Consider the following 71,469-nt stretch of genomic DNA (forward strand, 5'->3'; position numbering starts at 1 on the left):
TCTTGCCCACCTCCCTCCCACTTGCAAGTTAATTCCTGCTCACTTATCTGATCTCTCAGTGATTCGTTTCTCCAGGAAGCTGTCCTATCCCTTGCCTGTGTGTATGCTGTCATGGTCCCTCATAGACCTCATCACAAACATCGTTAAGTAGTTACTTTTTGAGGCTGTTTGACATTTGTCCCCCCCACTAGACTCTGAGTTCCATGAGGGCAGGGACCAACTTATTTACTGGTATCCCCAGTGCCCAGTGCAGCACCTGGCACTCAATAAGTGTCCTTCAGCCAGACATCCCTAGCTTTGCTGCTTCCTGGCTGGGTGCCCATAGGTAACTCCCTTCCCCTCCTCGAGCTTACACTGCTCATCCTTAAAAGGAGGGGGCCAGGTGGGCAGTCCCCAACTCAGGCTGCCTATCAGAATCCCTGAGGGACTTTTTAAAAATGCACAGGTCATTGTCATCATTGTCCTCATCGAGTTAGGGATGGGGAGTGGGTGGAAGTTTAGATGTTACAAGAACGAGGGAATGTTATTAACTGTGGACTCTGAGCAGTGAGTACAGGGGAGTTCATTATACTCTTCTGTTTACTTTGTATATATTTGAAATTTTCCATAATAAAAGGTTTTTTATAAGATACACCAGCCTGGGCTCCTCCCTGATAACTGATGGAGAGCCAGTAAGGGTATTTTGGAAAAGCTGCTGGAATAGTTCTGATGAGTAGCTCTGGCTAGAGACTCTACGAGGCTGCTTCCAGCTCCAAAGAATTGGCAGCGATTCTCTCCTGTCCACATGAGTGCTGTTTGCTGGTGGAAAAATACCACACCCTGAGCATGTGCTTCTGCCCTCCCCCGTAACCCCCCCACTGCCCCCCCCCCCGCCTCCTCCTCAAACACTTCTAGGTCAATTGCCCGATCTTCCAACACAAAAAGTTCCCCAAAACACTAGTCTGTTAGCAGCCTCTTCTGGGCTCTCCTGACTTCTCCAATGCCCAGTGGCACTTGGTCTGCTTCTGCAAGACCCCAGGATGGATCTGAATTGCCTAGGTGCCCCGGCCACAGTGCCTGGCATGATGGAGGGATTGATTCATGCTAGCTGAATTGAATTGAATTGCCATGAAAATATCTTTGGGGCTTCCAAGCTGCATGATCCTGGGCAAGTGGCTTCCCCTGGGCTTCTTTCTCTGTGAAAGGGAATAATAATCCCTGCCTCACAGAGCTGTGGGAAGGATTCAATGAGATAATGAATATAAAAAGGCACTGCAAACTGCAGAGTGCCGCGTAGGACTTTTACTCCGTGCAGAGCCAGTCTCTCTGTCCTTGGGTCTCCCATAAGGCCCGGGCATCCCTCCTGCTGGACAGTGGCTGCCTATTGATACATTTGTCTCCCAGAAAGCCAGAGGGAGGGGCTGTTAACCAAATCATCTCCACATCTCCAGTTCCTAGTGCCCAGCACTGGGCCAAGGAGAGAGGGAGGGACAAAGTTGGGGGAAGACAGAAAGGAAGGTCCAAAGGGCCTGCTGGCACTCCCAGTGTCCCTAGAGCCCAGAGAGCCCAGGGTGAACCTTCCCGGGGCCTCAGCTGGCAGATGAAGTCTGGAGGCATCCATTCTTGCAAGCAAGACACAGTCCATGGCAGCACACGAGTAAGGGGATGGGGAGGGGTCTGCTCAGCAGTATGCTGGGCCTATAGCCCAGGAGAGACCAGGGAAGTCATGCTGGACCACGGTGGCCCTGGCCTCGTCACCCCCCCTGTATGACTACCCCGTCCTGCAAGTGGTGTCCCTGCCTGACTCTCTCTCCCCAACAACCTGTCAGAGGAAGCTCCCCAAGGTCCCCAGGACAGAGTTCCAGTTGTCGTTCAAGGCCCTCCATGAGCTGAACTTCACCCGCCTCTGCAGGGCCATCCCCACCATTAAACTACTCCCCACTCCTGAAGCTGCTGTGCCTCCTCTTGCCTCTGCCAGGCCCTTCCCTCTGCCAGGAGTGCTCCCCTGGCTCCTTTCTCCATCTAGTCATCTTCTCTTCATTCAAGAGTCCAACCTAAATATTATCTCCTTCTTTGAGTCGCTCCCAAGTTCTCGAGACAGTTCCTCACACCTCCATTGTGGCTTCCCTAGGATTTAGTCAAACCACGAATAAAATAGGTACATGTTCTCTGATTAAATCCTAACAATATCCCTGCAAGTTTTGGCCCCATTTTACAGATTAAGATACCGAGGTTCAGAGTGGCTGAGTACCTTGCCCAAACCCTTTCAGGGCAGACAAGACAGTGGAAGGTCTCTTCCATCTGCCCTAGACCTCCCCACTCTGGGGAAGAGGAGACCTGGCAAGGTGGGGTAGGGCCACGGTGGAGACCCCAGGCCCTGCAGACTGCCTACTACTAAGACTGGGTGAGGGTTCCAAGAACAAGGAGGCTCCCCATATTCACAGAGGGTTGGATGGCCCCTTGGTCCCCTCTGTAGTCAGCACACAGGGAGGTTCAGACAGGTCCCAAGAGCTGCAGGTGGCCGTGGTGGCTGCACCTTGTCCCTCCCTCCCATCACAGTGGACAGAGCTGGACTGCACCTCAGCGCTGCCTCAGCCGCTCAGCACCACGCACCTGCCTTCCCTGCCCATCCCACCGCTTTGTCTCCGGCTTGGGATTTCACCTTCTTTCTCCCCCTCTGTGACTCTTTACAGCCTCAGAGGGACCAATTGTGTTTCTCTGGCTCTGGCTCTGTCTTGGTCTCTCTCAGCCTCTGAGTATGTCCCAGGGTGTCCCTTTAACTGAGAGTTCCCTTCTCAGTCTCGGTCTTTCTCTGTCGCATCGTCTCTCCCCTGTGTCTTTGGCACTCTCTCCATCTGTCTCTATCTCTGTGTCTCTTTGTCTCTCTGCCTCTTCTCTCTCACGTGCGCTGTTTTTCTCCCTTTCCATCTCTCTGTGTCTACTGTCTGTCTTTCTATCTCTCGGCCCCGTCTGTCTCTCTCTGCCTCTGTATCTTTGTCACTGTCCCTTTCTGTCTCCCAGTCTCTGTCACTCTCTCTCCCCCCCGCCCCCGTCTCTGCCACTCTCTTTCTGAGTCTGTGTGTGTCTCTCTCAGTCTCTGAATCTGGGGAGAACAGTGTCTCCTCCACAGCATCCCCATCCCTGGCCCAACAGCAGGCCTGGCTCCTAAACATTCTCCCATGTAGGGGCGGGGGACCCCGGGCATCATTCCAGGGCCCTCTCCATCTGGGTGGCAGTGCTGACAGGTGAGATAAGGATCAGACTCTGCTCTGTCCGGACCTGAGCAAGGGGCACAGACGGGCTATGCGGGGGCGTCTGGGTGCCTGCAAATGTTTGCATGTGCGCACGTCTGGGTTTCTGTGTGGGTCTCCCTGTGTGGGGTGGTCTGGGTGTCTGTCTGGGTACATGTGTGAGCATCTGGGCCTGTTTAAATCTGTCTGCGAGCATCTGTGTATGTGTGTCTTTGTGTGGGTGCTGAGTGTGAGCACCTTAGCCTGTGGGTCTATCCATCCACGAGTGTCTAAGGAATGTGCATGTGTGTGTTTGTGGGGACGTGTACGAGTCCCTGGAAGCAACTGGAGATGTGGTGTGTCTGTGTGTCTGTCCATGGGCCAGGCCTCTGCTTGTATTCACTCACGTAATCATCAATGAGATCCGGATTCCATTACCCCATTTGACAGTAGGAGAGTTGAGGTTCTTAACCCCCTTGCTGGAATGTGTGACTGTGGATGTATGTGTCTGCTTGAGGCTGAGAGCCCGAGGTCTGGTGGCAGACAGACCTGGTTCAAACCTTGGCCTCCCCACCACAAGCCGCGTGGCCCCAGGCAGGTTGACTAATCTCACTAAGTCTCCTGAATTCATTCAGCAAAAATTTATTAATCAAAAACAGATAAAACTAATCTATGGTGCTAGAAGGCAGAATAAGAGCTACCTTGGGAGGGGTTTACAGAGAGGGGGACCAAGAAAGCTTTCTGGATGCTGAAAATGTCCTATATCTTGATTTGGGTGGTAGTTACAAGAGTGTATTCTTGGAAAACCAATCAAACTGCTCATTTGAGATGTCTAGACATTATACATTGATACAAAAATTTATGAAAAATTTATTGGGCTTCTACTATTTGCCATTAAATAGCAATAACAAGTGTTTTGGGTGTGTGTGTGTGTACATGTGCATGTATGTGGTTTTTGTTTTGTCTTTTAACATTTCAGAAAGTCAGTCAGTCCAGGCTTTGAGCACTCTCAGCCCATTCCTGCCACACCCTCTCCCTTCACCCTGTCCCAACCATGACAGCAGAGGAAGGAAGGGACAGAGACTCCAGGCTGGGGCTGGATAGTTCCCCTGCCCAATCTTGCCTATCTGTTTTCTCCCCAAGGTGGCCATGACTTTCTCTCTGGATTTTCAACTTGGGGTGCCTCTGGGGGGCATTTTGGTGGGTAACTGCTGGCATCCAAGGAAGCTTGTAGCAGAGTGCTCTGCAGCAGGGCTCAGAGTGAGAAATGAGTGGGGTAAGATGTCCAGTGGCCAGATACCACACCTGCTTGGTGCATTCAGCGATAATACACACATTATCACCCGGATACACACATTCCTGCTCTCCACCTGCAAAGTCCTCACATGTCATCTGTCATTCAAGAAATGCATTGAGCCCCTACTGTATTCCAGGCCCTCTGCTGGGCCCTTTAACATACCTTACTTTCCCCTCACTACAACTGTCACTCATGGATCATTATCTTCATCTTACAGGGCAGGAAACTGAGGCCCAAGTGGTGAAATGTCTTCCCTCAGCTCACACTGATCAACAGTAGGAATTCCAACCTCATTCTGCCTGGCTCTAAACCTCCATCCCCCCTGAGTGTGTCTTCTCTAGGTGTCTGAGCTTCCCTGAAGCTTTAGTAAAGGATGCAAATATATTTGCTTTTGCCTTCTTGGGAGATTTTAAATTTTTGTGTCATTAGGAAAACTGGAGCTTAAGCTGCCCTTTGGTGACAGTGTTCACTCCCCATAGAGAAAAGCTGCAGGTTTTTTAGGCCTCCCTCCTTGCCCAACCAACACACACTTTCCAGCCCAGATGTGAGGGCCTTTGACCTCTGTTGCAAGAATCCAGAAGGGCATGCTCATCACATATTTGAAAGAAAAAAAGGAATGAATGGTACTTTGCTTACATATACACTTGAGCACATATCACACCATGTAAAATTATCTGGTCTGTCTCCACTCTGAATTCCTTGACAGCAGGGACTGTATCTCTATCTCTGGACCACAACAGCCAGTCCAAAGCCTGGCACAGAAGAAGGGACCCGTGAATATGTGATAAATAAGTGAAGACCCTGGGCTTCAGTAAAACTCAAGTCATGTGAGTTTCACACCCAACTAAACAATGGCACCGAGTAGTTTCGATAAGTGGGTTTATTACTGGTTAGATTTTACAAATTCTGATATTCGAACAGACTTCCACCTTAAAATTCTAAAACAACAAAGCGACCGTTGGAGGGGGTTTGATCTTTCCTTTTTTTTTTTTTTCCTTTTTTTTTCTTTTTAGGACTATTCAAAGTAACAAACTTTTTTTTGTTGTTTTTTGTTTTTTACATTTTTGCTCTGGTCATAAATATACAGAGAGAAAAAGAGGGAGAGAAAAATGAACAAGTCATCCAAAGTATGGAGATAAAACAGTATTCCTAAGGCACGTGGCAGTCTTTGAAAATACAGAAGCTCTAGCCAACTTAAATTATCTGTTGTTTTTCCTCGCTCAGTCCACAAAACTGTACAGTGACACAAATGTTGTGTTGCAGATAGATCTTCCAAGTAATTCCTCAGTCCACACCGCTGTGTTAGCTGGACGCACAATTATCTCTTTCCTCTGCTTCCAGGCGAGATCCTAAAATGTGGTTAGTTAGTTGCTCAAAGCCTCTATTTTAAAATACACTTGGAATTCAACTAAAGATAATTTCTTTTTTAAAGAAATTGTGGGACGGGGTGGGGGGGCCACGAGTCATTAGAAAAGGTTGGTAAGAGTCGTTTGTGAGGGGCTGTGAGGCTCGTGGCCCTCCAGGTTGCCAGGCACAGAAGTTAAGACGGACGTCACAGTTGGCAGGGTGGGGCTGGTCAAGTCTGTGAGGGTCGTGGGCGTGCTGGAGGGGCTGAGCGAGGCGTTGGACAGCTCCGAGGCCGGCCCCGAAGGCGTCCCCGTCTGCAGCGCCGCGTCGGCCGACTTGTCCACGCCCGTGTTTTCCTGCCGTAAGAGGTTGCGCCTGAACTTGGCCCTGGCATTCTGAAACCAGACCTGCGTGGGACAACAGGGAGGGGCCGGTTAGGGGAATGTGGACAAGGACTCGAGAACAGCAGAGCGTCCCCCAGACTGTTTAACTCACAGGTCTCCTGTTTCGGTAAGATGCTAGTCTGCGTTTTGCTCAGGGGGGGTCCCAAAAGTCAGGCTGGCAATATTTTGTTCTTAATAAAATTAAAATTTCATCTTGTCTAATGGGCTATGGCTGGGTGTCTCTTACTGTTAGGAGGTTCCAGAGCTGGGCAGCACTCTGCAGTGTCATAGCCACCAGTCACATGCTACTGAGCATGTGAAATGTCACTAGCCCAGATGTGGCTAGTCTGTAGGTGAAAACACACAACAGATTTGAAGACTTGGTAATATGGATAAAACAAGGTAGCATATCTGAATAATAATTTTTATATTGATTACATGTCAAAATGATAATGTTTAGGATATATTGGGTTAAAAATATCTTATTAAAATTAATTTAACCAGTTTCTTTTTACTTCAACGTGGCTTCCAGAAAATTTAAAATTTAAAATTACACATGTGGCTCATGTTGAATTTCTATGGGACACACCAAATGCACACACCAGACAAATTTTTTTTTTGGCATCTGGCTGGTACAGGGATCCAAACCCTTGACACTGGTGTTATCAACATCACGATCTAACCAACTGAGCTAACTAACCAGCCCTAACCAGACAAATCTTGATCATTTTTCATAATGGTTGTTTGAAAAAGTCTTTTTTTTTTTTTTTTTTTGGCAGTTGCCTTTAAGCAGACAATAAATCCCACAAGTTCTTGTCGGTACAATTTTAAGTGTTTCACAGTCAGCAAGTCTGGAAAATACTAGAATGGTATAAAGAACACATAGGTATCGGTTAATAATAATGAGTTATCAAGAGGAAGAAAAAAGACACTGATCCTGCTCCCCACCATCAGCTGGAAAAGCTACCCGATATCCTGGGCCAGGGGTCTTGGGTCTCAGGGCAGAGGTGGGCAGAGGGGGGACAGCTGCTAGGTTAAAGTCAGGCCAAGAAGGGTGTGACATGCAGGTTCCCTCTCCCAACTTGTCACATCCCCATATCCGTTTATGAGGGAGGTGGGTGGGGCGCTTGGTGTGAAAAGGACACCAAGGAGAGAGAACATGGGTTCATTTTGTCTTCGCTTGGGCATAGACACCCACCACGTCCACACTCATACCTTCGCACACATGCCTGTACATCCATGAAGACATACATAGAAACTCATCTATGCAGCCGCCCCCCCAAGAACACCCACCCGCGTAACTGCACAAGCACAGAGGCCCGCCACCCCCGGCGGTACATGCAGTACTCTAGGAGAGATCTCAGAAATCCAGGCCACTGGGCAGGGGGAGGGGGAGAGGTTGTACCTCCCAAAGAAAAAAAGCCCCAAAGGCAGGGCCCCTGCATTTCCCTTCGCGTGAGGAAAACACCCGCCAGAAGCCTCCCCATAAAACAAAAAGCCTTTAGGAATTCTACAGATTCTGGGGTGTCCAGCTGTGTGTTTCCAGATGTGCCTGCATCTGTATGTCTTCTCAGTGTCTCAGGCAGGGGTGGGAAGAGCCGACTCCCGGCTCCACGCCCCCTTCGGGACCACCCCTGCTGCAGTGGCCTGTGGCCTCAAACCCCCCTTTCTGGTGGCCCAACACAATTTGGGCTCAATTAAAAGCATATCCGCCAGACTCTTGGAGTAAAGAGGGAGATAGAGATGCTGTGAAGTGGGGAAACAAAGCTTTCTCCCCAGCACGCTGATCTTCCATGGAAGAAAACACAATTTCCGTGGCTCTCTGCCCAAAGGAAGCCCATCGCTCCTTCTGGGGGCTTGTAAATAAACGCAGTGCTTCTAAGACCACCTTCCTCAACATGCTCTTCTTGTGGTAGGGAGGTCCTTTCCCGCCCAGCCTGCAGAAATCTGCAGGAGCAAGGCTGTGTTCATCTGGCCCAGGGAGTGACTGATGGAGAAAGCCCCCAGAGAGAGGAAGTGACTTCCCCAAAGTCACATGCAGGTGGAGGATGAAAAGGCCAGAGGCTTGGTGCTACCGCCTTGCCACTGTCCTGGCCCATCTGCTTGTGACCCTGAGAGAGTGCCTGTGTGTCTAGCTCTCAGAGCAGGAGCTAGAGCGGGGAGTGGTGTGTTGCTCATACATCCGGGGCTCCAAGACCTCGGGAAGGGCTGGAACCGGTTAGCTGCTGGCTGTTTGCTATTTCTCAGGCGTTGCCCCTAACAGTGTGGTTGTAAACAATGACAGCATCTTCCACAACTGCTTCTCTGCTTTACTGGATCTGAAGGGCTGGGAATCTGGTGGACGAAAATTCAGCAACTCAGCTGCTCCAGGGTTTTGTACTGGGCTTGTTTTTCACCTTATGGCAGGGCTTCACCAGAATTTTCTCCCAGGTATTTCAAAAAGTCCCCTTGTGAGAGGTTGTTGAGGGCAGGGACCCTGTCTAAGTCATCTTCATGTCATTGGGAACATGGCGGAGACTGGCAAAGATTAAGAATCAGTCATATGTGTTAACAGTAACAGCTAACATGATGTTGCTCTGACCATGTGCCAGGCACCATGCCACCTTCTCAGATGCACCATCACAGGTTATCTCCATTATAAACCAACTAGGTGACTTCTCTTATCCCTATTTTATAGATTTAAAAAGCAGAGAGGCTCAGAGAGGTAAAGTCACTTTCCAAAGGACACACAGAGGCTAAACTGAGATTGGAATCCAGGATTGCTTGCTATAAAAAGTCCATGCTGTCCCTACCACATGATCCAGAGTAAGCCAGCAAGTGAATGAATGAACAAATGAACAAACAGAGAAACCACTATGGTGCAGTGGAAAGAGTACTGGATGTAGCTTCCAGTCTTGGTTCTGTCACTGACTAGCCAAGTGACATTTGGCTAGTCCCTTACCTCTGGCTCTGCCTCAGTTTCCACACTAGTACAAGAGGATTGAACCATACCACGTGATCTCTATAGCCTCTTGGGGTTTTGACAGGCTGGGATTCTGGGACAGGCACAAGCAACAACAGGCGATCTGCTTCACCCACCACCCATCTTCTTGAACTGACAGCCCTCTCTCTTCATCTGCCTCCAGCTCTGTTCTGTAGTTGTGTGTTTGGGACAAGGCCAAGTTCAGGCACAGAATCATCAGGACACAACTAAGGCCAGGAGTGCCTCAGCCTGGTGCATAGTGGATCCCCAATAAGCCCTGGGTGGATAAAGCCCACATAGCTACTTGCCCCGTCCCCAGGCACCAACTGGCCCTACAAGCTGTGTTCTGCCTCACAAACCTCCTTCCCCAGAATCCTTTCTATGAGAAGGCCAGGAGGACTAGTGGAAAACCCACTTTGCCCCAGCAAATCCCTTCCAGGGACACTAAGGAAACCAGTCAGAAGATGAAAGTTTCATGCCCCACGATGTCCACCATGGCATTTTTTATAACATCAAACTAATGGTGCATCCAGTGTCCAATGAGATGGGGCAAGTGGAAGTCATGACACAGCCACTCCACAAAGCCACAGGGGAAATGTTTGTGATGACTACTATGTAAGAAAGCAAAATAAAAAACTTCATAAAGAAAATAATAATGATGAATACCACTCACTAAGTGCCAGGCATTGTCTAAGCAATTTTACACATTAACTCATTTAGTGTTTATAATAACACTACGAAGTAGGCACTAACATTATGGCCAGCTGACAGGTGAGGAGACTGAGGCACAGCCAGAAAGAGGTGGAACTGAGAAATGAATCCCAGCAGGCTGGTTCCGTGACCTTAACCACTACTTAACCTCTAAACTATACACTTGAATTACTGGGGTCCTGTGATCTAATATGCGTAATTTTTTTTTTCTATTTTTCTAGCCTGTATGGTAGTTCTATTATTTTATAAGCTTTTTAAAAAGTCTTATTTAAAGAACCAAAAAAATGGGCCGGCCCGTGGCTCACTCGGGAGAGTGCGGTGCTGATAACACCAAGGCCCCGGGTTCGGATCCCATATACGGATGGCCGGTTCGCTCACTGGCTGAGCGTGGTGCTGCCAACACCAAGTCAAGGGTTAAGATCCCCTTACCGGTCATCTTTTAAAAAAAAAAAAAAAAAAAAAAAAGAACCAAAAAAATAATAAGCACTTAACTGGAAATCAGGAACCGTTGGTTCTAGCCCCAGGCCTGAAACTACTTTGCTGTGGGATCTTGGGTGAGTCATTCCACCTCCCTGGGCCTCAGTTTCCTCTCCTCTAAAATGAGAAATTTGGGCCAAATCATTTATGAAACTCCATCTGGCTTAGACCATCCATGACTGGATTCAACACTCACTACAGTCCTGTGCAAATGACAGGCAGGACAATGACCATTTTATAGGTGGGGAAATTGAGGCTCAAAGAAATAAAGTGGCTGGCCCTAGTTTAAACCTCACCTCCTCCTCTGGGAAGCCTTCCCTGACTACCTCCTTCACCAGGTCATAAATGTGATATAAGCTCTCACTGCATCCCTGTATTTTTCCTTCCTAGCACTTCTTCAATTTTGTTTTTTAAAAAGAGTTAAATAAGAGTTCTGTGGCCAAATAAAATTTGGGAAATGTTAGATTAGACAAAGTTGAGTCTCTTCAAGATTTCCCAATGCCTGTATTAATACTCTGATCTCCAAGAAAAAGACATAATCTTTAGCACTTCCCAAACTTATTTGAACATGGAATCATTTAAAATATTTTTTATTAGATATTTTGAACATACAGAAAAAGAAGATTAATCTTATCATCATTTTAATTGTTTATACAACACCTTATCACACATCCCCTTTAGACTGTGTGTTCCAGAAGGGACCTGTTCATGGTCTTGGTCACCGCTGAATCCCCAGTGGCTCATGCCCCACCCAGCACATGGCAGAAGGTTAGTATACATGTCGAGTGAGTGAGTGAAGAAAGGAAAGCTAGAGTTCTCAGCTCCTGAATTCTCACGCAGGTTAATGAAAACTAACTAGTCATCTGAAGAATGTTTTTCAACTGCTGGTGGTTAAAATGTATTTTCTTTCAAGGTCACACCAGAAAACCCTTCACTCATCCAAATCAATCAGTCCATCATGACCCTCCCCAAGTCCAGGGCATCTTAATATTCTACCTTCCTGGCCGTACCCCAGAAAGGAAGGGGCAACTCAGAAAGGCATCTACGTGCTGAGGAATGGTCTCCACACATTTGTGAGGCTTGATGTCTTAATAGACCTCTGTCTAAGAGGCCACCTTATCTCCCAGACACTTTGTCCACTGATGAAGAGTATTGTGATTGTCATGCTGCTGCTTAAGACAAACCTGAGCACTTTTTATGGGATGAGAGCATTACTACAGGTTTCTGCGTTCCTACCAAGACATTGCACCTATGACCCACTCCTTCCCTTCTTGCTCAGCTGTACAGCTGCATTCTGCAGCTAGATCCAAGCAGGGGAAAAACCATAATTCCTATGCTGTGTGATACCGGAAAGAGCTTTAGAATCAGACCAATCTGGGCTTGACTCCTGGCTTTATCACTTATTAACTGTGAAACTTGGGGCAAGTGTCCTAGCCTCTCTGAACCTCAGTTTCCTCATCTCCAAAATGAATAGTTAAATTTTTTAAATGCCTGCAGAAGAGGTTGATAGACTGAACCCTGCTGTGTAAATGTGTGCATGAGATTAGCATACATGGAGTCCCCAACATACACTTTGTAAATTATACTTTATGTCAAATCATTTACTCCTTGAAACCACCCAGTGAAGTAAATATTATCATCATGCCCATTTTACAGCAGAGGCCACTGAGGCTCGGAGAAGTTAAGTCACTTACTCAGGATCACTCAGCAAGCTAAGTGGGAGGGTTTAGTTTGGACCTTACATCAGCAGACTCCAAATTCTAATAAGTATGCTTCATCCCAGGATGACCACGTTAGTGGTGCTTGTGTATTACAGATTCAGTAATAGCACAGAACAATTCACACACACACACACACACACACACACACACACACACACACACACACACACACACAGCCTACATCATCTACCTCTGAGAACATAGCTCAACCTCAACCCTCCATCTGCTGTGAGGATGAGGTAGGCATGACTTTGGGGGCAGAACCTGCAGGAGGCACCAAGACCTGGCACCATTAAGATGAGCACGTGATAAGAAACTGATGGATACCTATTGTGTACTAGCAGGCACCATGCTGAAGCCTTCTCATTCATTATATCTATCCTCAGGGTAGAAACTATTATTATCCCCATTTCACAGATAAGGAATCAGGTTTAGAGAGGAGAAATTAAAGCACCCAAATCTTACTCCTGGTAAATCAGAGGATTAGAACCAATTATCTTCCAAAGCCACTCCACCAGGTGCCTTGCCCAAAACTGCTTCCATCCCATATCCCCCAGATGTCCCATCAGCAGTCAGGGCATGTGGGAGAAAGGCCCCCCCTCCTGAAGCCTGGCTCCTGTTACCTGGAGCAAATCATCTCATCTTACTAGGTTTTTAGCTTCTTATCTGTAAAACGGGCAGGAAAATTTTAAGGTAAGGTAGACAAGTGGCTAGAAAAATAATGCTTTGCAAATTGCTGCATAATCAGGAGCAGTTGTGCTGTTAAGGAATATTAAGGATTTGTGCAAGAGATCTGGAGGTCTGGGAAAAGATGTGAACAGTATTATGGGTATGCCATAAAAACCATAAATGATACTCGCACTTAGAGACAGGCAGTGCTGGACTGGTTGAGAGGAGAAAGAATAATGTCCGTTAATCAGACGACAGGCCTGGACTTCGAAGACCCGGCTCTGTGACTTACCAGCAAAGTGTAACTCTGGACAAGTGGGAATCATTTGGGCCTCAATGCTTTCATCCATACAATGGGGGAGGAGGAATCCTGATGCCCGACAGTGAGGACTCAGTGAACAAATGGACTTCACAGGCGTATCAAAGCGCCCAATGCACAGTAGGCACTCAAACATTTGTTGACACACACCATAACTCTCAGTGCGTTTCTCCCTCAACAGGCCCTGCAACCTGGTTTTTCTGGGTCCCCACGGTGGAGGGGGCAGGCAGGTGTGAGCAGCCCTGGGTTAGTATCCTACAGGAGGAGGGGACAGGGCAAGCATTCACCCAGGGCCCTCAGGTGAACCTTTCCTCACACAAAGGGTGATTGGCCCCTCCCGTGGGCTCCCACAGTACTCCCCCCCAACTGATCATACTAGGGGAAACTACATAAGTCTTTCTTTACACTAATGGGTGAATTTCTTCAGTGTCAGGACCATGGTTTTATTCATCTCTGTGTCCCCAGGAGCTGGTGCCAATAGATATTTAGTCGCATGAAAGAATGAGATAACTATGCTGGAAATGTCATTTGCCCCTAAGCCGGGTAACCAAGCCTCCCACCAGCTCATCAAGGACAGCAGAGACTGGCTCCTCGCTCCACATTCAGACTCAACTATGGGTACTTACTCTTTATGTTTCCTTTAATCTGGATACCTGGGAGAGGTATGTGCCCTAATGGTGCCCTTCTTACAAATGAAGCTATTGCTCAGAGAGGGTAACCCATTTGTCCAAGACACACAGCCAGTTAACCCGACCCAGGTCTTCCTGAACCCTATTCTGCCTGACTCCAAATCCCTGCTCATGTCCCTGCCGGCTCCCCAGCATTAATTCACAAATCCATGTGTCTTGCTCCCCCAACACTCCATAGGGTATCTGGATAGGAGGGGGAACGACATATCCTACTAACCAGAAAAAAGACCGCAGCCCTGAGTCCTCAGTCCAAACTCGCCCAGGGCTGAGGAAGGGATGGGGCTCCAAGGAGAGTCCCCGACCTAACCCCAAGAAGATGAAGTCCAAAGGAAATTGGCCAGGGGCGCAGCAAAGTGCGCCGCCCCCTCGCGAGCTCAGGCCAGCGGGAGTAGAAGCTGCAGGCTGAACGGCCCAAGCGGCAGGGGCGGGCCCAGAGAGGCGCATCGGCACCCCATTGGCTGGCCCTCGGTCACGTCAGCTCTTCTGTCCTCCCAGGCCCGGTGCTGCCGCCCCCATGAGCAGGGCTGGACAGCAGGGGCCAAGATGGCCTGGGGGCCCGGACATGACGCGTCGCAGCCCCAACCTGCCACCACCAACACCACATACTCTCAAGAACTTTCTTAGTGTGGCTGCGCACCCCGCCGTATCTGTCACCGTCACCCCCTTGATATCACCTTCCAGCCCTGGCGCTGGAGCATGTCAAACTGGCTTAGGCTCAAATCTCAGCACTTCTCCTGTTGTGAGACTTTGGTCAGGTCACTTCATCTCTTGGTTTTCTTACCTAAAGATGTGCATCTCTATAACCCCACATCCTGAAGAATAAATTCGCTAAACTTGCTAAAAAGGGAGATACTCTCCTGCCTTGTTGTACAAATGCGCAAGCAAGGTCTAGCAACCAGAATCATCGTTCGTACTAGGTAATTAATATCAGCTAATCACTCTAGTTAATGTTTACCATCCACTCAGCAGTTAAGTGTCAGGCACTGCAGTAGACACATCATCTCAAGGGCTCCTCCAGTAACCCTGTGGCATCGAAATTTCCTGTATCCATTTCACATGCGAGGAAACTGAGGCCCGGAAGAGTTAAGTGACTTCCCCAGGTCCACGAGATGAGTAAGAGGTGGAGCTGAAGATTTGAGAATTGTTGGTCCAAGGCTCTGCACCAGTTTGGGTCATGCAGAAGCCTGGGACCTGCCCAGACTAGGGTTCTTAACATCTATGGGGTTATGGGAATCTGGTGAAAGTTATGGATCCTCTCTATCAAGAAAGCACCCTCACACACAGTGAAACTCTGCTCAGCTTCACAGGCACCCAGCCACTTCCCCAATGCCTTATGGGCAGTCCTGACCAGGTGAGCCCCTGCCTTGCCCACCCAGGGGATCTGCCTACACACATACACCTACCACCAAACCTTGCTTCTGGAAGAGTCTGGGAGACAGCAAAACGAGACAGAAGTAAATCTAGAGAGACACCAGAAGAAAGAAAGAGAGAGAGAGAAAGAGAGAAGATAAACTGGAGAGAGTTAGCGAGGCACAGGAGCTCACACAGTTGCCTTGGATGGATGCCCTGGGACGAGGAGAAAGAAAGTCCTCTGAATCTAGCTGAAGTATTTGAACCTTTTGCAACATGAACATATTTGAGTGTCACATGAATAATAAATAGTGACTAAGAATTGTTTACAAGAAAGAAGGGACCGAGTATGGAGACAGGGGACAGAGAGAGAGACACACACACACACAAGCAGGAAAACTGAGAAGCGAAAACTGAAAGAGAGACGATGTAAAGTTAGAAAAAGGATTGAAATCCGGACAGAGACAGAAGAGATGGAGAAAGAGAAAGAGAAACAAAAAGAAAAGCAGACGAAGGGCTGAAGGTCCTTCCAAGGCCCACGGTGTGGGATTCCACCCCAGGTCCTGGCGGCTGCTCATACCCGCCCCCCACCCCCAGCCCGAGCTGACCTGGAGGACCCGCTTCGTGAGGCCCGTCTTTTGCGCGAGCTGCTTCAAGTCCTTGGCGTCGGGATTGTGGTTAATGGCAAAATAAGACTTCATGGTCCGAAGCTGGTGGTGCTTGAAGGAGGTGCGCATGCGCTTCGTCTTCTGGCTGCTGGGGTACGGCTGGTCGCGGTCCAGGTGCTCTGCATCATTCTCGTTGCAGCTTAACGCTGGGGAGGGGACGCAGAGCAGCAGGTGAACTTCCTGACCCTCCCCGTCCCTCCCATTCCAAGTCTACACCCGCCCCACCTGCGCCAAATGTTTCCATGCTTGTTTGTGCACCATGCTGAGAGGGAGGTATTATCTCCATTTTGTAAATGGAGAAACTGAGGATCAGATGAGAGAGCCACCTGCCTAGGATCACTCAGCTGGGAAGTGCAGGATTCAGTCTCAGCTCTGGGAAAATCCAAAAACCATTCCGAGTCATCATATTACAACAATAATAACAGCAACAGCAGCAACAGCTACAACTTGTTAATGGCTTATTGGACTCCAGATGATGGGCTAAAGGGCTTTCATGCACGAACTCACTGGATCCCTAGAACAACACTATAAGCCAGGTATATTTCTCCCTTTTTACAGATGTTGAAACAGAGGCTCAGAAAGGGAAATCACTTGACTGCAGCCACAGCAGCACATGGTCTCTGGGCCCACACTCTTCCTGTTTCCCACGGCACCCTCTAGGGAGGAGCGGCTGTCTCCAGTGTCCCCCTACGGTGTTTGGGACTGGCACCTAGAAGTCGCTTACTGACAGACTCACTTTCATTTCACCCTCATCAGTTCCCATACGCAAAACAATGAATGATCCCTAGGCCTCGGGCACTGGGTCGAAGGTCAGAATATTGCATTTTGTAGTATAACCCTCACCACTGCCCTGTGAGATGGTTGTTTCCCAGTTTTACAAATGCAGCACATTGTAGTTAAGCGATCTGCAAGAGTCTCATAGAAAGTGCAGTTCTACTGGGAAGGGAAGGAAGTGGAAGGAAAAAATTAACATGTATTAGACACCTATGGCTTTACATATATCATTGTACCATCACTACTACCATTCCCATTTTAGAGATGAGGAAACTAACTCTAAGGGAAATGAAGCCACTTGCACATGGCTGAGCCTAGATTCAACACTGGAGTCCTCCCTCTTTCCTTGCACTACAAAGGGAGGCAGGATGAAGCATGACTCTTTAGGGAGCCTGTCCCCATCCAGAATGGACCTCACTGGGCCTGGCTGCCAGTGCTAGATAGCAGTGGGGGTGGGAAGTATAGGTGGAAACCTGGGGCCTCAGAAAGTTGCTCAGCTACCTGGCAGCTGATGGGGACACACAGGATAATTCCCAAGATCCCCTTGTCGCGTCCCGAGCCTTCCCACACTTCTGGTCTTGCTTTGGAAAAAGCCTCATGTGAGGTTCAAATTCAATCCCCTTAAAATGGGGAACTGGGAAAATATCTTGTGCCCTATCGCATGCCCATAATAGAGTTGCCAGATTTAACAAATAAAAAATACAGGTTGTGCAGTTGAATTTGAATTTCAGATAAACAATGAATAATTTTTAGTATAAATATGCCCCAAATAGTGCATGAGACATACCTACACTAAAATTTATTCATTGTTTACCTAAAATTCAAAATACCGCATAGGATACATCTATACTAAAAATTTATTCATCATTCAACCAAACTTTGAATTTAACTGGGTGTCCTGCATTTTATCTGGTAACACTACTTTTGCTCTCCTGGTGACCTGCCTCCCCCTGCCCAGGTGAGGAATAGACCTTTGCAGAAAGAATTTGCAAAATACTGGTCTTGCCCCTAACCTTGGAGCTGACAGCTAGGAACTATACCTAAGGGCCCCTTTCCACTTGCACCCAGGCACCCAGGTTCCCCTGTCAGCTGCATTCCCAGGGAGAATGCACAGTGAAGAATTGGGGGGTCCAACAATTTAAAGGGAATCAGAAAATGACTCTCGATCTGATGGACAGGAACTGTACTGAACTGGCTGAGGGGAGCGATCTTCATCTTTCCCCCAGTCTCCAGCTCCATGGGGGTGGGGCAGGCCTCCCCACAGGGGATCTCTGGGCCCATCCCTCTGCCGAGCCCCTGCCTGGGCCTCGCTGCTGTTAATGAGCTCTGTGGGGACCCAGTGCACTGTGGGCCCAGGGGACCTGCCCTGAGAACGGCCTTGGTGGGGGGAGGTGGTGCGGAGGAGAAGACAGAAAGGACAGACAGAAGAGAAAGAGACAGAGGTAGAAAGACAGAATGGAGAGAGGGAAAAAGAGATGGTAGGGAGGGAAGATGGCCAGAGTCAGGGAAAAAGAGAGGAGAAACAGAGGAAAAGAAAGTGATGGAGAAACAGAGAGAGACGGCTACAAAGACAGAAAGAAATAAGGAGAGACACACAACCGGAGGGGAAAGCGAGTCCTGGAAATAGGGGGAATGTGTGGTGGAGGGTCCGGGTGACCCAGCTGAACCCCAGGGCTCAAGCAGGCCAGGTCCCTGGGATCGGGAGGCCCTTTCTGAAGCTGTTGCTGGCCGGGGTGTGGAAAAAAGGAGAAAGGAGAGAAGAGGAGGGGAGAGAAGGGAAGGGAAGAAGCCGGCTCAAGGTAGCCAGGCCGCGGCGGCCATCGGCGGGGGCGAGGTCTGCGCTGGGGGAGGGAGGGCGCCGGGGCGGGGGGGGACGTGGGGCCCAGGTTTGGCCGGCGCCCCGGATCCCCTCAGTCCCGCCCCCAGTACCCGGGGCCGGGTCGAGATTCCCCAGGGTCGGCTCCGGGGAGGAGCGAGGGGCCGAAGGGAGGGGGAGGACCGAGCTTTCTCTCTCCCCTTTTTTTTTTTTTTTTCCTCTCAATTAGGCCGATTCAATGGAGCTAAAGAGCTCGTAAAATCATGAATAATTTACTCGTGATCTGTTATTAACCCATCGGGTTTCGAGCTCTTGTCGCTGGGACTGAACCTGTAATCAAATCTGACTTCGCCTCATTTTACTAAAGACGAGATTGTAGGTTCAATTGTCTAAATAATGGATTGGAATCAAATCAGTAATTACGCCGCCAGGCACACACACACACACACGCACACACGCACACACACACACACACACACACACAACGCGGGGCTGGGGGAGGCCCGGGCGTCCGGCCGGTCCGCGCGGGACGCCCGCGGCCGTGGAGCGCCGGCGCCAAGCGCGCGCCCCGGGCCCCTGGCCGGCTCTGGCCGCCGTTCCCGCGCCCCCCGGCCCGCGGCCGGCCCGGCTCCGGCGGAGGGGGAGGTTTCAGTTCTGCCTCCGGGGCCGGGGCAGCACGCTCGGACCAGAGAAGCCTCCGGAGCACGGCCGCCGCCGCCGCCCGCGCCCCGGAAGGGCTGTGCGACCCTGCGGCCCTCGGCCCCGGGGTCCCCCCTCCCCGAAGCCTGGACGCCCCGACGGCGTCCCTCCCCACTCTGCCCCAACTCATCACCCTTTGCTAAGGTGCCGCCGCTCCTCGGCGGGACTGTCCCCCGGAGCGACGGGCTTTGCAAGGGGTCCGTGTGGCTGGGCCCCTGGATGTGGGACCCTTCGACAAACGAGCCCGCGTCCTCCCAGTCAGAAACATGCACGCGAGCGCACACACCTGCCCGCACACACCTGCCCGCACACACCTCCGCGGGGCCCGCTTCAGTCCCAGCTGACCCCCGGCCCACACACACTGCGGCCGTTTCTCTCCTGCCAGTGCCGGGATGGGAGGAGAGGGACAGAAGCCAGACCTGGAGACGCCTGGCGGGGCCCGGCAGGACCGGGAGTCGTCTTCTTCCCCGACCTTGTCCCGGAGCCCTGAATAAGCAAGCCACAGAGTCACCGCCGGCCCGCCAAACGCCGATCCTCCCAGTACTGGGAGCCCGGGCCAGGGCCGGGGACGCGCGCACGAGAACAGAGAAAGAGGGCGACAGGCGCACACGCAGAGTCAGAGAGAAAGGGGGACCGAGACAGCGGGAAGAAAAAAAAAGAGAGAGGAGCCATAGAGCAAAGGAGGTGGCTGAGTGGGGGGGTCTCGTAGAAGTGCCAGCTCCCCTGAAACAGCCTTCAGCCGCGTATTCCCGCGGCCTCGCCGCCCGGAAAAGCGGTGGCTGAGCAGCAAAAAGCACGAAGCTGCATCTTCTACCCTCTTTTTGCACAATTCCAAAGCCGGCGTGGAACCTGCGTGCCCAGGAAAACATAATACCGCTCCCCACCCACTGGGTGCCCTGGAGCCGAGTCCTGGATGCTGCTTCCCACTGGAAGTTGACCCCACTCGATAAATAGACGCTGCTCCGTTTTGGTGGACCTGGCCTGGACCTGGTTTAATCTTTATTTTGGGGGTGGTGAGAGATGAAATATGGACGTTCTAGAGAGCAACATCTGTGGCAGTGCCTCCAACAAATCTTTAATCGGCCGCCAGGACCAGCCTACCGTCACTTCACCATTTATCACCCTGAGGACGCTGGCTCTGCACAGGGAGACACGCGCCCCGCGATCCTCTAACAAGGAATTTCGTTGGAGCGAACAGGGGACCCCCTAGCTACCCCCCACTTCCCCCCCCTAGCCAGCTCAGACTCTTTAAAATCAAAATAATGGTGACTTCCTTCCCACCGCTGCCCTCTCTGCAGTACTGGGTTTGTTTTGGTTTTGGTTTTCCCCCCATTTGTGCATTAGACTAAGGGGAAAAGGAGCAAGAAGACAAAAAGTCCGAATCCGATTCCTTCGCAAACGAAAGAAAGAAAATAACTGGAAATATAAACTCCAGTTCGGAAGCCCGGAGAGTCATAAACCTTTTCGGGCCGTGCAAACTTTGGGCAGATGTTCACGGTTCAATTTGCCGGGCCTCAGAACCTCCGCAGCTGTCCTGAGCGAGGACGGACGACGGAGGGGGGCAGAGTTTCTCCCCGGAACGGCCCAGGGTTCAAACATGCCGGAAAAATCGAAGCGAGCCCCGCACCCCAACCCGGCGCGAGGCCAGGCTTGCTCGGGTCTCATCCCCGGGCGCCGGGAACTCGGAGGAAGGAGACCGGGAAAACCGAGACCTGGCGAAGCAGGAGGCTCGGGCCGGGCACGGGTATGCACAGCCCTTGCTCAGAAAAGGCTCCGGAGCCCGAGTTCCCCCAAGCCTGCCGCTCTCGGGACATTTCACAGGTCCAGGACGCAAGCCAGGCCGAGCTCGGCGCCCCAGCCACTGTCAGGCCTTCTGCTGGGACCCTCCCCGCCCTGCCTCGATCTTCCGCCGCGCCAACCCGCAGCCTGTTTGGTGTCGACGTCTCTTGCTTTTTCTATACCTGCGATTTCTGCCCAGCAAGGGCGGGGGGAGCGGGTACCAAAAAGCCGCATCTAAAAATTTTCTCAGCGACGAGGCCCTGCACCTGGAGCAGCAAGGGACTAATACACCCTCTCCTCCCGCTCCAGTCGAGGGCTCACGGGCTGGGTCCCAGAAGGGATCCTAGTGCCCCTCCTGCCATGTCGTCAGGGGCTCAGGGCTGGGGAAGTTAAGGGTCAGAGAGCACGGTACCCCCTCTACACCCAGCACACTGAGATTCACCCCAGCTCTCGGCAGTCCACGTCGCGCATTTTCCCCCAACCCGACGGGGGCGCTCGGTACGCCTCGCACTCACCAGCGTTGTAGGCCGCCAGATCCGCGCCCGGGCCGGGGCTCTTGCGCTTCCTCGGCCGCCCCTTCTGCACAGTGCCCACGCCATTGTAGTAGGGAAGACCCAGAGGGTTGGCGCCCGCTCCGCCCAGCCCCGCGCTCTTGGCCGCAGCGGCTGCAGCAGCCGCCGCCGCCACGTCGGCGTGGTTGAAATGCGCGGGGTACTCGCCCTGCAGCAGCGCCTCGAAGTGCAAGCGGCAGTAGACCAGGCTGTCCTTCATGCCGAAGTGGTCGCCCGTAGTCAGCATCTTGTTACACGTGGTGCACGTGAAGCAGTTGAGGTGATAGACCAAGTCCCGAGCACGCATCACCATCTCTGAGGCCGAGATGCCCAGGTGGCAGCGGGCACAACGCTGCACAGAGAACCTCCTGTAGGGACCATGGAGGGAGGGGCTGTGGGGACACACGGTTGGGTACCCCCGATATCCCTCCTCCAGGTGCCGCTGCTGCTGCTGCTGGGGAAAATCTCAAGATGGACAACCGGGCCTTCATATGGAGGAGGGGGGTAAAGGGAACTAGATTTTGACCCAGGCCTGGTATTGAATAGTTTCCTTTAACCATTTTCATGCCTACTAAGGCGTCTAGTTTACTCAGAGTTTTAGCAAGCCCTAGGAAGAAAGCCTTTACTTGGGAGTAGAAGAGAAACTTCCCACTTTACCCCTTCCTCAGCCTTTACCCCCTGCCCTCCAAACCAGCACCTGGGAATCCTACAGACCTTTGTAATTTGAAAGAAACGGAAACAAGGAATGAGAGAGAGAGAGAGAGAGAGACAGAGACAGAGTCACACACGAGAGAAAGAATATAAACAGACCTTAGTCCTAAACCTGGAGAGGAGAATCCGGGAGGCTGGAGCCTGTCAGTGATTCTGTCCTTTAATCCTGGCCAGCTTTCTCTCTGATCTCCCCAAAAGAACTAGTAATGCACTCACTCCCCCGGCTCTCCCTCTAATTTTGTTCCACACCAGCCCAGGCTGCCTGAGTTTGGGGGTGCCTATTTCTATCCCCTCTGGTTGACCCAAGATACTTCAAAGGCAGCGAGGTACAAATATCCAACCCGAGTTTATTTATGCTCTAAGCTAAGAGGGGAAGGCAGCTTCTGCGGTCCCTACTCTTTGCAGACCTTCCCAAGAGCTCCCCAAATTGTTGATTTACAAGGTTGTCAGTCTATTCGTGCTAGCTTGGAGAAAGGGGTCCTGAGTAGAAAAACCTCTCCTGAGACTGGAGGGAAAGGAGAGGGGCAAGATTGTGCCTGAGATTGGGGGGGGGGGTCCTGAGAAACAGTGGGGGGCTACCTGTAGTAGTCTTCCTTGCAGTAGATGCTGCCATCCTTGCTGAAACAGGTGAGCTCCGACTCCAGGTTGAGCTTGCACTCGCAGCACTTGAGGCAGCGCATGTGCCACTGCTTGTCCACCGCCAGCAGGTAGTAGCGGTCGGAGATCTTGCCCCCGCAGCCGGCGCACAGCGCCGCGCGGTCACTGCTGATGGACGGCATAGTCTGCGAAGGGAGGGAGGCGGGAGACGGCAGCGCCTGCGTCAGCCTAAGGCCCCCCGTCGGCGAGAAACGGGTACCCGAAGCACCCTCCGTGGTCCCGGCTAGCCCAGAAGCCGGTGGGGTGGGTGGGGTAGGGGGCGTTCCAGGGTGTAGCGCTTCCCTCACCCCAAAAGGCCCATATCCTGGCGGCTCAGAACACAGGCCCGCAGGCGCAGCCACCGGCCCAGGCCCGGGTTCTGGCCTAGATGGCTCTCCCGCCTTACTTCTTCCCCTTACTGTCCCTTCTGCCCTTTCTCCAGAAATGCTCAGGCTGTGTATAGGGGCTGGGCCCGCCGCGGCTACTCGAGTCAAGCCCTCCAAGTCCCCAAAATGTTTCTTAAAGGAACCACCCAGCTGGGCCCCGAAAAAAAGAGTAAGGGGACCATTAAAAGTCACCCTCCACACAGACTCCTCTTCGGAGAGGCAGCAGAATTTCTGGCCCCCAGCCCCAGTGATCTCTGGATCCTTAGGCCGAAGGTTTAGGCCAGGACAGAGCGGGTAACTTCTGGCTCCTCTGCCACACCGGCTGGGGCCCTCTTGGATCTTGGGAAGTGGTGAGTGGGGTGCAGAGGCACCCTCAAAGTCTCTGAGTGCAGGACAGGCCCAACCCAAATCCTCCCCTAACCAAACTGACAGCCGCGAGGGTTTAATCGGGGAAGACGGGCTCGGAGGCCGAGAAGCCACTGGGGCTGCCGCTCTCGCTCTCGGAGCAGAGAAGCTTCGCCTGTGTTCTCCGCCTCCTCGGCCTCTAAAGGTCACTTCTGGGCCCGCTGCTTGGGCAGCGTGTGTTTGTCTGGTCCCCCGGGAGGGTCTCAGGCGAGGAACTGGCTATTTGGGGCTGGGCCGGCGGAGCCAGGTGTAGAAACCGAATGAAGTCTCCTTCCGCGAGAGACAGGCCGGAGCCTGAACTCTGAGCCCTGGCCTGGCCAAGTCGGAGCGGCCACGGGGCCGGGGACACGATTAACGAAAAGTGCTGGCCCTGAAGGCTTTGGCCCCAGAAACCGCGCTTGAAAGGGAGCCCTGGTTACCGGGAGACTGGGAGCGGCCCAAGTCGGCTGGAGCCCCAGTACTCCCGGCTGGAGCCCCAGTACTCCCGGCTGGTTCGCCCTTCCCAGGCGCGGGTCGGTCTACCCAGAGCGCCAGGCGAGGTGAGAAGGGAGCCTCCCCGGGCCGTGCGTGGGACTTTGCTTCCACTTTGGGAGAAACGCTCTCCCCCACCTCCGGGGTCCGAGATTCCAGTTTCAGCTTTGCTTCCTTCCTCCCCCAGCAGCCGAGTTTCCCCCGACCCGGGAGCTACAGGCCTTGCATCCCCAGCGCCCGGTCCCGTGCGGCACGAAGGACGCTCCCCAAACTTCGTGGAGCAGAGGCTGTGACCGGCCCGGCCCCGTCCCAGCTCTCAGCCCAGATCCCACGGCCGCGCGCCTACCGTCTCCGTGTCGCCGCGGTCGATGGCGGAGCTGATGGCGGGAGCCTCGCTCTTGGCCCTGCGGTCCATCTCGTCGATGACCCCGTGCACCTCGGGGCCCGACAGACTGTGGAACAGCATCGCGGCGGGACCGGCGGGGCCGGGGGCGCGGCTCCTCCGAGGGAGGGCTTGCCCCCCGCCTCAGCTGCCTGGCGCTCCCGGCGCTAACGGGCCCGGTGCATCGCCACCGCGGCCCCGGCCCCGCCCGAGCTCGGCTGCGCCCCCAGGCCGGGCTTCGGGCCCCGGGCGCCCGCGGGCCAGGACGCCTCCCGCCGAGGCGCGGGGGCAGCTACATCGCGGGGCGCCTGGGCGGCGGCGCCAAAGCCAGGGTCACAAGGACACAGGGCAGGGGGCGGGCGCGAGGAGAGGGCAGAGGTCGGCGCCCGCCGCGGGCGCTTTCACGCCGCGGGCATCGCCCGCCAGGCTTCGGCGCCCGCGGCGCAAAGCAGGGGCGCAAACTCTGCCCGAGGCGGCGACGGCTGCGGTCTGGGTTCACCCAGGAGCGGCGAGGTGCCTGCGGCGGCCCAGTTGCCTGGACCCCTCCCGTCCCTGGGGTGCGCCCCCAGACCAAGGCGACCCTCTTGGGCGCTGAGTCGGCGACTGGAGTAAGGGTTTCTCCGAAGCCAGCGAGCCGAGTCGAACCACCGGGAGAATTGAGGAGGAGGAGGAGGAGGAAGAGGAGGAGGCGGAGGTGGAGGAGCTTGAGGAGGAGGCGCAGGAGGAGAAAAAGGAGGAGGAGCAGAGTGGGAGGAGGAGTCGCCGGCCGAGGGCCCAGCCGCGCGCAACGCTCTCCAAGCGCGCGCCGAGCCCAGCCCCGGCTCTGCAGTCCGCGCCAGCGCAAGCCTCCGCGCCTTTTCTACAGCCGCGCCTGACATCACGTCCTGCCGCCGCGCCATTGGCCGCCCGGCGCCCCAGGCCCTGGCAGCGCGTGCTCCGGGAAGGCGGGAGACCGGTGAGGGAGGGGAAAGGCGAGAGGAGGAGAGGAGAGACGAGATGGTGGGAGCTGGTGGGCGAGGCTGGAGGGAGGGGGCGGGCGGGAGGGGGGAGGGAGGGAGAGCGCGGGGTTTGGAGTTTTTAAGCTACGAACAGTTTCCTGCGTTTTCTTCGGGAAGGAAATTAAACCCTTTCTCCTGCCGTCTCCATCCTAAGAAAGCGCAGCCAGAGGATGCTCGAAGAGGTCTCATTCCGGTCTCCCCTCGGCCCGGAGCCTCGGCCACGGGCACCGGCTGGGGAGACTCAGGAAGACAGGCCTGGGGCAGAGTTGCGAGAGCCTTCGGCCTTTTCCCGCCGAGCTCGGCCTTCGTCCCGGGCTTCACGCCCTGGGCTGCGGGCGGCCGCTCAGGCCTCCTGGGGACCTGATTGAGCCCGAGAGGCGAAGGCCGGCGGGAGATGTGACTCCCGGGGAGAGGGGCCAGCCAGCATATCCTCGCTCCAAGCGAGCTAGGGCCCAATCTACAGCCCAGCGTGTAGCTCCTTCGCGCTCTTCCGGGTCTCTCGCCAGCCTGGAAGAGTGGGGGCGAGCACGGCTTTAGGAACTCGGAAAGGCAAGGGTTCGAATCCTAGAGTTGCCATTCACATGCAGTGTGACAACCTTAAGCCAGTGACTTAACCTCCCTTAACCTGCTTCTGACCAGTTTCACTGGGACACTAGAAGGTCCCCTCTACTTGGATGTGATGAACGGAAGAGATCATGGATGTAAAATGCCTGGAACATAGTAGGCACTCAGCACATTCTTTAATCACTCCCTCTTTTCCCTCTGCTATTAAAGACTTTCTCCAAGATACATTCGGCATCAGTGAGGTTCTTCAAGAGCACAGGCCCATCCTCGGCCCATTGGGCACACCATGCTACAGGCCCCACTGATGTCGCTGGTCCACCCCGCGGCCCGGCTGCACCACATCTCTAAGTACCAACAGCCTAGCCTGCCAGGTACATCTCAACTGCTATCCTCCAGCCTCCAGACTTCAGGCTCAACCTAGAGTCTCCTGGGGAGACAAGGGCAATACCCAGGTGTCGAGTGGAACGGGATTTAGAAAATAAAAAGTGATTGTAGAGAAAAAACTGAATGAGCAAGTCAGTTACAGAGTCCATCTCCTGGGTGTGCTCTGGAGGCAGGTTTGACTCCGTCCACCCATGGCCGGTGATATTAGTCTGAAGTGACCTACTTGCCAGGACACAGTAAGGGGAAAGCCAGAATCTCTGCAGTTTATTTTACAGGACACAGAGTTGAGGCCGCACGAAATCATATTTTCCCCATGCATACGTAACTTTCACACATAAATATAGGTGTGCTTGTAATGCCCAAGCACATGCTCTTATGTTCACGTATGCAAATACACATGTTTGTCTGTTGACAAAAACAGGACACGAATTTATCTCTGCTGGCAAAACCACAGCCAGCACTAATGTAGAGCTGGGGTCTACACGTGCCCATCAGATATGTGTCCAGTACCCGGTAGAAGAATACATCTGTAAAGTGGTAAATTGCACGTTCTATGTACACTTACTTGCGTGCTCAGACAATTCTACTTAAACCCCTGCGTGCTCTCCTATGAGGCCAAGTTTTGCGTATTTGCAAAAACTCTTGAAGTTACAAGTATGTGTGTACACGCTGCACGTGCACAGATGCTCCAACGCGGGGGAAGGACCGTAAATCCAAAGACGCGCGTGCGCGTGTGTTCACACAGACGTGTGCCTCGGGGGCCTGCACACGGCCCGCGCCCAGGCACGCGGACTCCTACACGAATACACAGGCATGTTTTACTGATGCATCTGGGGCACTTTCTTTGAAAGAAAGTAGGGAATGAAAATCTAATCTGGGAGTCACCAGGGTTCATCTGGAGGTCGCCCAAGGGGTAGAAAAAGATTTGTAACAATGCTGGAGTTTTCGTCCTTGGTGTAGTTCCACTCGCGGGCTAACTGGATACAATACGTTTTCGAGAGCTCGAGGGGGCTGTCTTAGGAGCTGGGGGAAGTGGGGGTAGGTACTCAGTAACTCTTGCCGCAGGCTTCTCAAGGAACGTGGAAACACGCCCTGCGGCTGTTCACTCTCCCCATACATTTATGCACACGATTCCATCGCCACCTCTCTGACCAGCAGCCCACATCCATCGCTGGACCGACCCCCAATTCCCCGGCAGTCAGGATTCCCGCACGGTGCGCTCGTCTCTTTTTCCCTCTGCGTCAGGCTGGGACGCGCTCGGGTCCAGAAGAGGCTCCAAAGCAGCTCCCGCCGCGGGGCGGGATCTGGACGCCCAGGTCTCCGGGTTCAGAGGCCCGTAACTTGGCTAATCTCCCCCAGCGGCGGGGGGACGTCGCGCAACTGCTGAGCCCTGTCCGCGGAGACTAAACAAGGAGAGGAACCGGCTGTAAACACACATCCCCTGACACGTGAGTGATATTTACACGGAGCGAGCAGCCGAGCGCAAGGCAGGGGGTTGGGGGGAGCGAGCACAGACAGGTGAGCGGAACAATTGCAGGCGCCGGAAAAGGCGATCCCTCGAACCCCTTCCCCCCCGTGGGGAAAAGGATCCCCAAGTGCACCGAACCTGCCTTTTGTGGGAGGTGACAGGTGAACGGAATTCAGGTCTGGCCACTCTAGCCGCTGCCTACCTCCCCACCATCTGCTTCCTCGCAGACAAGCAGACCCAGCGCATAATGAGGTAGCAGCCTCCAGCCGGCCACCGTGACTAACTCAGAACAAAAGCGCTCCCTCCACGCCTCCTCCAACAAAGGGGCCACCAGCCCCAGCGCTCCCCGAAGGCTGCGGGGCTCCCGGCTGCCGGCTGCGGAGCTGCCGCGCGCAAACTTCCCGGGGCTCCCGGGGCTGCCGGCGCCACCGAGCCGGGGCCGCAGAGGGAGGAAGCTCATGCCGCCCGGAGAAAGTGAGGCCAGGCGGGGTGGGGGGAGAGGGGGAGGGCGCGGGAGAGCCGCGGAAGGAGGGTGATTGATCAGTGCGCGGTTCCCGGCGTTCTGTCCCGTTATTAGAGGCGGCCAGAGCAGGGCCACGCAATAACCTCCGAATCGCCAACTAATTGACGCTGCAGGCAACTACCTCATTGTGCGCGCTGGTTTTATGTCTTCATAGCCGGTGATTGACAAGGTGTAATTAGTCATCTCACTCGGTGATAAACATGGGCACCCTCCTCCCGCGGCATCAGGCCGTGTGTACCAGCAGAAGAAGCGATAGTTGACGCTGATATACCATTAAATCAAAATGAAGACGTTCAGAAGTGTGTGTTTGCTGTGACGCTCTGATGGTTTATTTCTCAAATACGGCACCAACAGATTTACTTGATTTGCAAGTTAACTACAACATTAACTGGTTTTATTTATTTTGCCTCTTCCTTCCTCTTCCTAGGCAGGGATGTTGCTCTTGGAGAATGTGAAGACAGTTTGCTTCTTGACAAGCGAGCGGGCGCCCAGATTTTTGCAGCCGAGTCTCCCCGGAGGGAAAGGCAGGCAGAGAAAACGCCGGATTTGGGAGCCACCAGGGAAGGATTCCGCGCAGGGGAGCCGCCCTCCTTGGCCCCAGACCTGCTTGCCTAGGGCCCCGCTTTGGGCACTGCCAACGCATAACCTGAGATTCCGAGGACTGTGCTGGGGATTGGGGGGAGGAGGGGAGGGGAGCCTCTTGAGTAATAACTTCAAGAAGAAAGAGGCAAAAACAACGTTTCTTCTCTGCCTTGCAGCAGAAAGTACTGTGTTCTTAAAGCTGTTGGCTGCAGTCACAGGGCCAGTTGCCCACCTCTGTTCCCTGAGTAAAGTGTAACATTTCCCTTCCTTCCAGCTTGCACCGTTGGGTAAATTGTGCTCCTTGCTGACCAAAGTGGGTCTTGTTCAGGGAAGTGTGTGTGTGTGTGTGTGTGTGTGTTTGTGTGTGTGTGTGTGTGTGTGTGTGTGTGTGTGTGTGTGAATTTTTCCCCCTCCACATCGAAGCTGCTGTTAGAGATGCTGGTTAGAGATTCCAGAAACCTGGAGGTCTAAATTTTTGTCTTCACCCTAATTCTGGCTAGAGGATGGCAGGGACTGAACAAAGCCTCCAACATTTGAAAGTCCATTTCCAGGGTATCATGTGTGCCCCGAGGAAACCCCCAGTGGGGTATGCTTCCTGTACCTCCCCCTTCTATCTAACCTCTGTTTGCTGTTTGTATAGCAGAGGAATGGTGATTCCTTGCCACTGCACAGGAATGTGGGGTTGTGGGCATCTCCAAGAAAAGGTGGTGTGAGGCTGAGTCACCGGGATGGCAGAAAAGGCCTGTATCTTCGATGAGAACCCCCCTTTCTCAGGCTTGTGGGCCTCATTCAGCAGAGGGGGGAGTGTTTTATCTTGATGTCAGTAGCAAATCAGCTCAGGCATAGCTATCTCTTTCTTTATGAAATCAGCTCATTGCCTGGGTCACACCGTACAGAAAATCTGCTGATCACCACTATTGACAATAAAAATTAGTGGGCACTTAGTTGTGTTGAAGATGAACCCCACGTCTACGACACTACAATAGATAAGTGGCTTGGCCTGTCACTGGCAGAGAGGAGCCCAGTTCCTCTTCCTCTTCTCCCTGCAGCCATCTGAACAATTCCAAAACCGCCTCTCTGGGCGTCAGCTGAGCAGGTTGGGGAACTAACCAGGGCTCTCTCTCTAGGGCCCTGTTAAACGCACTGAACTTAAAATGAAACACGAAGTGTGAATTTCAGGTTTGAACATGATGTATCAGGAAATGTGGAGGTTGGCAGCCCTTTTCCTCCCTCCTGCCTTTCGGTAGCAGGTATTAATATTGTATTAAATGTTATGAGAAAGTAAGGGCTTCGGAGAGCAATGTGCTCAGATGCAATTTTGTCAAGGTTTTTATCTGTGATTATGATTCCAGATGTAGAAACTCCCCAAGGAGGGAAATGAGGGGCTGCTGGCGTGTGACATGTGTTTTAAGGTGTTTGGCAGTGTTTCTCAAAGTGGTGACAAAATGTTCAATTTTATTACAGGGAATTGGTAAAAGAAATATGAATACTAGGTCAGAGATTGTTCACCTCAGCAAAAGGATTTACCGTTATTGATTAGGGTGGGGAAAGTTTGTATCTGGGCCCTGCTTAAATCGAATTGTCAACAATATAAATCTGTCAGATCAGATTATTCTTAAAGAACAATTGTAACAAAATACATAATAGGTACTTGTATCCCCCCACAGCTAATTCCCACACAAAGAAGTAAGTTGCCCAGGAAGCAAAATAAACAAAATCAACAATAAACAACAACAACAAAACAACAAAATAAATAAATATTGCAAAAAGATGCCATTTTTTCCAACTGGTATAACTACAGCCATTCCTTCAGGGTAATTTCTTTTTAATCTAGCTCAGAATAATACCCAGTCCTAGAAGGGCCATTTTGCTAACCTGGCTGCTCGGTAAGCCTTTCAGGTTGAAGCACAAAACCCTGCAATAAATTTCCTCACACCGGGAACCACGTTTTGCTTAAAGGAGAATCAGGAAAATTTTGTGTGAAAAAAGTGGGGAAACGGGTGGGGGAGGAAGCAAACAAACTCTTGACTAGCTGACAACTCTTATATATATCTCCATGCGCTTGAGACTGGAAATTTTTCCTACCACAGTCTTTCTTCATTCAAAGGCATCTCTGCCATCCCTCTTTGACAGCAGGACACCCCTAAACTCCATTTCTAAGCACAGATTTCCTCATAAACCTTTTATGAGCTTCACATACACTAACACTAATCGACTCTGGGTGCCCAGCCAGTCAGCGCTGACTAGACTGGAGGTGGGTTTGGTAAACATTCCCACAGCACAAAAAGGAGGCTTTGACTAAAGATGCTGGACTTGACTCCTACCTGGGTTCCCAATCAGAAGAAGAGGGTCCCTACTTTCTTGCTGGAGCCACTGCCATACAGATCACCCCTGTCTAGAACACCCATTCAGCCACAGCCTTTCCTTAATCCAGGCTAACGATTGTTGATTTTGGCTTCCCAGCCACTGGCACTATTTTACCATCACAAAGCATCCTAGGCTCCTAGCACAAATTGTACCTTACTTGGAAGTAAGAAGGTTCCTCTCCTATGAGATGTAGGATGTGGTAGTTTTCCGAGGGGAACAGTGAGGCTGCAGGGGAGGGAAAATGCCCAACTTGGCTACCATCTCTCACCCTGTGCTTTCAGCTGGACCCTTCCCTTGCCCTACCCCAACTTTCCACTTGTCTGATTAGCAAATCTCTACTACTATTGAGAAGGTGGCATTGTCTCTTTAGGTGAGGAACGAGTCATTTCTCACATATGCTTCAGCTGAAGCCCAGCCTCTTGGCAACACCCCCCCCATTTTTATTCTTCCATTAATTAAAGCTAATGTCCCATCGATTATTTTTGCATGAATGAAAATCATTATGAGCCCTTGCAGGTATATGGGAAATTCTGTTTGCTTAAGTATTCACACTTTGATTTCCTATAGACTCATTTTCTCAGGCACACAGAAATTCAAACAAAACAAAAAACAAAGACAAAAACAAAATCTCCTGACACTTTGCAATAAAACACGAAGGCTAGTTGTAATGAGCTTGTGCCTATCTCCTACAGGAAGAAATGTTCAGATGGCCCTGTTTTAGAACTGAATTTTACTATCTGGTAAAGGATTCTAGACAGTTAAGGCAAACATTGGTAGGTAATCAGACTCAGGTTTTGAATTTGTGCTTCTGTTGAATCAGATGAGCTCATCCAAATTTACTTTTAAGCTACCATGTCAGCCCTTGAAAGTAAAAAAGGCAGAGGACAATCAACTCCATTTGGAATTTCCCAGCCAGTTGACCATTTCAGCTTGCGTCTCCATTTCTGGGGGATGCCATAATTAGAGCGATCTATTTTGCATTTACTTCTCTTTGCAAGCACTACATTATTCACTCTTTCCTGTGCTTATTAAACAGTGCCACCTGCACCAAATTCAACAAAGCTCTTCCATCAGTTGGGCCCAGCTAAGGATCTCAGACCATATATTATCATTAATTGAAGCTCAGTTGAAGAATTGATGATAGAGGCATGAGTAAAAGCAACACATTTTCTAGGACCTGTTTATAAAAATGTTTTAAGCAAAAAAATATTTTATTCCTCAATTGTCGTCTTTCACAAACTCGTTTCATTCTCTCTGTACAGTAATTCAAACAGCAATTAGCAAGTCTTTTAATTAATGAACTATTCCCTGTATGTCACCAAGGTGCCTCCAGCACAAATGTCCTCCTTCATAGGTACTAGCAAATGCAGTCAATATTTTGTCACCCAAAGCCTCCACCTCGATAGTCCTAATACTATGAAAAGGATCTGAAGAGCCGAAGACAAGGTTGGAAAGCAGAGGACAATTTTCAGGAAACTAGCCATGGTTAGTCTGTACCCAGAGAGAGGAAGAGGCAGAAGAAAGGGAACCAGAGGTAGAGAGGAGAGGCAGAAAATGAATGTATACAGACACCAATGGTTAAAGAAAGACACAGAAAGTTTCTAGGGAAGCTATGAGCTTCAACTTTGTTATAACAAATGCTGATGGCATACACATTAAGAGCCTCGAACCTCACTGTGTCTTGTTCTTTTAAAAGCTTCCTGCTTTGTTCAAAATACTGCTTATCTTTGGCATTGTCAACAGCTCTGCATCTGGGAGAGATTAATTAAGTGATAGGTCAGACACAATGAGGTGAAAGGGCATGTCCATCCAATCAGGACTGATTCTTCCATTTCTAAGTAGATCAACTTTTTTGAAGGATGCCAATTTTGTTTCCATTTCCAGGGAGATTTATCAATAGGGATGCTTGCACTCCTCCCGTAAGGGGCATTTAACTGGAAAAGATTGTTCTGCAGATTAAAAAAAAAAAATCTAAAATCTACACTCTCTGTCTTTTTAAGATGTGAAAACAAAACTATCAATTGCCTATATGTTTAGGTTTCGCCAATCTGGGTGAAGGCTGATTTTCACGAATATGATCCTGTTACAAAATAGCTGATTGTACAGTTACAAATAAGATTGCCATGCAACACAATAAAAAAATTAAAAGTTCACTCTCTCTCCTCCCCTCCCAACTGTTTCTCATTGCCCCTTCCTTTCAACATCCACTTTTAATTTCTAGAAGGCAAAATGATAGAATGAGACAGGAAAGGAGTAGGAGAGGAGGAGAGAGAGAATGAAAGAGAAAAAGAGAGATTTTCTAGGTGTCATTGACTGAATTTTTCCAAACCAATTAGAGATTATCTTTAAATCTCCATCCTCCATTCCCCCCGCACCTTTCTAAATAGATCTTTAGGTTAGTGAGAAATTAGTTAATTGGGTAAAGGCCATGTGGCTAGTTCACTCTGTTCCTAACCAGAAGAATTTTAAGGACCTTAGACCCCACTCTCAGAAATGGCACCCTGCTCATCTCTTAAGCAGCAGGTCAGTCTGGGTCAAAATTGTGGCTGCAAAATTGTAAAATTATGGAGTGTGTTTGTGTGTGTGTGTGTGTGTGTGTGTGTGTGTGTGTGTGTGTGAGAGAGAGAGAGAGAGAGACTCCCAGCCTGTGAACAAGGCTAGGCTCAGATAAAATGACTGTTCTTGGTAGACCCCAAAACAAAACATTTGGAATATTTTAACTCTATTCTTGAACACTCCTGCAAATGAAGTTCACATTTTCCAAGGTATTTTAGTGGGGGACGTGGGGGGAAACTGTGGTTTGGGTTTTTCATAACTGACCAGCCATTTCCCCTTCTCCAAAGAAACGTAGAATGCTAGTTTCTTCACTATCCAATTCTTCAAGTCATCTGGGATCTATCTATATTTATAAAATTGAGCAGAAATACTTAACAGCCTGATCAATAGCCATTGACCGTCAGTGCACCTCGCACCCTAACATGCACAGCTTGATCATGCATATGTGATCATTGAAAAATTCAAAGCATCTTGCAGCAATATATCAATCTTCCCATAAAATAGTCTGTCTCTTTCTGTGGTCCTAAAATAGTACCAGTTTCTCTCTCCCCTGCATTCATCTATCTATCCACCTATTTATCTACACAAACACACACACACACACACACACACACACACACACACACACACACACACACACACACACACACACACACACACACACACCACACCGCACCTCCCTTCCTGGAGAATTTATTGCTCATATATTTGATGAAGAACAAGGTAATTAACTGTGAGGCTGTACATCTGGGCGGCACTTCATATCCATTGCAATAATAAAACACTTTTTTCACATTTTAGCAAAAGAAAGGCTGGTCCTGCCCACAGATTCAGAGGACCCCAGAGTCTCTGTCTACATAGCCTCCCTGTTATAAATCCTGCCTCCCTCTTAAGTGATGGCACGCACAATTGCACCAAGGGGCACTAAGTTTATCTGTGCAAAAGCATCATTGGAAAACCTTGTGCCTTCCCAGAGCTTTAGCATCAGCATGTCGGGGTTTGAAACAGACACAGGTGGCTCCCTCATCCCCAGTCTGCTTGGCAGCACACTGGGGTGAGAGTCCAAAGGACTTGGCCTGTGAAGGGCCACAGGTAGAGGTATATTTTGGGGTTCCCAAGGGCTGGTGTCCTGAGCATGTGCCACTAAGATCTAGCACCCCAAAAAGGACCCAGTCCTGCAGATTTTTCTGATCCTGAGGTCAAAAAGCTGATTCCAAATTTCTCCATAAGGCATCCCAGATTTATCCGAACCACTCCAAGGGCTGGTCGGGCCAGAGGAATACAAGTGACAAGCCTTCTCCAAGCCCCCAGCACAATCCTTACAACCCAGGCCCAGAGACCACTGCCACCCCCAGCTAGCAGAACAAATTACCTGCAGAACCTCCCATTATGGGAGTCCCCTGCTCTGTATTCCGAACCATGCCCAGCACAAATTATTCGAGGCCCTTCCTTCTAACAGCAGCAGCATCTGGGCTGAGGATTCCTCCTTTAAAGGTGGGGGGAGACTTCATATGATAATACGTGTAATATGATATGGAATGACAGAATGCATGACAGTTGCCCATAATACAGAGAAGTCAGTCAAAGGACAGAGGGGACATTTGGATAATTACCATCCATTGGCTAGTCAATCACGCGAACAGAGAGAAACTGCACAAAACCCACAATGGAGTTGGGAAACAAAAGAGACCCGAGCCAGACTCAGGATTAACCGGTCTAAAGCGATCTAAATGCTTTTGTATCTGAAGAACTGAGGCTCCAGGATTGCCCCCACCCATCCCAGGGAACTAATTGCGGGGATCAGAGTTAAAGCTCTCTCCCTCCTTTTCCATTTCTCTTTGTAGACTGCTCACCAAGCACAAAAAAAAAAAAAAAAAAAAAAAAAAAAAAAAGATTTCTCTCTCTGTGTTCATTAAACTATTTTAAAGTTAAGGGGTGGGGGAAGGGGGTTAGATGTGGCCCCCTCAACCCAGAAGCTGGGATTCTGCAGCCTTGGAAGAGGCTGGCACAAGTCTTGGTTGGCTTCAATTCTTTGTTTCAGGGTAAAGCCTGCCCTCCTTGCCCGCTGGAAACAAACGTCCCATCCACCTGGCCCAGGGATGGGCAGCTGCCCTTATGCTGGGGGCTGACAGGGATTGCTGGTACTTTGCTTTGGTGAGGAATTCCCATAACTGGCTCCGCCACCAGAAAAACACAAGGCCCACCCCAGAGTCGAATACTCAAATGGAATCTGCACACGCAGGATTAAGTGGGGATAAGAGGGCCGCAGAGAAATGGGTCTAGCCTTCAAAATGGAAGAGTGAGTCAGAAGAAGATGGGTGTAAATTGCAGGGAGAGAGAATTTCCTTCTAAATTGGAGAGTGAGAAAGAGGAAGAAAACCCTTCTAAACTGGGGGAGGGAGAGAATACTCTTAAGTGGGCAGCGCAGTGAGAGAAGAGACTCCTGCTTGAGAAACACAGAGGCAAAGAGGGGATTCCTCCACGGGGCATAGAAGATGATGCCGATAAATCCTGAGACTCAGACGGGACGGCGAGGGAGCAAGCTAATTCCTTAAAAGAGGGAAGGTACGCACGGATCTCTACCCCTGAGCGGACACCCGCCCCACCTCCCAGGGCAGAGAGGCCGGTAACTATCCCCCAGTCCCCACCAGGTCCCCCACGTACGATTCCAAGTCGCCCACTCGGTGCCCTCGAGTGTTCCCGGCTCGGTGGCAGCGGCAGGTCCCGGTGCGGCTCGGCGGGTGCCCGCCGTGGCCCCTGCCCGCGCCCCCCGAGCAGCCCCGCAGGCCCCCGGGGCGCGCCGAGGCGCCGTCTTACCTTTCCGAGTCCTCCGCGGCGGGTGTGGCCGGCTCGGCGGGCGGCCCGGGGCCAGGGCCGGGGGGCGGCGGGTGGAGGGGCCGGGCTGCGGGGGAGCGGCAGGGCGAGGGCTGGGGGCGCGGGCACGGTGCCCAGCGGGGGCGAGGGGGCGGCCGGCAGCCCCGGGGCCTGCGGGCGGGCCGGGCCGGGCCGGAGGAGGTGCGGGGAGTGGGGGCCCGGGAAGGGGCGCCGGGGCCCGGGCCGGGGCGCGGGGGGCTCCAGCCTGCGGGGGCCGGCCCGGGAGCCGGGGGAGGCGCGCGGGAGGGAGGTCGGGCGCCCGGGCGGCCGAGGACGGGGCGCGCGGATCAGGGGGGCTGTTTTCTGGGCTCGGCTGACAAGTCAATCAGGGCCCGCCGAGCCGGGGGAGCTGCCCCCCGCGCCGCCGCGCGCCCCGCGCTGCCGGCTGCCGGCCGCCTGGAGTGGCGCGGGCCGCGGTCATTAGGCTGCGGGCGCGTGCGGCCGGGGCGGGGGCGGCGGCGGCGGCGGCGGCGGCGGGGGAGGTGGCCGCGCGGCGGGGGAGGTGGCGTCCCTCGGCCTCCGCGCCCCGCCCGCCGCCGTCCCGCGCCCGCCCCCGGGCCGGTCGCGCCGTCTCTCCGTCCGTGTCGGCCGCCCGCCTCCCTGTCTCTCTCCATCTCCCGTCTCTGTCGCGTTTCTGTCCCCTCTCCCCTCGCGTCCCTCCTCACTGCGTCTCCCGCTCGTCGCTGCGGTGCCGACTCCCTTACCCCTCTCTCCTCGGTCGCTCTCACGCGTTCTCTCCCTCCCTGGCTTATTTCTTTCTCTCTCCCCCTCGCTCTCCACTCCTTTCTCCAGTCGCTGAGGAGACTTCTGTCCCTTCTGTCCCTCCGCCGAACAGCGGCCCCCAGAATCCAGCTTAAGCCATTTCCCTGTTCTGAGACCTCGGACGAGGTCCCGAAGCAGTTAATCAGCAGCCCTTGGGGGGTGGCTGTGTTGGCGTGTGGGGTGCCCGGTGCCTCTGCTTCCCCCTCTTGAAGTTCATGCATACGCAAGTGCACATGCCACTGTGGCAGCTGTCTGGCGACCAGGGTCAGTGGGGGCCATGCGTGTCCCACAAAACCCCTGTCCTCAGCCACAAGGACAGGTACCACAGGCCAGTACGGCAGAGAAAACCGAGTGGTTTCCTCTGGGGTCCCTAAAGCCCTTCCTGAAAAATGACTGTGATTCCCCTCTCCCCTTGCCCCCAGGTTTTGGTTAGGCATAGTCCAGACCTGGATCTGACATCTCAGGCCCTGCCACCTGCTGGTTCCTTCCTTTCTGACACCAAGCAGAGGGGCAGTGCTCTCTCCTCTCCTTTGACCCAAGCAGGAGAAATCCTATCCCCCACCACCATTATGACTGGCTTTCAAACTTCGAAGATGCATCCTCGATGGAGCGTGCCTTAAGAGTCAGACAGATGTGGGTTCAAGACCACTTGCTTGCAAGTCACACCACTCTAAGTTTCAGTTTTCTCACCTGTGAAATGGGAAGGGTAACTACCTTCCTTTAGGACTGTGGTTAGGATCATCCGCGGTGTGCCCAGCCTAGAGAGGTTATTCGTTCTGTCCAGTTTTTATTTAGCCTCTTTGCTTGGCACTGAGGAGACAGCAGTTCACAGGCAGGCATGGTCTCTGCCTTCATGCCACTTGCATTCTAGTTGGGGAGATAGACTGTGAGCAGCAATCAATAATTACTTCATGACAGTTTCGAAGTGCCCTGGTGGATTAAAGGGTACTTCCCTGGATGTTTGGTCTCAAACATCCAGGGAAACTGACCTAGGCTGGGAGATCAGGAAGTGCTTTCTCAAGGTGTGATGACATCCAAGCTGAGAGCTGAAGTTAGGTGTGGGGCGGGGAGGGGTAGGGGGGGCGCAGGTGGCAGGAAGTGGGGAAGGGCAGCTAAAAGGGGTTGTGGAGGAAGAGAGTTCCTGCAGAGGTGGAAGGGAGCGTGGCCAGTAGGAAGGCCAGTGTGGCCAGAGGGGGCAAAGCCAGGAGGCTGGAGGGTGGCAGGGATCGGGTGCGGAGGAGGAGGGTCTTGTAGACTGCAGAGAAGTCTGAGCCTCAATGCATGAAAACTGCTCTTGTTAACCCTCAACCGCATGAGTCCTGATTTCCCTTTCTCTGAACTGTAAGGAAGAAGCCAGGTCCAGCTCCCAGATATACCCTTTGCATTTGGTTTTACTTGGGAGTTGCCATCTCTTGTCCCCTCCTCTGCTCCGTCCCAGGACTGTTCACCCTGAAGTGTCATTGCCTACCTTGGCACCTGTGCCCACACCTGAACATGGTCTCCCCAAAAGCACACACACCCAGGCTTGGTTCCTCTCTGTGCTCTTAAAGTCAGGCCCACAGGAGGCATCCTCAGCTGGCATTTGTTGTTTAACTGAACAATCAGTAGCCACTGAGCACCTACTGTGTGCCAGACTCTCTGCTGGGTATTAACCCTGCCCTCACGAAACACTTGTTTCATGGGAAAGATGTCTTTGAACACATAGGACCACAGTGACCATCATGAAGGAGTCCCACAGGGAACCTGAGGCATGGGACTGGAAGCTTTTTGCGGGCAGGCCCACCCTGAGTATACTCACCTAGTACGATCCTCGGGGAGTGGCACAGTGCCTGGCACAAGGCGGGCACTCAGAAACATGTACTGAGAGGGTGAAAAGAGAAGCGAAGTTTAAATGTGGAAGGATGAAGGATAAGTAGGAGTTAAGTGAGCAAGGGAGGGGGTGAGGAGACCTGCCTCTGAAGATCTAGTTAGCAGGAGGCGGGAGGGATCTGGAGACAGGGAGGGAGCTCATGCTTACTGGTGGCTCCTCTGGGCCAGGTGGGCGCTGGGCACTTTTGTGCAGCTACCTTGGCCAACCTTCACAGTACTCCTGCCTTGTGGGCACTATGGCCCTCCTTTTTCTGATAAAGCACTAGGGTCCAGAGGAGTTAGTCACTGGCCTGAGGTCACGCAGCTAGAAAGAGCCTACACTCGGATTTGAACCCAGGGCTGCCTGCTCCTCTTCACTAAAAGGAGGAAGCAAGAGAGGAGGAGAAGGCAGGGGAAGGAGCCGACTGAGAATAAAAGAGGAGCGGTGGCAAAGGAGTGAGCTCCACGAGTAATTTTTCAACTTAAAAACAATTCCCATTTCCCAGCCCTGCGGAGGTAGGCGCGGCGGATCTGAGGGAGGCGGCCCTCTGACTCGCAGGAGCCTGCCGAGGGGCCCCAGCGAGCGGCTTCAAAGCTGGCCTCTGCAGCAGAGGCGCTTTTAAACTTCACACGGGAAACTTTCCAGGGCTGACTTTTTGCACTTTGTTTCCAAATCAAGAGATGGGGAAGTCCCTCTCAGCCCAGCGGGGAGGAGATCTCATTGAGAGACTTACCCTGGGGTTCTGGGCGTGGCATTGGGGCTCCCCAACAGGGCAACTGGCTTGTCCCCAGATGCAGGGGTGGTGGCACCTGCCCCTGCTGGCAGTGGGTTCCCAGGGAGCATTCAGGGTGTGGATTTGGCAGCTGGTCCCTTCTCGGGGGATGAGGCCTCTCCTCCTATGTCCTCCCTGTCTGTTTCTACTTGGGTTCTCGGTGGCATTTGCTGACACAGTATGACCATCTCACAAGGATAATGTGCTCTTTGCTCTTCTCCATGCAGCAGCCTCAAAACCAAGCAACACTGTCTGTCATCCTCTGATCACCATTTCAAGAGGCGGTGAGAGCCTTCCTCACCCTCTGCTCCCTCTGATTTTTGGAATTCAGATTTGGATTTTGGATGTACATCAGGAGGCTGGTTCCATGCATTTTAATTAAGCTGTCTTTTTTCATTTATTACTAATACACTCCTCTTAACTATGATTTATTTGTTAAACAAAGCACCATAAGCCATCACTTATTCATCTTAATTTCAACAAAATTAAAGTAGTCGCTGTTAGATTGCACCTAATTGCACTTGCAATGAAAAGAACGGAGATGTTAATCAAAATAAATTGAAGATAAACAATAAAATCATTACATCTTTGCAGCGGTAAGTGTAACTAATCAGTTTTGACTTGAAGCGACCAAATAGGAATAATGAATGTGTCACTGAAGGCACTCTTATTAAGGGAAACCACCGAGACCTGGTCCTCGGGGCAGCAGACAGCCACCCTGCCCATGTGGCCCTGAGGGTTCCTGTCCCCTGGGCTGGGCAGAGGGGCCCTGAGGAGCAAGGGGAGCTGGGAGGAGGATCAGTGAATGGGAGAGAGTCATGGGTGGGGGGCCTGAGCTGCCTGCTACAGAGGGGTTCTCTCACTCTGACGAGAAAGCAGGGGTCCCAGGCCCATTTCTGTATATCCGAGGTAACCAAGGATGGGATGAAAGAGGCTGGAAGACAGACAGACAGATATCCAGGGGACACCAACAGGCAGACACACCCCGGGGGATACAGTAGAGGAGTCAAAGAGAGAGAGACAAGCAGAAAGAGAGACCAGCAGGCAGAAGGAGACCAAGAAGAGAGATAAGGAAAAGAGGCCGAGCAAGGCTGCAGATGGATGGTCAGACGGACAGACAGAGCAAAGAGCCTCTGGGGAAGGAAAGTGAGGCAGCTCTGACAAGGCAATGGAGGAGGGATGGGGAACAAGCCAAGGAGGGAGGGAGAAGCAGAAGAGAGAGAAACAGGAGGATCCACACAAGTGGAGGCTGCGTGGCCTTAATTAACACTCTCTCTTGCGAGGACCAGACATGCACATTTTAATTTTGAGCCAGTTAAAGCTCAGGCAGCTTCAGGTCAGGATTCTGGGGACAGAGTGGTTCTCAGCAGCCCATGCAGGTAAGTGACTATCAAAATGGGATCATTGGACTGGGTTCAGGGAACACACGGGCAGTGATAAGGAGCACTGAGGTGGGGGAGGCAGAGGGCCACCTGGGGTCTCCTGGACTCATCCTCCAACTGCAAGGATTTCATGGGTCTAAAGGGTTCAGAGAGGCACCCCTTCCTCATGTCACAGGCCTCTGGGCCAGCCCTTGGGTCGCTGGCCTAGACACCAGAGGCTGAGCCAGAGATGCCAGTCTGGGCTGCTCTGGCTGAGGCTGCCTCAGCAACATCCCCCGTCTAGTTCTGGGAAGATCCAGGATGGGTCTTTGGAAAATGGGAAAATCTGAGATATGGCTATCTTGGTAAGATTGGGAACAGAGACCAGGAGAGACAATCTGAAAGACACATTTTTAAAAAATATCTACCATGGTTTCAGCCCTGGATTGGGCCTAGGAAATACACGGATGAATCAGATATGACCTCTCTGTACCTCAGTTTCCCCATCTTTAAAGTAGGGTTAATAATAGAATCTACTTTACGTGTTTATTGTGAGGATTAAATGAGTTAATATTTGTAAAGATTGTAGAACAATGGTTGGTCTTTGGAAAGGGTTTTATGTGTTTGCTTAATAATAAAAATGAAATAAACCCCTGCCCTGGTGGAGTGCAGAATTCAGTAGAGGAGACAGACTCAACTAGCAGTCAAGTTCAGTCACACAGGTTAAAGGCCATGATAGATTGCACTTCAGGATGCTTTGGGGCCCAGAGTGGAGACAAAAGCTCCAGCCAAGAAAAGTCTCAAAGGAGGACTCAAAGGTAAGGGCGAGGGGAAGAGGAAAAGAGTGTTCCAGACAGAGGGACCACATGACCAAAGGCAGGTAGGCAAGAAATGGCAGATATGCCTGGGGATGTCAAGAGAATGAAAATAGAGGTGAGGCTGGAGACCAGGGGCTTAGGTCTTGATATGCTTTGGCAGGGACCATTGAAGAGCATCTGGGTGGACACTTGATGAATTTTTTGTTTGTTTTGGCTGCTCCATATGCATCTGCTGTACTTGGGGTGGGACTTTTGTTTGGGGACTGTGTTGTACCCTTTTTCTTCTCTTCTTGCCTCCCAGTCCAGGGTTCTGGCAGAGGCAATTCCCCCAGGACTATAGAAGGAGCATGTGATCCAGACCTAAGCCAATCAGTGCAATCCCATCCTATGGCCACAGCGATTGGCTGAGGGATGGGCAACTCCACCCAATGGGAACCAATCCAGGGCTTTGGCTGGAGGAGCTGGGAGAGGTCTTTGATCCTTTCTGCTGGTCTCTAATCTGACAGGATGTAGGGGCTGGGACTGCTGTCACCATTGTACTACCACCGGGATTCTGAAACCAAAGCCAACACAGCAGAAGGCAGCATGATGGAGCAAAGTGAGTTCCAGTGACATCGTTTGAGCCCCAAATCCAGCCGAGACGAAGCCAGCCTTAGCCCCTGGCCTTTTGGTTTCATGAGCCAGTAAATTCCTTTTTGTTTAAGCCAGTTTGAGCTGCGTTTTCCGTCCCTCTGAACAGAAAGAGTTCTAGCTGATATAGGTTTCAAACAGGAACGTGACACTGTCGTGTGTTTTAGTAACATCACTCTGGCAGCCATGGTGTGGCAGAGGGACTGCAGGGACTGAGCTTGGCGGCAGCAAGGCCAGTGGCGAGGCCGATGTGATCACCTTCTAAGAAGGATTGTGACGAAGAACAGGCAGACCTAAGGGCTTTGGTCCCTACCAGTGTATTCATTTCCTTGGGCTGCCATAACAAATCACCAACAAACTTGGTGGCTTAAAATGACAGAAAATTTTCTGTCACAGTTCTGGAGGCCAGGAGTCCAAAATCAAGGTGTCAGCAGGGTCACATTCCCTCCAAAGGCTCTAACGGAGAATTTTTTTTTTCTTTCTTTCTTTTTTTTTTTGGCATTTTATTTTAATTGACGCATGGTAAGTACACATGCTTTGGGGGAACACTCTGAAGTTTCAGTACATATATAGTTGTATAATAATAAGGGTAGTTAATGTATCAATTTCCTCATGCATTTATCATTTCTTTGTGGAAATTCAAAAGCCTCCCCTCTAGCTGTTATGGAATATACAAAACTTAACTAAGAGTTCCTCTTCCAGTTCTGGCGGCTCCAGGTATTCTTGGCTTGTAGTTTCATAACTCCAGTTTCTGCTTCCATCTCACATGGCTTTCATTTCCTCCATGTCTGTGTCTTCTCTTCTGTCTCTTATAAGGACACTTGTTATTGGACTTAGTGCCCACCTGTGTAATCCAGGATGGTCTCATCTCAAGATCCTTATCTTAATTACATCTGCAAAGACCCTTTTTCCAAATGAGGACACATTCACAGATTCCAGACATGGACATATATTTGGGGGGGGGAGGAATGGGGGTCACCATCCAACCTACCACAACTAGCAAGGAAAGTGATCACCAGACCAAAGGACCAGAGTGAATATTGCTGAAGGGGGACACGAGGCAATGGTGAGAGGGCACCAGGAGGCACAGAAGTTCAAACCTCCTGGTTGAGAGGAATCCATTCCAGAGCACCAAGAGAACTTGTACGCAGGATTCCCTAGGCAATCTAGGAGAACCGGAGAAGAACTGAGAGCCTAAGGAATGGACGAGAGTGCTTTGTATTTTCAAAATCTGGGAGCCAAGAGACTCTACAAATGCATGCAGTACTGAGCTTAACAGGAAAGCACCTAGGATGGAAAGTAGTGATTCCCGGGGCCCCGCACTGATTCCCTAAGCACAAGTCATGCCAGATTAGCCTCACTTCTTTCTTTGCCTTTTTGTTTAAGCCAATCAGTGCAATCCTGTCCTATGGCCACAGCGATTGGATGTGTTGCTGGATGGGTGTATAAGGAGAGCATAATGAATGATCAGAGTGGGACCAGCCCAGCCTCTTCTGGTCTTCTCATAAAAACGACAGAGAAAATGTTGGAAGGATTCAGAGATGATTAGAAAGTTGGTTGCCTGTGATAGAAGGGTTTTTTTTTTTTTTTAAAGATGACCAGTAAGGGGATCTTAACCCTCGACTTGGTGTTGCCAGCACCACGCTCTCCGAAGTGAGCCAACCGGCCGTCCCTATATAGGGATCCAAACACTTGGCCTTGGTGTTATCAGCACCACACTCTCTCAAGTGAGCCACGGGCCGGCCCTAGAAGGGTATTGACTGATAGATCTTTGTCTCCTGCGACAAGACCTCTAGTGGTACCCTAGATCCTCTGTACTAGATCCTGTTCTGCTCATCCAAGTTATATGAGATGACAGCAAATGGTGGAAGGTTGGCTTGTCCAAGGGGAGGAAGAACCAGAGACTATGTTGGATAATAGATTTTTTGTTTGTTTTGAGCGCCTACTTTACCAGGCACCGACCTAGGCTCTGACAGAACAATGGTGCATAAGACAGAGAGACACATGGGGATCTGCTCTCATGGAACTTACTGTTCCATAGGAGAATCAGACAAGCACATTCAGTGTGACAGGCATCCCAAATGATCTTGACAGGACATGGTTTAAAAGATGAGAGGAGGTACGAGAAAATATAAATACCTATCTCTGCTTCCAAAAAAAAAAAAAAACCAGTAACATCAGCTCTAGAGAAGGGAGGTCTGGGTGGAGAGGGCAGGGATATGGGAGGGGGCATATGGGCCTACCAAGCTTGAAGGGCTGGTCTGCACACTAATTTCATGTGTAGCTTTTGCCTATATAAAGCAGCAAAGGAGAGGCTTTGAAAGTGAGGGTAGGGGAGGTGGCGAAGACCACAGACAATCAGAGGCAAGAAAGAAAGGGGTTTGGAAATGTCCTGTTTATTGTGGTGGGAACTGGAAGCCAAGGGTTGGAGGGGGATAGTCCTGAGGGACACAGTGCAGCACCCCCACCCTAGGCCAAGTTGCAGCTGACAGTGACTTAGGAGCCCTAGGAGCCACTACAAGGCAGCATGTGAGGGTAGAGAAGGTCAGCGATGCCGAGCAGCTGGCCCCTCTGGGAAATTTGTCTACTCCCAGAGCAACGACAGCAGAAATCCTACGAACGTGGGAGAGTGGAGGAGGGTGCATTCACATCGTGACCATCTCCCAGACCCTGTACCCAGCACTGGCTACACTTCAGGTGCTCGGTGAGGACTGCCTAAAACAGAAAGAGCTACTTCCAGCTCCAGTTCTCTATGGTGCCCATTTCACTTCTCAGAAACTCAGTTTCCCCATCTGTGAAGTGGGTCAAGATGATCAACATGCCATGTGAAAATATCTCGTGAACACTGAAGCCCTGTTCAAATACAGGGATTTAAAGAAAGATGTGGAAGCAACCTGCAAATTGCTGCTTTCTGTGCATGCCCCTTTGTAATATTTTAGTGGCAAAAAGCAGGACCAATTTTCTCATAAACATTCTTCTTTTCAATTAAGGAGAGTTAAACTAAGCTGTAATGATTGCCTTTGTTTTTCTTTCCCATGAGGCACAGCAACGATATCCCAAAAGTGTGTGCTCTCTTCCCCACCTTCGACTCATAATAAGGAAAGGACATTTAAATGAAGTTAGATCTGTGGGGAGGGTAAGAGATGGCTTGGCCAACCTGGAGTCTCTTCCCATGTGTCCTCACATAGGGCCTTGAAGACCTGGCTCAGAAGAACCTCTCCACCCCGACTCCCCTTTACCTTCAGCTCTGGAAGCTCCGCCTCCTTCAGTCTTGTGCCTGACCAGGTGATGACCGTGTTCGCAACAGCTCCACTTACTGACAATTTGCTCTGTGCCAGGCAGAGGGTTCAGGGATTTCCATGCATTAGCTCAAATTTCCTATTAACAGACTCTGTTACTATTCCTTTATAGATGAGAAAACTGAGGCTCAGAGGGGAGAAATGGCTTTCTTAATGTCACACAGATGGCAACTGCCAGAGCCAGAAATCAAGCTCAGGTCTGTCTGATCCCAGAGACTGTGCTTGTAACAAGGACACTGATCTGCCTGGATGCAGACTGTAGGGGCCAGCGGGGCTTGGAAGACGATGGTGCCCTGGGGCTGGGATCCCCTGGGTTGGCAGCAGGCAGAGGTAACCTTCCCATATGGTGGTATTTGCAGGAGGTAGTGCTTCATCTGGGGAGCTCCATGAAACAGAAGGTGACCCCAAAATTCCTCTTTGAAGTGGGAGCCAGAGGCAGGAGCTGCCCTACCAGGGATGGCTGGATGCCCTGGGTCAGCACAGGGCCAGGAACACACCAGCTACACCCAGCACAGTGGAGGCCAGCATAGCTCGGAGGAGCCTTGGGCTGGGCACCAAATCCTGAAGGTGGGCAGAGCCTGTATTGACTCCGTGCTGGGTGAGGGCAGAGGGGTGGAGAAGGAGCCTGCATCTGCCCATGGTGCCCCTGTTTAATCTGAAGAAATGGAGGCATTAAAACTTGCTATATAAAAACTAAACATAAAATTACCATACAGATCTGGCAATTCCACTCTTAGACAAATATCCAGAAGAATTGAAAGCAGAGACTCGAACAGATATTTTTGCATTCATGTTCATAGCAGCAGTAGTCACAATAGCCAAAAGGTAGAGGCAACCCAAGTGTCCATTGATGGATGAATTGATAAACAAGATGTGGTACGTACATACAATGGAATATTACTCAGCCTTAAAAAGGAAAAAAATTCTGACTTAGGCTACAACATGGATGAACCTTGAGGACGTCGTGTTAAGCAAAGTAAGCCAGTCGCAAACAGACAAATCAAATATTGTATGATTCCACTTATATGAGGTACCTAGAGGAGTCAGATTCATAGAGACAGAAAATAGAATGGTGATTGGCTGCAGGAGGGAGGAATGAGGGGTCTTTGTTTAGAGGGTACAGAGTTTCAGTCGGGCAAAATGAAAAGATGGAGTTGGACGGTGGTGACAGTTGCACAACAATGTGGATGTGTTTAGTGCCTCTGAGCTGTACACACTTAAAAGTAGCCATGCCAGTAAGTATTATGGTATGTATATTTTACCACCATAAAAAAACCCCTATGCTGGCTGGTTAGCTCAGTTGGTTAGAGTGTGGTGTTATAACACCAAGGTCAAGGGTTCAGATCCCCATACTGGCCAGCTTCAAACAAACAAACAAACAAACAAAAGAAAGCCCTGACATTTCTCCTACTTCTAATAAAAATTCAAAAATAAATAAACAAAAAAACCCATGCTATATAATCTTTATGGTACACTTGCTGTGTGTCAGGCAACTTACTAAACACATTCCATTCATCATCTACTTAGTCCTTTGCAACAATCACAGTGGTAATTATTCTCCCATTTTCCAGATGAGGAACTGAGCCACAGAGACTCCCCCCAAGTCTTACAGCTAGGAAGTAGCTTGAATCCATGCCCTTAACCACTTGACTCCATGCCTAACTTGCCCAGGAACACACAGCTGGAGAGAGGCCACACCAGGCTTGTCAGACTTTCCTTGGTACAGAGGCAGAGGGAAAAAATGGGAAAAAAACCAAAGCCCTTGGCATGCTTGACCTCTGGGCAGAGTGGAAAGGCAGCCTGGAGGCTGGCAAAGAGGGTCATAAAAGGCCAGCAGGGAGCCGTCCTTAAGGAGGACACCATTTCATTTTAGCAAGTCCATGGGACAGCTTTTCTTTTCTTTTCTTTTTTCTTTTTTTTTTTTTTTGACCGTTAAATCATTTAATGTTTCTTTTGCAAAGATAATTTTGTTATGCTTTCCTACCTGTAATAAAAGAATCTGTTCTCATTTGGATCAGATCTTTCACCCTGTAGATCTCAGTCATAGTCCACTTGCTGAACAAATCTGTACACTTGCTTATCAACCTTGCTTGTAAGTAGTTCATATACAGAGTATTTGAGCCTTATGTACTAAACTATTTTATTAAGACAGAGCATGCCCTGTACCCAACTGAGTAGATTTCTTTTGCATTTGCAACCCTTGAATGCTGAATTTAAAAGGCAGATTTTATCCAGTCACCTCCTTACCCTGTCTTATTTTCCTAACTCAAACATCTATGGAACCCATAAAAACATGAATTACGTTGCTTGGATAAGTTTCATTGACTCTGACTCACAGTTTTCAAATTTTTTTCGAGCAGAATAAGAGCAGATTTCTAACTGAGAATAAGTCTTGCCTTTGCTTTCCACACAGTCCAGTTAGGAAGACTGGGTAGAGTACCTTCAGTGGAACAGGGTGTCACGCAGTCCTGGGACAGATTTTCCACCCTGCATTCACCTGCCTGCCAGGGATTGCAAGGAATCTGAGCATGCCCAATAAATGTGTTCTTCCATCCTGAGCTGGCCTTGGGCAAAATCAACTCCTTCCTCCAGGAGGAAATGAAGGAGCAAGCATCTCTAGAGCACTTCTGTAGAGATTTGTCTCTTCATTTCACACAGACTAACCTTCAGTTCAGAGAGACAGAGTGACTTGCCCAGGCCCACACAGCATGTCAGTCCCCAAGGTCCAAATCCAGGGCGCTTGGCCTCTGGCCCAGGACCTAGCAGATATTCTACTCCAGAGCTTTCAGAGAGCTGGGGCTGCCTCCTTCCCGGCCTCTGCACCTCCCTTCTCTGGTCTTCTAATGGAGGGACAATCAGCAGGGCTGTGAGCACAGGAAATCTCCAGGGCATCAAATCTACAGAAATTGTCTTCTCTGCCCTGAAGGCCACTGGATCACTGAGCCATTAAAAATCTATGTGGGTGACTCTTCTTGGAAAAGCCCTCTGTGATCTGACCCTGCCTGTCTCTCCAGCCTTGTCTCTCACTACCCTCTTTCCTCCCTCCTCCTCTGGCTCCTCCAAGCCACTGTGCTCCTTGTCACTGGGACTTCCCTTCCACTGCTCCCGCCTCCAGGCTCCCCAACCTCCACCTTGGCTGACCTAACCACTGCTCATTCCTTGGGTCGCTTCTTCCAGTAAGCCTTCCCCAATCCTCAGCCTGGTCACCACCTGCACCCGCCACCACACCCTGCACACACACACTCATGCCTGCACACACCCACGTGCTCACACATTCACACATACCTTACCTAGTGTTCAAGACTGCTTCCCAGTGCCTAAAACAGCACCTGGCACAGAACAGGCCCTAAGGAAACTTTGATCAGCTGAATAAATCTATGAAAATACATTCAGATTCAGTTAGCAATGAGGAGTTTGCCACTAAGTAGCTGGAAAAGCCTTGGGCTAGATACTTAAGTTCTCCAGGACTCAGTTTTTCTCCTGGGTAAAATGGGTATAATAAAAGAACCTCTTCCATGAGGTGTGTGGAGTCGATGAGAGATTCTATGTCAAGTGCTCGGTGCTGCACCTGCGTCACGGTGGGCCTTAGTGAACGTTAGGTGCTGTTACTGCCTGGAAGTGTGTGCCCTGGCCATATCCCTCAAACCTCCCATATTGAGGATGAAAATAATATGTGCAAAGATTAGAATCTGCTTAACAAATCTGTGCTTTTTGAGCTAGAAATTTGAGGCACATAAGCACCTTGGCCTCCAAGGGCTTTATGGTCCAATAGGGGAGAAGGGCGTCCAACAGAAAACAGCAGAGAATGGCCAGGGCTGCAGAAGAGGGGCTCGGGTGGGAGCCCCAGAGATGTCTTCACAGACAAAGTGATGCTTGAGCTTTGCCGAGAGGAAAAGGAAGGGTTTCCCAGGCACAGATTTAGGTGGAGAGAGTCCTGCAGGCAGAGGGAAGAACGTGGGCAAAGGTATGGAGGTGTTACTGGATCAAAAGGTGCCTGGGGAGAGCTGGAGGAAGCTGGGGGGAGGGTGGGGACCATAAGTGGCCTTTGGGACTTTCCAGAGCAACCTGGCATCTCCAACACCCCTTATTAAAGACATCTCCTGAAATGGTGAGATACCGTCACCTGTGCAGACCTGGCATCTCAGGCAGGGGCAGCTGGACCTTTGTAGCTACCCATCAAATTGCCTACCCTTGGTCCTGGAGTTTATAGCCAGAGAGATGCAGACCCAAGACCCTGTGCTCAAGGAGACGTCCCTGCTACAAACCTTCTATCCATCTAGCTAGTCCACTTCCAGGAAGAGGGAGATCAGGGCCTGTGAAAAGATTCAATGTATACTGGGCACAAGCTATAAGAGTCCAAAGAGTTTACATTGTACCCAGGCAAACGCAACCCTCCCTCCCTTTCAGTGCTGTACACACGTTAAACATCTCTCTTGTGCCCTATGATGTCACACTTTGTTCATCATCATCATCATAATAATCATCATCACGTCTACCATTCATTGAACCTTTGTATTTGCCAGGCACCTTGCTAAGTAATCTCCTTGGAATATTTCCCTCAACAGCATTATGAGATATATACAATCATCAGTCCCATTTTACAGACAAAGAAACTGAGGCTCACAGAGTTTATGTCACTTGCCAAAGTCATAGAGCTGGAAACTGGTGGCTGGTACTTCCCACAGCCAAAACTCAGCTCTTATCCAGTCCTTCCTCTACACAAAGATCTTTGCTAGCTCTCTGTTGACATTAGGAAACAGTCCAAATTCCTCAGTCTGGCACTCCAGGCCCTTCATGAGTTCTTTAGGTGTAACCCTCCAGTCCTACCCCTGTCACTCGGCCCCACCTGAGAGCATCAGTTTTCTTTCATATCCCTACGCCGTTGCACACGCTGATCCTGCTGCCCGAAACGTGCTTCCTGCCCTTTCCATCTGATGAACCCCAGTGCATTCTTCAGCACCTAGCTCAAGGGTCAGAGAAGCCAACCCAGCCTTTCCTACTCGGGACACCTTCTGTGTGAGTGTGTGTGTGTGTGTGAGTGTGTGTGCACACCCTTTTGTGTTGCAGTGCATTTGTTTACATGTCTGTGTTGTTCCTTAGGCTCTGAGCTTCCTGAGACCAGGTGCCAAGTCCCATCCAACTCCATCTCCCCAGCCCTGAGCACAAGGTCCAGCACAGAATAGGTCACAAGAAATGTTTGGGAATAAACGAATGGCCCAGAAGAATGAACAAAGCCAACAGATGTGACCACAGGAGGCTCAAAATACTGTCCCTGGGAAAGAAGAGGAGCAAAAGCCCATGGGAGAGGTCAGCGTGCTGCAGGGACTCTCTAGCTCCCTTTGGCTGGATGAAGAGCGGGGCTGCAAGATTCTTTTCTCAAGAAAAAAAAATTTTTAACTTCTCAGTATACAATGTAGTTGATTTTCGTGTCCCTTTACCTGTTCCTCTTTCCCCCTCCCTCTCGCCCCTCCCCCCATCTACATCATATCTGTTCACTTGTCCTAACAAGTTCAAGGAATTGTTGTGATTGTGGTGTCTTTCAAGAAATATTTCTAATGGACTTCAGAATGACTCATTCCTTGACAGCCTGACCACACCTGTGACTTCCGAAGGGGCCTCATGCCCCTGCCTTATTGCAGAAATCTTCCCGGGCTCCATTCACTCACTCATTCTACAAGTCAGGATAGGACAGATTCTGCTGCAGTAACAAGCACCCCAGAATCTCAGTAGCTCCTACTGTGTGCCCATTGCAGGTTGGCAGGGGACCTCCACTCAATGTTGTCCACTCTCAGTGACCCAAACTAAGAGGCTCCTTCTCTGTGCTTCTGTGATTGCTGAGGTAGAGAAAAAGGGGACATGGTGAATTTCTCACTAGCTCTTAATGTTTCTGTTCAGAGGTGACTCATGTCACTTCTGCCCATATGTCACTGGCCAAGGCAAGTCACATGACCACACCTAACTTTACAGGTGGTAGGGAAGTGCAATCTTAGCATGTGCCTGGAAAGCAGAGAGACCAAAATAGTTAGTAAATAGCATTAAACACCACCACACCCATCAACATTTACTGTGTACCTACTATGTGTGTCACATAGCAGGAGTTCCCGAACAGGAGGTAGGACGTGTTCTGCTCGCATGTTATTTCTGGGGAACCTCCTGTGACTCCCAGCAGACTCGGTTACCCCTTCTCCATGCTGTGTCATGGCACCAAAACTCTGCACATTTCCTTCTGCTTCAAATGCCCTTTCTCTCATCAGCACTCAGCAAACTCCCATCTTTCCTTCTTCCTTCTATTCCTCCGTCCCTTCCTTCTTTGACAGATATATCCTAAGCACTTCGATGTGCCAGCACTGTGCTTAGCATTTCAAGATCTTGCTCAAATATCACGTGTTCTTGGAGGTCTTTCCTGCTCTGGGCTCCTAGCACCTTGAACATCACTCTGTTTGTCGCTTTGGGTTTTAAGTGTCTCTGGCCACACTTCCTTTGGCCATTAGGCTGTGAGCCTTGCGAGGGAAAGGACTGTGTCTCATTCATCTCAGTATCCCTAGTCCCTGTGCTTATGCTCAGAAAGAATTGCTAACTGACTGGCCAACCGACTGACTGACCGACTGACTGGACGCATGCATGGAGGGATGTTCGACAACAACTTGCACACAAAGTAGAATATTACTTCCTGCTGCACTTTATTAAAGTCCAGACTCTTTCTCACAGCCCCCGCCCTGCCAGGTCTGGCCCTGCCTGCGATGTTCCAGTTGTGGTCATCTTTCAGCTGATTGAATGCACCAAGTCCATTTTTGTGTCAGGGCCTTTGTACCTGTCATGCCTCCTTCTGGAACATTCTGTTTCCAGTTTACCACTGGGCTGGCTTCCTCTCCTCGTTCTAGCCCTGGCTCAAATGCCACCTCCTTGGGAGGCCTTCCCTGACCACCCAGTCTGGAGGAATCCCCCACTGACCTCTTTATCATACTGCCTGTTTTATGCTGTTCAAAGCACTTTCTATTTGATGTTGTTTAACTAATTTATTTGCTTATATTTGCTCTTCCTTCTAAAATATAAAGTTCATGAGAGCTTTATACAAAGAACTCACCTGGCCTGTTCCTAGTACTATTGCTAGAACCCTGACTGGTGCCTGACACAGAGAGCAGGTGCTCAGTCCATATTTGTTGAATGAATGAGTGAAAGGTAAGATGTGACAGATTGCCCAGGAGGGATCCAGCCTCAATGAGGGAGTGATTCAGCTGTTTCCTGCCCGCCAACCAAGCTGTAGGACTCAAGCCCCTTGCCCTCCCATCGCTTCTTTAGAGGTTAGGGGTGGATGTCTGCAGAGCAGGTCACAAGATGCCTGTGCATCTAGGACACTCCCATTTTCAGCACATACATACATATGAAACCCCATGTAGTCATCCTTTAAGCACTTGGCATGGGAGCAGAGAGGACCTAGGGGCCATTTCCTCCCTCAGTTTACTCCTGGCTCCAGGCACCTAACTCCTGCTGTGGCATAATCACCAGTCTTAAAAGCGAGACTGGGTGGTGCTCCTGTTCTGCCTTTGAGGAGAAGGCACAGGGCGGCCACAACAAGGCTGGCAAGGCAGACATAGACTTCAAAGGCTTTGTCTTTAACTACTGGTTAAAGCAGCTGGGAGGCCAAGGGGCTGGAGGCAGGGTGGGGAGCAGGCAGCACCCACGTGTGCTGGGGTTGGGGAAGGGGCTGTCTCCCCTGCTGGAACAAAGCAGGCTCATCTCTATTTTTTTCTCTCTGTAGCAGGTGAGAGCTCCTCAAGGGCAGGGTGGGGAAAATTCATCACTGGGTTCCCAGCACCCTGTATGAAATACGACTCTGTACTCTCCTGCCACCCAAAAGTGCCTTCCTTACAGTGTGGGGATATTAACCTCACGTTGGTTCACTCTTTTCAGAGGCAACTTTGCAGGCTGTAAAAAACGCTTCCAATATGCATACCCTCTTACCCAGCATTTCTTCTTTTAGGAATACACCTGCAGACACAAATGTGAATATGCATAGAGCCATTTAATAATTTGTTCTTTCAGTTGTTCATGCAAAATGATCTATTGAGATCTATTGAGTGACAGGCATGGAAATGGGCCCGGAGATATTCTCATGAACACAGAGATGTGAGCTCTTGGATTCCTTTAGAAATCACAGATCTTGGTAGGGGAGAGAGATGTTGAACAGCCATTTATGGATATCTTTAGTTGAAATTATGCTGCATACTTCAAGTGAGAAGCACATGGTGTGGTGGGACAGGAGTCAAAAATTCTCCTCGCAATGTTTTCTGTAAGTGAAATAAGGCAGCAGCCCAAATATCCATCCATAGGGGAGTGGCAAGAAAAATTTTGGCTCATCCATACTTTGAGTTACCAAGTACCTATTAAAAAGAACGAGGCAGGTTATGTGAATCAACAGTGAAAGATGTCCTCAATACAGTGCTAAATTTTTTAAAAAGGTGTATGGCAAGCTTGGTTTCTGTAATACCAATAATTATTATAATATATGTATGTGTTATTAATATTTGCATGAGAAAAGACTAAAAGAATATGTCCCATATTGTTAACAGCTGTTATTTCTGGGGAGCGGAATACCTGTGACTTTCATCTTTTAAACATTCCAACAATGTTTGAATTGTTAAAAATAGACATGCATTACCTTGGTAAAAAGAAAAAATAATGATTTGAGAGAAAAAACTGATGCTGATCATTTTTTTTTTTTTTTTTTTTTTTGTCTTTTTGTGACCGGCCATACCGCGCTCAGCCAGTGAGCGCACCGGCCATCCTTATATAGGATCCGAATCCGCGGCGGGAGCACTGCTGCGCTCCCAGCGCCACACTCTCCCGAGTGCGCCACGGGGTCGGCCCGATGCTGATCATTTTTGAAGCTATCCAGCCATCCTGAATCAAGGCTGTTTGGGATATGCCTTCTTGAAGATAAATTTTCTTCCACCGGGCACTAGAATCTCAAAAGAAAAAGAATCACAGTCATTAGGAAGCAGAGGAGTCATTAGTTCTTAGAGGTCAGTATGATGCAGTGAACCAAATGTGAACTTCAATGGTGGGGAGAGCTGGGTCTAACCCTAGCTCTGCCATTCTCCAGCTGGTGCTCCAGGCAGGTCACTGGGCCTCAGTTTCCTCTCCTGTAGAAAGGACATAGAATACTCTCTTCCTCACAGTGTTGTTTGCAGATGAAATGAAATGTTACATTAGAATTCTCTTGGAAAGCTACTATTCGGTGGTTCTAAACAGAGGGAATGCTTTTGCCAGACCTGGAAGCATCATATGGAATTGTTGGAAGAGGAGAAATAATTTTGCTCTTGGCTCTTCTCACAGAGAAGTGAAGTTTGCTTACATCATCCACCTAAGAAAATCCAGTAACATGTCTGCTCGTTGATAAGCAGTGATTTCAGCATGTTTCCCTCGGCATCCCCCTCTGGCAGGGAGAAGGTACCAGAGCTTCTTGACTGAAGAAATGAATGGCCTACTCCAACACGGAAGTAAGTGACTTATGGCTGTCACTAGGTGTGAAGCTCTGCTGAACAATTCACTGAACAAAATCCACCTCTCCCTCCCCAAATAGCCTCAATAGAATTGACTGTGAAATCCTGCCAGGCAACACGTCCACGTCTAACGCCTTGTGGGAAGGGAAAAGACAGTGAATCTGGCTCAAGCTGTGGACCAGTTAAAACTGGTTGAGATGGTGTCCAGGGCTGCAGCTTGACGAACAGGGCAGGAAATGAAAGCTGGAGAAAGCCCTGGCCTTGAGGTGCAGAGAGGAGACCATCAAGTGGGCACAGCTGGCCTCAACCCTCAGGCACTTTTCAAGACACACTGGGGCTTGGGTCAAAGCATGCTGAGACCTCAGGACCAGGAGAATGGGGGTGCAAGAGGGCTGGGGACACCCGAGGAGGTGTTCTGAGGCCCAATGCCTGGTGCCCAAAGCTGTGTGGTAAAATTCAGCTTGGTTCTAGTTGGCATCAGTTTTGGGGGGTTAGGAGTGCAGCATTAATTGAAGTCTGGCCATCCATGGAGGCAGGAAATGAAGTGTTGGTTTATCCATAGTAGAATCCCAGCCAATCTATAAAGCTCAAGATCTGGTACACGGCAAGTTTTCAACCAATAGTTGCTAGCCCTTGTTCTTATTACACTTGTATTATATGCAGGCTGGGGGCTGCTTGGACCTAAGGCGGTTCTCATGCACTATTCAAGGGGTTCTGGTTTCATGGTAAGCTCCAAATCAGAGAAAGAAATAGAATTCTTGTGAGAAACTGAAGAAGATACTATTTATTGCATGTTTACCATATACCAGGGCCTATGTAAGCCATTTACCTGGATTCACCCACAATGCCCCATAATACATACTGGTAATATTTCCATTTTACAGGTAAGGAAACTAAGTCCCACTGAGGGTAACTTTCCCAAGGTCACACAACTAGTAAGGACTCCAACGAGGGCCATCAGAGAATATGAGGCCCTATTCTCTCAGTGCCCGCAAGTGTCTGACTTTGTGCACTATGCTTAAATCATCTCATGTGAACCTCCCAAGTCCCCAGGGTAAATACCAGAATCTCATTTTACAGATGGGCAGATTGGACAGAGGTGCAGAGGCACCCACACAGCCAAAAGGGGCGAGTGCAGATGGGAGCCCAGGTCCTGCTATCAGTCTGAATCCAGATGTCGAGGTTTTCCTACCAAGATGACTCTCAGCCAGCAGCTCAAAAGCTGAGCAGAGAGGGCACCTGGGGCCTCAGAGCTTCCCTCAGACACATGGGTACCAGATGGGTGATGGCAAGACTGTTCCTGGGCCCCACCTGCCGGGATGGGGGCTGCTTCTCACCTCCCCATTGCTCCGCCCTGGGCAGGACAGACCCAGGAAACTGGCAGGCTGAGGCTACAGTTAGGGGCCAGGAAAGCCAGCTTGAGGCGCCCCTCCTGGCCTAGCCCTGACGGTCTTCACGGAGATGAGAATGCAGCTACTCGATAGTCAGCCGGCCCCCGGCACACCAAACCCACTGCCCCCTCCACCACCAGTGGAGGCAGAGGCTGATGGAAGGGCGCCCCTGGTTCCCCCTGGAGGGGTAGGGAACCAGGGAGAGGCAGGGACTCCTTTCTGGTCTCTCTGCCATCCACCTCTCTCCTTCCCATTCCTCTTCTACCCTGAAGCCATGGGGATCTTTCTACAGCACAAATATGACTCTACCACTGTCCAGTTAATGGACTTTTGTAGCTCCTCATCACCTTTGGGATAAAGTCCTGTCTATTTAGCCTGGCATTCAGGGTGCTCTGAGTGTGACCTGGCTGTCGCTTTCCTCTCTAGCTTCATTTCCTACCGTATCTTCCACCCCCACTGCAAATGCACACACACACACACACACACACACACACACACACGTGCGTGTGCACTCACACACATACTGCCACAGCCATTTTGAACATAGACTCCTGGATATATCAGACCTTCTTAAGCATCTATGTCTTTCCACCTGCTGTTCCCTTTGCCTAGAATGTTCTGTCCCACTTCTTTGCCCAGCAAAGACTAATAGTACAGGTCCACAATTCCAAAATCCTAATCCAAGCTCCTACTTGAACTTCATGTTGACCCTCACAACATTGCTCTGGCTACTTCCTGTGAAATAGGAAGGTTTGCTGGGTTAGATGCCCTACTTGGTGCTCTAGGGCCCCTTCCTCCCTCCATCACTGCATGTATCAGCTGGATTGGAACTGTTTTTGCTGTGTTTCTCCCTCTTTGGACTATAAGCATCTCTTCTCAGGCTGGACCAAGCCTGCCTCACCTCTGTGTCCCCTGAGCCCAGTCAGGCCTTGCGGAGGGCAGGTTAGGCCCCAGCCACGGACTGCTGAGTGAAGGGATGAACAAACGAGGGAACCCCAAGGCTGTCCCATGATCTTCTCCCTCTGTCTCTTCCCTCAAGACTGTGCAGCTGGCAGAAAGAGGGTTAAAGCATGGAGATGCTCCAACATGTTAGCAGCGTGAGGACCAGGTGAAAACAAATGGTTACCAGGCTGCCACACCATGTCCTCCAGGCTCCCGCTTGTTCCTGGCACCACATATGGTCTGCATGTCCACCCGCTGCCCACCTGCCTGTCCGAGAGAAGGGCTGAGCTGGGAGGGCTCTGGGGGCTGCAGGGCTCAAAGGGTGTGTGTGAGTGTCTGAGTGCGTGTGCACGCGTGTGTGTGCGCATCTGGTAGGGCAGAGAGAGAAAGCCAGAGAGATAAATGAGGAGAGAAAGAAGGGAAGAGAAAGAGAGCGGTGGAGAATGAAAGAAAAAGAGAAGTAAGGCAGAGGAAGAGAGATGGAGAGGACAAAGGAGGGCAGGGGAGGGTCGGGGAGGGGGAGAGAAGATGTGCATCCACCCAGAGGAGAAATGGAAACCAGGCTGCGGCTTCATCCAGCGCAGTTGTGAGCCAGAAAGCCAGTGGACCAAGAACTCAGCCAGATGACGGAACTTTCAGGCAACACAGAATCCAAAGGAGGGAGAACAGGACAAAGAAACAAGATAGGAAGCTGGAGTGTGAGGCCTGATCACGGAAAGCCTGCCAGGACACCCTGATCACACTCTGGTGTGACTGTATCTAGAACACCCATAGATCCTGCTCCTCAGTGGATCCCCGTGCTTTGGAGGGTTTGGAAATTTCCTAAGCCCCCCTCCAATGACTGGGACTGCTAGGCTGGCTGTGCCATCTGGGTGGAGCACCCTAGCTCAGGCTTGACTTGCATGGACCCCAGGATCCATTTCTCCCCTGAGGAGCTTCAGGACTCGTGCCTATGTGGGCCAGATGGACTCCTGTTCCAGGAAGGCAGCCTGGTGAGTGGATCATTCCTGCTGGCCAAAGTGGTATTTCTTTTGCAGAATCTCATGAGATTGGATCACCAGAATGGTGGTGACTTGCTGATTTTGAGTGACTCAAATTGTCTGTATAATCACGGAGCCTGCAAAAGATATTTGCCCAGGGTCCTGCACATCCCTGAGAAGGAGCTCTGACCACACCCTGAGATGAGCCAGGTTGGAGTCAGGAAGGGGTGTCTCTTTGAGGAAAAACAGCCTTGGCCTCTCCACTGAGGTGTTCTTAGCCAGAAGTGGGCTACAGGTGCGGCTGTCGTGGCTGCCAGCCCAGCCAGCATCTTCCCCTCACTTAGCCCACCAACCCGAGTTCTGAGAGGAAGACAGACCTTCCCCTCTCCTCGGCTGGAGAGCATGAAGAGGAAAGCAATGGGGCGTCACTGTGCTTTGTATCTGGGACGAAAGAGAGGGGAGCTGGGCTCAGGGTTGTCAGAAAATTCACAAGGGAAGATAGTTTATTCAAGTCTAAATGTAAAAGTTAAAACACTGAAGTTTCTAGAAGAAAATATGACCATGGGGTAAGCGAAGATTTCTTAAACAGGACACATGTGCTGACTAGTTAGCTCAGTTGGTTAGAGTGTGGTGTTATAACACCAAGGTCATGGGTTCAGATCCCCGTACTGGCCAGCTGTCAAAAAACAGTACACAAAAACTTTAACCATAAATAAAAAGATTGAAACCATAGAACTGTACAACACAAAGAGAGAATGCTAATATAAAATTGAGTTGATGATAATAGGTCAATATTGGTTCATAAGTGTAACAAATGTACCACACTCATGTAACGTGTTAATAACAGGAGAAACTGCGTTTGGGGGGCAGGGAGTATAGGAACCATGTGCACTTTCTGCTCAATTTCTCTGTAAACCTAAAACTGTTATAAAAACAAAGCAAAAAATAAAGTGCTTCACCTATTTAAAAACAAAAACATCTGTGCAGCAAAGGAAATAATCAATGGAGTGAAAAGATCGAGAGAAAATATTTGCAAACCGTAATCTGATATGGAGTTAGTATCCAGATTATATAATAAACTCCTACAACTCAACAACAGAAAACAAATGATCCAATTAAAAACAGGCAAAGAACTTAAATAGATATTTTCCAAAGAAGATACATGAATGTCCAACAAGTCAATGAAAAGATGTCTAACATACTAAACATCAGGGAAATACAAATCAAAACCACAGTGAGGTTTTACACCTTACACCTGTTAAGATGAACACTATTAAGCAAACAAACAAAAATGAAAAGATTGATAAGTCTAACTTCATTAAATTTAAGAGCCTCTGTTCATCAAGACATCATGAAGAGAGTAAAAAAGTAAGCCACGACCTGAGAATATTTACAAAGCATTTATCCAACAAAGGACTCATATCCAGTACATATAAAGAACTCCACAAATCAATAAGAAAGATACAGGCAATCCATTAGAAATCTGGACCAAATTCTTGACCAGCACTTGACAAAAGCAGAAATCCAAATGGCCAGTAAACATGAAAAGATAACCAACATCATTAGAAATCATGGATATGGAATTAACTCACAGTGAGATAGCACTTCACACCCACCTGAATGGCTAAGATGTTAAAATCTGGCAATGTGGAGTCTTGGTGAGGACATGGAGCAGTGGAACTCTTACATTTTGCTGGTGAGAGAGTAAATTAGTACAACTACTTCAGAAACTGTTCGGCATTATCTTCAAAAGCTGATCATATGCACACCTGACTTAGCCATTCAATTTCTAGGTATTTACCCAATAGAAATGTGAGCACATATACACCAAAAGATGCTTACAAGAGTGTTCATAGGTTCGTAGAATCAGAAAGTAGAATAGTGGTTACTAGGGGGTAGGGACAGATGAGGATGGGTAATTATTGTTTATTGGATACAGCATTTCAGTTTGGAATGATGAAAAAGTTCTAGAGATAGATAGTGGTGAGTGTACTTAATGCAACTGAACTGTACACTTAAAAATGGTTAAAATGGTCCATTTTATGTTACGTATATTTTACCACAGTAAAAGGAAAAGAATGTTCATAGCAACTTTTTTTCATATTTGCCCAACTAGAAATGATCCAAATATCTATTAAGAGTAGAATGAATAAATAAATTATGATAAATTTATATAAAGGACTATTATATAGCAATGAGAAGGAATAAATCACTGCTAAAACAACAACATGCATAAATCTGACAAATGCAATGTTGAGTGAAAAAAGCTAGCTATTTGATTCCATTTATGTAAAGCTCAGAGACAAACAAAATGATTCTAGGGTGCTAGAAAGGAGGTTGCCTTTGGGGAGTTTCCTTGGGAGGGTTGCCTTGGGGGAGGCGGGAGAGGGGCTTGGTGTGCTGGTAATGTTTGATTATCTCGATGTGGGTGAGGGTTACATGAGTGTGTTCATTCTGAGAAAATTCATTGAACTTATGATTTATGCATTTTTCTGTAGGTATGTTATACTACAACAAAACATTTATTTAAAAAAGAAACAACCTGATCAAAAAATGAGCAATGAACTTGAACAGACATTTTCCCAAAGAAGATATACAAACAGCCAACAAGCACATGAAAAGATGCTCAATGTCCCTAGTCGTTAGGGAAATGCAAATTAAGACCACAATGAGATACCAGCTCACACCCATTAGGATGGCTACTGTTTTAAAAAGCCCTAGAAAATAACAAGCGTTGGCAAGGATGTAGAGAAATTGGAACCTTTGTTCCCTGCTAGTAAGACTGTAAAATGGTGCAGCTGCTATGAAAAACTGCATGGGAATTCCTCCAAAAATTGGTAATAGAATTACCATATCATCCAGCAACTTCACTTTTGCATATATAATCCACAAGAATTGAAAGCAGGTTCTCGAAGAGATGTTTGTACAGCCATGTTCATAGTAGCTTTATTCACAAGTGTTCGTTGGGGGATGAATGGATAAACAAAATGTGCTATATACATACAACAGAATATTATTCCTTAAAAAGGAAGGAAATTCTAAAACATGCCTCAACATGGGTGAAAACTTGAGGGCATTATGCTAAGTCACAAAAAGACAAGTACTGTACGATTCCACTCATACGAGGTACCTGGAGTACTCAAATTTATAAAGACAAAAAGTAGAATGGTGGCTGCCAAAGGCTGGGGGGCGACGGGAATGGGGAATTATTGTTTAGAGGGTACAGAGATTCAGTCTTGCAGGATGAAAAGAGTTCTGACGGTTGGTTACACAACTATGTGTATGTACTTAACACTACTGAACTGTACACTTAAATATGGTTAAGATAGTAAATTTTATGCTATGTGTATTTTACCATGATTAAAAAAAGAAAAGGGGATCTCAACCTTTCTTGGCCCTTTCCAGTTTCACATAAACTTTAGAATCAATTTGCCAAGTTCAACAATAACTTAACCTACTATAGTTTTATTGTGATTGCATTAAATCAGTAGATTAATCTGGGGAAAATTGGTATGTTTATGTTGAATCTTCCAATACACAAACTTGTTATATTTCTCCAAAAAAAGAAAAGAAAAAAAAAGAAAACTAACCTCATTGTCAGGTTATGCCCACTGAGGGTGTCTTCTGTGTCTGACACCTTCCCTACATCAGCTCAATTAGTTCTTCCAACTGACCTGTGAAGTAAGAATTTCGGTCTCAAGTTGCCCTATGTACTTTCTTAATCTTAATTACCCCTCCTCCCCCATTTCTGCCATGTGAATAGCTTAGACTATCCTGCTGGAGGAGACACCACATGGAGGGCTTCTGAGTTGTCTTGCCAAAGCCATCGTACCCCAGCCAGCCCCCAGCCCATCCAGGAGCTGAGCGCAGACACATAAGCGAGCCTAGCAAAGGTCAGCAGAAGTGCCCAGCTGGCCATGGACTCACGAGCTAAAGAAATTATTATTTTAGGCCACTAAATTTTGGGACGGTGTTCCACAAGAGCTGATGGATATATCCATGAGGCCCTCTGTGATCTCCCACAGGATCAGCTCTCTTCTCTCAAGTTCCCAAGCACTAGATAGACAGACATTCTCTTACTTACCTTAGCCTCAGGTTGCAGTGCCATGGAGATGTATCCTATTTCTCCTCCTAGACTGTGAACCCCTTGAGGACAGGGAATCTGGCTTGATTTGTTTGCCTGACTCTAGAGTGCTTAGCAGGCAGGCGTGCAATCAATGTCGATGCATGAACTTGTGGTGGTATCAGTCCACTCATCAATAAATATGTAGTGCAGCCAGGTGGGTCCAAATGCAGCAGTTTTTACAACTAATTGATCACAACCAGTTACAGATTTCTTCGTTCCTTCTCCACTCCCACTGCTTCACTTGACTAGCCTTAAAAAAAAAAATGTGGTGCAGCCACCCATGACAGTCCTATCAATCACACACCATTTCACAATTCCATTCATTCATTCACAGGCAGGGATGGATCAGCTCCAGTCCCCACAGTAGAGGAGCTCACAGCCAAGTAGGAGAGACAAGTTCATAAAGAATGAATTGCAGCCAAAAGAGATAAGTGTCATGTTGTAGAAAGTGCAGTGAGGAGTTACAGGATAGGGTGGTGGCTACAAGTGTGAACTCTGGCATCAGAACAGCTGTGAATTCAAGTCCCAGCTCTCCCGCTTACTTGGTCAAGTTACTGAATTGCTTTGTACCCCATGGTGGCATAAGAATGAGATTTTTTTTTTTTAACAGATGACCAGTAAGGGGATCTCAGCCCTTGACTTGGTGTTGTCAGCACCACGCTCTCCCAAATGAGCCATGGGATGGCCCTAGAATGAGATCATTTGTGTCAATTTCATTGCATAATACTTAGTGAGTGATAAGTGCTTGTATTGGTCTTAAGGATTGCTGTTATTACATTGGTAGAACAAAGGATGGAATAAATAATAATAATAATGATAATGATACAGGTCCACAATTCCAAAATCCTAAATGCCCTGAAAAACAACATCAACATTTTCTTTCAGAAGTTCAGTGGTGAAACCTTATGTGAATTAGCATGAAACTATTTAGTTTGTAACTATTCGTGCCTTTCCTGCAGAAACATTGAGTTTTAATATGGGGTCTTACTTCATATTCTGCTCCAACTCTTTTATAAAATATGGTATATGCACCTTATATCTGTTATGAAATCTGAAAAGTTCTGAATTTCAAGAGGCACATCTAGCCCCAAGTTGCTGTCCTAAGCCCTTTGCAGTAATAACTCATTCAGTTCATTCTTCTAGATTTGGTGGGGCAGGAGAAGGAAAAAGGCCTGGAAAGCTTTGTGGGGAGGTGAACGGTTCATCTGAGTCTCGAAGCTGGGTACGGATTAACTGTGGCAGCGAGGCATGGAAGGGCATTGTGGTTGATGGTAGCGGCCTTTGCAGAATTCAGAGGAACAGAAATGAGGACTGCATGTAGAACTTCCAAAGGGTCAGTATGGCCGGTGGGAGAGCACCAGAGTAAGAGGCTGTGAGATTTGGCAGAGAGCAGATCACTGAGGGCCTTGTACACACAGCCGAAGAGGCCCCAGTCTACCCTGCAGGCAAGATGGAGCTGTCTATTTTAGCAGAGGAGGGACCAGGTCCCATCCACATTTTAGAGAGATCCAGGTGTATAAGATACTCCTCAAGTGCCTTGCTGAAATCCAGAATCACTCTGTCTACAGCCTCCCGCAATCCACCCAGACCACACATGGAAATGAGGCTGCCTTGGCATGGTGTGCCTGGCACAACTCAACTTCTAGAAAATCTATCTGTAAGAATTGATCGTGTCCTGGCAGGAAACCAACAAGCAAGCAAGCGCATGTTGCTTTGGGAAGTCAGTAAACAAGGTTCTGAGGGTAACCTCTAACCACGATTTCCATGGCTGTCCCACGGCTTTTGTGGCCTCATGGCTGACCTGGCCCGTGGGACAGGCCCAAGCCATGAAAGGACTCACAGCTCAGCTGCTGCTCCTGGTCTCTGCTCCATGACGGCTGTCACACACACTCAATGGCACCCATGTGCAGCCCAAACAGACACTGTTCTCTTCTCAAGTTGGTTTCAAATTTTGCTCTTTTTGTTCCTGTTTTTCATTTAAATTTTCTGGCTGGTTCAAGTTCGACAGGCAATTTCAAAACTGAGATTGAAGGGAGAGAATACAGCCTGTAAAAGAGCAGTGGATGTGTGTGTTTTGTGCTGTTATTAGTTTTAGAGGGGCCCTGGGAGTCCATATACACAAATTGAGTCTATCAGCTAGGTCCTTGGTTTATGGCATCCCTCTGTCTTCATCTAGCATACAACTTCCTACTCTCCATTTTTGGTCCCCTGCCCTTAATTCATAACCCTGTCCCTACCCTCAAGGAATCCACTTTTATGTATCTAATGTATGGCCTTTCAATCCATCTACTATATCTCTATTCATATATATGCAAATACATAGCATTGCTTTGAGTGTGCATTTTTAAATTATTGAAGCGATATCATGTTCTACATCTAACTCTGTTTTGTACTGTTTTCCTTTGACATTATCTAAGTAGATGGAAGTCATTCTCTTTGGTGTAATATTTCATCTCACACATTTTCCATGTTTTATTTATGCATTTCCCTATCAATGGGTATACAGGTTGCTTCCAATTCTTTGTCATTTTAAACAATGCCACAATGAACATCTTTGTGCTTGGCTAGAACACAAACTTCACAATTAACTGAACCTGGGATCGAGTCCAGCCAAGCCTCTGTTCTGTCATCTGTTAAAAGAAAGGGGGTTAGTGAATAATAACAACCCAATCTTATAGGTAGGGGATTCTCACACTAGACTGTACACCCAGTGAGAGCAGGCCTTTATCTGCCTTCTTCATGCTCCATCCCCAAACTGGCACACAGTGGGTGCTCAATAAATATGTATTGGATGAAATGACTGTTGCAAAGGATTACCTGAGATACTGCATATAAAAGGGCCTTGGAGATACTAAATATGCATATACGAATTTGACTTATTAACAGTTATATAAATAAAATGAACAATTTTATTTATAAACTATTTATAATTCCAATAATATCAAACATATTTAAATGGTAATAATGCCACAGTTTACATTCTGCATGTGTCCCAAGTTCTACTGCCTCTCTCGCTTCCTACCTTTCTTCCTTCATATCGGGAAACAGTCTGAAGATTAATCAAGTGGTCTTGGCTTGGGATTGGGAAATATGGGGCTGGTATGCCAGGCTGAGGTGGGGTGGCCTGATCATCCCTCTTGAGGTGGGTGCCCAGAGGTTGCTTACCGTCCAAAGGCCTCCTCTGGGCCACATTGGCTTATAAAATCTGGGTAATGCTGGGCACCCAACTCTCTAAGGTGTTGTGAAGATTAATTATGGCTTGTAAAGGGCTTTGAAGATAAAACGTGCTTGGTGTAGAAATAAATGGCTTGAGACGCAAAGCTTTCTTTAAGTTCTCTGCCTTCTTGCCTTCTCTCTGGCTGTTCATGTCTTTCAAAGTCTCCAGATGAGTTCTGAGATGAGGGTGACCTCATCCCTGCTCTTGTGGGAAGCAAAGGTTTAGTGCAGACTTCCTTGAACAACATAGAGATGTGAGTTCTCACTGCTAGTTTTAAAATTTAAACTCTGCTCCATTTCCTAACTAGTGAGCTAAGCTGGTTCAAAATACATTAAACAGATTCAGCAATGGAGTGATGAAATGTATTTCCGGTACTGAGCTTTTTGCTGCCAAATTTAATTATTCAGATTGGTTTTTAAAAATTGGGTTTCTTTCTCCCATGTCTTCCCAGATTTAGTGATATTTGAAGTAGAGGAAATATAAGCCAAATGTCTTCCAATGGTGAAGTGGAGAAACCATGGGTGTTGATGTCAGACAGACGTGAGTTCAGATGCCAGTTCAGCCCCTACTGGCTATGGGCAATTTATGTAACTGCTTTGAGCCTCAGTTTCCCAATCTGTCAACCAGGGATGATAATAATCCCTGTTGGGGTATTGTCAGGATTAATTGAGTGGATGCAGGAAATTCACACAAAAAGCACTCACTAAATGTTAGCCATTAATAATCATACAACCAAACCTGTGAGAAAGGTGATCTCATCCCCACTAGACAAACAAGGAATGCAAGCTCAGAGGGGTGACATGCCTTGCCAGGATATTTCGGAGGGAAAGTGGTATACCAGGATGCAAACCTGGATCTGCCTGACCCCCAGCCCTGGCCACCCACATGATGCCTCACCCCTGGGTGGAAGCTTGTTTTTTAAAACTGAAACTGCAGTAAATCCCAACCCAAGCAGAGAGGAAAGGGGGAGCCCAGCAGAGGATTGGAGCTGGAAGGTGGCTTCTCCAACATCACAGAGTTGTTTAGCTCCACATTTCTGCACTATACTGGCATTCCATATGTTCACTTCCCATTTCCTGGTGATGTTAACACTTGCTTGCCCAAGTGAGGAGTGCTGGCTAGAAGTGTGTTTCCTTACACACCAAGGTGGGGACCAAAATGTCCTGGTGGCTTCTGACATCTGAGGGGCACTTTTACAGTTGGAGGATCTCAAGGCTGTGGAGCCTTTCCTGGGACTAGGCCCAGGAGCCTCACCTTAGCTCAAGTCAAGGTCAGCTCAGCCAGATCCCTCATGGAAGCCAGGACCTTTGCCATTTATTCAAGTATCTTCATCCTTTCCTTTCCAAGACCTTTGCCTTTCATTTGAGTATCTTTATCCTTTCAACAAACGTTTATAGAGTTCCTACTATGTCCCCCAACACTGATTAATCACAATAGCCCTATTTGATGCTCACCGCCCATCAGGCACTGCGCTTTCTAGACATCATCTCATTTAAACCTTGCAACAGTGCATTGAGGTAAATACTAATATTGTCACCATTCTACAATTGAAGAAAAAAGACTCAGGGGACAAATGTGTGTCAGGATAAGAAATGGAACCCAGAGTTTTCTGACTCCACTGACTGTGCTCTTAACCATAACAACATACTGCTTCTTGGAGGCATGCCTTGTATCTCACCCACTTCTTATCTCCAGCTCCCTAGCACAGTATACGGTAGGTGCCCAATAAATATTTGTTGTTGAATACATAAGTAATGTGCTAGATCATTGCTAACATGTGTACAGCGCTCCACAGAATTTGCAAAATGCTTTTTACCTATGCCCATCTTTTGTGTTAGACTGTTAGACACAGGAGGTAGGTTTTATGATCCCACTTCACAGATGTAGTTTGCAGAAGTAAATAACTTATTTGAGATCATGGAAAGAGTAAGAGGCTGAAGCTTGGATAAGACTCTAAAATAAACTCTCAATGAAGGCACAACAGCTGATGGAAGCTGTGGGACAGAGAAGTGTCTGGTTGAAAAAATATGGATATTACAAAGCACTAGAGCTTAAGCCAAAATCATATGCCCAGCACATGTTTTGTGAAAACACTCACATCACTTACATGGTTGGTGTGGGGTTTCAGATATTAAAATTATGAAAGAGCAAAGCAAGATGTGAGAAGCAGAGATGGAAAGAGAACAAAGTAAAGTTCAACCTTGTCACCACCTCTCTTTACTGCAGTTCCCTTCCCAGAAATCTCTCAAGGGTCCAAGTTTCTAACCTGACTTCATCTTGAATCGTACAGGCTGTGGCTGGGAACCATGCTATAAATAAGCAGATTTGAGGATTTGAAGCCAGGTTCAAGTCCAGACTCAGTTGCTTTCCAACTGTGTGACCCTGGACAAGTGTACTTGATCTCACTGTCCACATTTATAAAATGGAGATAAATCACAGGCTTGTTGGGATGATAAACGTGTTACATTTTTACTCCCTTTTTAGAATAGTAGGAAGTAAAAATAATAATAGTTATTAGGTATAAATACAAATATAATAAATTATTAAATATAACTGTTGTACAGGTCAGGATAAGCTGTTTTGCTACAATAATTAACAACCTGTCACTTCAGTGGCTTAACACACACAAAGAGTCTACTTCTCACTCATGTTCTATGGCCATTATGGGTTAATGCTGTTCATTGTGGTCACAAAGGGGCCCAGGCTGAGGGTGCAGCTACCATCTTGTGTCTAGTCATTGTGTCCAGTAGGAAAAAGGAACTTGGATGGTGTCCCAGGGATAATTAAGTGCTCTGGAATGGAAGGGAATACATGTCATTTTTTGCTCACAATTGATTGGCAAGAACATGTCACATGACCCCTCTGAACTGCCAAGGGGCCAAGAGGTATAATCCTACTGTGTGCTTAGAAGGAGAATTAGAAATATTTGTTGAATGGTTTCTGTTTTAGTCCGTTTTGTGTTGCTACAACAGAAATACCTGAGACTGGGTAATTTATAAGGAAAAGAGGTTTATTTGGCTTACAATTCTGGGACAGCTGCATCTGGCGCAGGCCTCAGGCTGCTTCTACTCATGGCGGAAAAGTGGCAGGCAGCCGGCGGGTATAAGCAGATCACATGGCGAGAGGAAGCAAGAGAGAGAGAGAAGGTTCCAGGGTCCTATAAACAATCAGCTCTCATGGGAACTAATAGGGCAAGAACTCACTCACTCCCTCTCCTTCCCCAGGGAGAGCATGAATCCATTCATGAGGGGTCCGCCCCATGACTCAATCAGTTTCCAACACTGCCACATTGGGGATCAAATTTCCACATGAGTTTTGGAGGGGACAATACATCCAAACTCCATCAGCATCCACCATTCACTGAGCACTTATTATGTGCCAGGTATTATACTGAGGGTTTTTTTGGATATATTCCTTACTGCTCTCAACAATCCTCTGACTTTTATCTTCAGTTTATACTGAGCAACCTGACAGTCAGAGATGTGAAGCAGTTTGCTTAAGGCCGCACAATGAATAAGTAGCAGGGTCAGAGCCAAAAAGGTAAGAACCCCTCCTCGGTCCCCTGAGCTGTGCTCCTGCAGCAAGGTAGTCATCCAAATGAGGCGATCAAATACATTGCTGGAATAAGAGCTAGTATCAACTGAGCTCCTCTATGTTTTAGTTCTACTACCATCTCACTTATGCCAAAGAGTTAGTTTCCATGTTAATGATAAAGGATCTGAGGCTTGGGGGTGGGGGGTGGGGTTAAATAACTTGCCCAGGGTCCACAGCAGAGGTAGCTCATGGACCCAAGCCTTTCTGAGACCTAAGCTCTGTGTTTGTTTACACCATTCTGCCCCTCTCTTCCTTATTACTTATCATCATGAATTACAGTACTGATGATAGCACTGTGCAGTGGGAGGCAGAGGGCGTAGGTGCGTGGGTGCTAGAGCCAGATTGTAGCTGGGTTAGACTTAGGGCTCTGCTGCCTCCAGCTGTATGACCCTGTGTTAGTATTTCACCTTTCTCTGTCTTAGTTTCCAAACCTGCAACCTAGGGCTAATGATTGAGCCTACCACAAAACGTTGTCATGAGGAATAAATGAGATCATCATCGTGATGACAATAATGACTCACATTTTTCAAGAATTTACTGGGTCCAGATACTTGAGCTAGGCTCAGAGCTTTACAAATATCCTCGTTTTTCTTTCTTTTTTAAAAAAAGACATTTTATTTTGGACTAATTTGGGGTTTACAGAAAAGTTGCAAAGATAGCACAGAGAGCTCCCATATAGTCTTCCTCCAGTTTCCTCTAAGTTTAACACCTGGCATAACCAAGGCACCTTTAGTAAAGTTAATATTGGTATGATACTAGTAACTAAACTACAGACTTTATTTGTATTTCATTTGTTTTTCCACCAACGTCCTTTTTCTGTCCCATGATTCAATCCTGGATGCAACATTGCATTTAGTTATCATGTCTCCTTGGTCTCTGCTGATCTTTACATGCATTTTTTTCATCTCCATTTTCTGTTGAGGAAACTGAGGTTCAGGTGATGAAGTCACTGGCTAAGATCACACAGCACCGCCTGTAGTGGTGGAGTTAGAATTCAAGCCCAGGTGTATCTGATTCAAAGCACAAGTCTTTATCATTCATAAAGAAATTATCAGAAAGAAATCCATCGTTCTGAATCAGATCAGCACATAGAATATGAAGCTCAGTGGGGAAAAAGACAAGTGTAGAGAACTGGCTTTGCAGCTTTGGAATACTAACTCAGCATGATCTACTCAAACTGCAGCCGAAGTCCAGGTAATCTGTTTAGTGAGGAAGAGACTCAAGCTGGTGAGTGTGCACCTGGGGGACTGTGTGAAGGAATCAAGCTGAGCTCAGGCTTAGACACTGGCAGAGGGGGTTCTCTGAAGGGTCAGACTACACTGGCCATTCCCTGGCAGCAAAGCCCATTGCAGAGCATCCTAAAAGAGGCAGGGAGTCCGCAGCAGGGGGTCAAAGACAGGACCACAGAATTAACTTAATGTGCACACAGTGGATCAAATCAGCCACCAAAACTTTGGTCTTATTAATACCCACCATAAATCATCTCTGCTTGCCTAG

The 71,469-nt window shown here is 49.3% G+C and overlaps 1 protein-coding gene across 2 annotated transcripts; it reads right to left on the bottom strand.

Annotated features, from left to right (window-relative positions):
• Positions 1–5,972: 5,972 nt before the first annotated feature.
• Positions 5,973–24,496, bottom strand: LHX2 (LIM homeobox 2). Of its 2 annotated transcripts, none has more exons than XM_063082509.1 (5): positions 24,377–24,496; positions 22,712–22,914; positions 21,386–21,789; positions 15,743–15,948; positions 5,973–6,260 (listed from the first exon to the last, which is right to left on the bottom strand). In XM_063082509.1, exons 1-5 carry the CDS (start codon positions 24,494–24,496, stop codon positions 5,973–5,975), a joined length of 1,221 nt encoding a protein of 406 aa, XP_062938579.1. The 2 variants fall into 2 exon arrangements, with proteins under 2 accessions (XP_062938579.1, XP_062938580.1); XM_063082510.1 differs by having other exon boundaries at positions 15,743–15,941; positions 21,382–21,789.
• Positions 24,497–71,469: the final 46,973 nt, after the last annotated feature.

Source organism: Cynocephalus volans, chromosome 17, assembly GCF_027409185.1.
Source record: "Cynocephalus volans isolate mCynVol1 chromosome 17, mCynVol1.pri, whole genome shotgun sequence".
Taxonomy (NCBI): domain Eukaryota; kingdom Metazoa; phylum Chordata; class Mammalia; order Dermoptera; family Cynocephalidae; genus Cynocephalus; species Cynocephalus volans.

Coding starts and splice junctions, on each gene's coding strand:
- LHX2 (XM_063082509.1), bottom strand. CDS start 24,496: ATGCTGTTCCACAGTCTGTCGGGCCCCGAGGTGCACGGGGTCATCGAC. Junction 22,915..24,376: donor ACCGCGGCGACACGGAGACG/GTAGGCGCGCGG, acceptor CTCCCTTCGCAG/ACTATGCCGTCCATCAGCAG. Junction 6,261..15,742: donor TCACGAAGCGGGTCCTCCAG/GTCAGCTCGGGC, acceptor TGTCCCACGCAG/GTCTGGTTTCAGAATGCCAG.